General features: G+C 45.2%; 2 protein-coding genes and 1 pseudogene across 2 annotated transcripts; 1 reads left to right on the plus strand and 2 right to left on the minus strand.

The window, feature by feature from the left end:
- Positions 1-35,290: 35,290 nt before the first annotated feature.
- On the plus strand, positions 35,291-37,340 carry LOC135387904 (uncharacterized). The gene is made up of 5 exons (XM_064617116.1): positions 35,291-35,330; positions 35,419-35,671; positions 36,091-36,219; positions 36,321-36,472; positions 36,520-37,340. Exons 1-5 carry the CDS (start codon positions 35,291-35,293, stop codon positions 37,338-37,340), a joined length of 1,395 nt encoding a protein of 464 aa, XP_064473186.1.
- A 74-nt stretch (positions 37,341-37,414) lies between these two features.
- LOC135387913 (uncharacterized) lies at positions 37,415-39,498 on the minus strand. Its single transcript, XM_064617128.1, has 5 exons — positions 39,408-39,498; positions 39,221-39,334; positions 38,866-39,117; positions 38,516-38,578; positions 37,415-38,388 (listed from the first exon to the last, which is right to left on the minus strand). The coding sequence occupies exons 1-5, from the start codon at positions 39,496-39,498 to the stop codon at positions 37,415-37,417; spliced, it is 1,494 nt and encodes a 497-aa protein (XP_064473198.1).
- Positions 39,499-43,948: 4,450 nt separating this feature from the next.
- LOC135387923 (uncharacterized) lies at positions 43,949-46,139 on the minus strand (annotated as a pseudogene).
- Between the last annotated feature and the right edge of the window lie 25,950 nt (positions 46,140-72,089).

The raw sequence follows: 72,089 nt of genomic DNA on the forward strand, positions 1-72,089 counted from the left end.
GCTCACAGCAGTGTCCCAATTGATCCACAACACAAAGGCAACATGTCACGGCACAATTGCACTACCAGTAAGCAGAACTACATCTACTTTTCAAACCACAACCAAACAAACAGGCACCGTTCTGCGTGCGCTCCTTCTCTACTTCACATGTTTTTGACTTGTTTAAATCTACTGCTCACGTCTAAAGGGAAATTTTGGGCGTTTGCTTAATTACATATTCGTCCTATGGAGCTACACAACTGGGCTACTCTTTTCCTGCTTCATTCGTCCGGGTGGCGATTCCTCTCTGAAGAGCAGACGCTGCACCGCGTGAGTGGGGCGCTTGCCGCCGCGCTCACCAGGACGCTTCAACATGTTAAAAAAGGCGCTGAGTCCTCGTTTGACGGCTAGGTGAAAATTTTCGAAATCTATGATATGGAGACCAATGTGTCCTCGTTTCGGTATTGGGAGGCACTTTAGGCCTCGGACTTCTTTTATGTCCGAACCGTTTTGTTGCGAACCGGTTACCGCTGCTATTTTTTCCGGTTCTGACCCGGTTTGGGTTGAGCAGTGTCATGAAAATTTCGGATCGGGTTCAGGTTCAGTTCCGGCAAAAATAACGGTTCGGGTTCGGTTCGACACCCTGCTTTGAATATGCATTCCGGATTTTTGCAATGTGGGTGACGCATGCGATTAAAATCAGAACCGCTACTGAATCGGCTGTAACATCACGCCTTATCATCTAGGCCAGTGTCACGTGCTGGCGATAGCCAATACGAATGGGAGAGGGTTTTCCTTCTCTGACGTGTTAGCAGGACGCACAGCTGTGTTTCAACGGCTCATACCTTGCCAATAGACCATTTTAGAGAAGCAGGCGCCACCTCTGACACGCAAGGGCTCATAGGAACTTAGAGCGCCTTAGAGCATTACGAGACGGCCAGAGGTGGAGGCAGAAGAAGAAGAACAACAACAATAACATAGACCAATGGATGATGATGATGATGATGTGGGTTGTTTCCCTGCGTTGAGTGCAGGACCCTACCCCATTTCAAGAAGGTTCACATGAAAGGATGACGAGGGAAGGAAATCCCTACAGTTCTTGAAGGAGGCTAGTGTCCCTCAGAAAGGAAAGAAAAGCGCCAAGTGCACGGCACTGATGTCCAGGGTTGCTCCATGGGCCGAGAACTTTGCAGATGTTGAATGGCCTCTGATCCATCATTTCAAGTTGACATTTAAAGGCCCGTCGCTCGCATACGTACTGGCTGCAGTCTTCTAGAATGTGCCGGAAAACCACAAGTTGAACACAGTGCCGTGTTGTTGTGGCCCAGCCTATACCGGAATGCAGGGGTGAATGCTACGGCTAAGTCGTGAACGACGCACTAGAGATGTAAAGAGGCGAAGGAAACCGCCTGGCATTTCATATAATAGAGTTGGGTCAACATCATACAGAAGCCACCACCGGGTGATGTCACGACACTATTTCTGATGGGCCCACGGCGACGTCAACGCGGAGAAGTGGGAGCGTCTATCCCCGTTCGAAAGTATGATGGAGACTGCTGAGCGGCTATGGTGGGCCGCAGCAGCTGCCCGATCCGCTACCTCATTGCCTCTTATTCAAATGTGGCTAGGGACCAATTGGAAGAAGAACAAGAACATTGCCAGTGTGAGCAGTAGCAGCGTCAGCCGAGGTAAACCATAACCGAAGCAGACGACAGAGCGGTGTCCCGCCAAGTTCCCATTCCGCTTTGCATCGCGCGCTTGGTGGCGCACGGATCTCTCTAAAATCTTCTATTACGACACGTCCAGCAAAAAGGAACGTATTTCCGTGAAAACTCTGGTGACCAGTACAATATATGCATGATCTAATAAAGCACGCGTTAGACCCCTACCGAAGAAACGTCACCGTGACGTAATCATGACGTCGGTAGACAAAGTGAAACCGAAACAGCGCCGTTACACAGAGCCATATTCCTTCACGGAGATTTGGTGGCTTTGCATTAGTGGTACACACAAAATGAGGCCACGTTTGTAGTAGCTTTCCAGACTTCATTGGCGTTCCCAGTCCACCGCGAAAAGAAAAGAAGGCTTCACCCCAAGAGCTGCGGTAGTAGGTCAGAAGCACCAAATGCTCATAACCGCCAAACGCTCAAAACCTCCACACGCCCATATCCACCGAAAAAAGGTTTTGAGCGTTTAATGGAAATGAGCAGGAGGGTGAAAGCTGCTCATAAGCGCCAAATGTCCAGAACACCCGAATGCTCATATGTACCGAAAGGCGGCAGACCACAAAGGCCGGGACTTCCCCTCCTTCATCTTGAACAAGGCCTTATGGTGATAAAAGTGGAATAAATGGATACTACGAAGGCCGTTTAATGCTTCAGTTTGGAAGTTATAAAGTTTACATGAGGTTGGATTTGGCTGAATGTGTGGGTTTGAATGGGGTCAACATGAGTCAATGGGTGTTTGAACATGACAAACGCGTCCACCGTCACTCTTTGTTTGTCATGCGCATGCAGCATGCGCCTAATTGGTCGACTTACGCCGCGAGACAACCGTGGTCATGAGCGATGTCACAGCTCGCGTGGATCAATGGTTAGCGTGCTGGCCATATGTCACGCAGAGACTGGGAGGTATCCGAATCCCGGTGCCGGCTGTGCTCTCTGGGGTTTTTCCTATGTTTTCCTCAGACGGGTTCAGACATGCAGGGTGTTTCACTTAAAGTGATAAAAAATTCTGACTGGGGACGTACTCGCCGGAGGATTTTGAACGTACACATAGAAGAAAGCTTCCAGGAGATATATCGGAATCGTTGCATTTGCGTCAGGATTCCATTTTCTGACAACACCAGTTACTGTCGCTGGTCCTGAGAGGAGCTTCAGCACAATGAAACTGATCGATCAAGAATATCCTGCGCTCAACCATGACAGATATCAGGCTTTCTGAGTTTGTAGTCAACCGAAAACAAGATTACCTGATCTCTAGACTATGACCCATTGATTAACCAACTTGCAAAGAACAAGGCTCGAATGAAGCGTTTTGTGTAAATATTCACCGTAGGCCTATCTATACATATTATGAACCCTACATAAATACCGCATTCCAGTTCCTCCATTGTAAGTGACCCCGACATATGTTCGGAAGGGGTCACGTTCTTTGTTGCTACAGCGCTGAGAACCGAGTGCCTTTCGAACAAGAATCAAGTCTTTTGTCCTTGGCTGCCTCCATGTTTATGGAAATAAATCTCGAATTGAAATCCATAAACGAGAAGGCGCTATTTCTGGCTACATCCAAGCAGGACCAAGCTGTTGCATGAACTTCAAACTGACACATTAAGTGGCCTTGGTTGTCGCCATTCATGCCACCTTTCTCACCTTATGACTTTGTTCCAAATGCGGGAGAGGAAGACCCGGCCTTTGTGGTCTCCCGCGCTTATCAGCAGCTTTTCCCCTCCTGCTCATCTCCACCAAACGCTCAAAACTACCAACTTTTTTTCGGTGCATATGGGCGTTTGGAGGTTATGCCCATTTGGTGCATTGGAGGCACAACCAAGAGCTGCATCGTCTGAAAGTCAATGTCGTGACCCTCTGCGGAATGTGGCTTGTTATTACGACTTAGTTCGCTTTGTTTGTATGGAGACACCACCTGCACTCCGAGAGAAACTCGTGCCCTTCAGGCTCCAGAAGTTGGAAGAGCCCGGTAGCCATCTTTAGAGAGGGCTACTGGTAGAACGGAGGAGAACAAGGTCATACAACTTCTAATATGTAAAGAATTTAAAAAAAAATCTTACAATATGAGAAGTTATATTTAAAAGTGGCTTTCTTGTGACTTATTTATTTTTTTATATAGTATTTCAACTCTGCCAAATTGGTGGCGCTCTTGTACCATCTGACTTCATTTGTTTATAAAGAAGGATAGGTCTATATTTCAAAAGCTATTTCACTATATCACCATACTGACTGCGCTAGAATCGAGACTCGTTGTTGAGCACTGTTCTCCAGCTATTCGAGTTAGAAATGGTGAGTAAGGCTGTATAGCCCGGTATTACCGGAGATACATTACATCTCGATAATGAGGAAGCTAATGAGTAACATTACGTGGAGAAGTAATCTGTAGCGTTACGTTTTGGTCGGGTAATGGCGTGATGAAGTTACTCATTAACTTGGGATGAGAATTCAGGCATTATCTCAAGCTAGTAGTTATGAATGGACCATTTGCATGAGAATGCACCGCGCATGCGCGGTTCTCGTACTGGTTGGAAGGAGCCGGAACCATTACTACGCTAACGTCACTGTATACCATTTTCCCGCTCCAGGAATTCTTCGACGAATGAGTGAGACTATACGCTTCCCGCGTTTCGGCAATGAAAATTTGGGGAAAGGACCCAGGAACGATAACGAACATTTCTAATACAGAATGGCTGCACTGCACTCAACAAGCGCAAGAATCTTCTTCTTCCTCTTCTTCAAAACAATGGTGCACAGCTTATGAGACTGGCATGGGATGGCACAAATCCGCACGTCCCCCCCCCCCCCCATCCCCTGGAATGGCACGGCGTCCTCCAGGGTAACGCTGCATACATCAAACGGACGCTCAAACTCCGTACAGAAAGAAGCAGCAGAAACCGGGCTCGAAACCGAAGATGTATACGCTGTGCAAGTGCATCTCTGCGCATGAGAGGAGGCAGTGAGAGAGAAGACGGAAGGCACCGCCGTAGGCAATGGGGCTTCCCGAGTGAAATAACCAAGAGAGGAGATATGCGCAGAACGCTCGGTTACTTGCAGAGCGTATAGTCAAAAAGCGAATACACGCAGTACGATGGAACGATAGACTCGAAAACGAAAAAAATTGTTTTCAGCCAGTCGCAGAGGACATTCGAGAGGGCGCCACATCTCACGCAAATAGTCCATTGTGAATGGTACAGGCGAGGAAAATCCCCAAGCTAGTTTCCCCCCCCCCCCCCCCCACACACACCTTTGTCACGGACCAGGTCACCGAGGAGGAGGTAAGAGTCCAAGTGTAGAGTCATTAAATAAGCTACGTTTCAGGGTATCCACACTGAGGACCAATGCTCACTTCGCGACGCCCGAGCCGACGTCGTGAGCGGCCGGCGGAAGTAGACGCGAATTTCTGCCGCCTCCTAGGAGCGCACGATTTTCATGTTACCACGACAGTGGCATTACGTCGTCCAAAGCAGACGAAAAATGAGGAGGCGTGGCCTTTCTGTGTCACCTTATTGGTCGAGTATATCGCTCTCGGCAGCTCTCGCCAACGTCGTGAAACAAGTGTGGCATGGCATTTTTCTTGGCTCGACGTCTCCCCCCTTCCAACGGCGGAAATGCGCGTCTATTTCCGCCGGCCGCTCACGAGGTCACGTCGTGCGTCGCCAAGTGAGAGCAGGCCCTGAGGCAGAACGGCGAGTTGGAGCCGCCATGTTGTGTCCGTTCGACCGCCAGCCCCACCTCTACTTCGACAGTAGAAATAGATGAAGATAAGGTTCGGCAGTGGGAGAAGACAACACTTCGAAGAGCGGTCAATGGATGGCGCTGGAGGTCAAACGGAAACGACATGGCGTCTCCAACTTGCCCTTTTGCCTCCGTGTCGATACTCAGAAGCATAGCTTATTTAGTGACTCTGTCCAAGTGGAGTCTGTGAGCACCAAATCTTTATGATGCTGCATATAAGGTTATCTATAGTCTTGCTCATGTAGATTGTGAATACTACTCTCATCTCTCGATCATTCGTCATAAAATCGATCAATCATCATCATAACATCCGTAAATCATCCATACGCATGTCCATTTTGATTAACCGCTGAGTACGAGCACAACGTGCAACGAAGTAAAAGAGCAGACACGTCTCAATCATATGGTCTCAATACAGTACACACATCAAACACCACAAAGGACTGTATCGGATACTACTGGGGAACTGTAATGCCAAAGTAATGTTATTACCTGAAGTAATGCGGTGATAGTAACCCATTACTAAGCATGGAAAAGTGAGCATAATGATCACGCATTATCAAAAAAAAGTAATTTCCCTTAATCTCATTCCAATGAGTAAATGCGCGCAAGTATAATAATAGTAGCAGTAATAATAATGATACTATTTTTTACGCTTCCAAAAACACCACAATGCCCTAGTGTTAGCGCTCGAAAAGGAATGCAAATAATGTGTACCTATAATGTTCCAGTCAGGCATGATACGAAGGTGTATATGTCATAGATAAATCAATGTAGCATATATACAGGGTGTTCTTTTAGCCTTAACAGAATTTTTGTACAAAATTATAGGACGGCTACTATTGCGTAACGCGAATTTCAGCGGTTCTTTAACGTGCGATGAAAGCTCATCACACGGCAGCCCGTAGTTAACGTCCCTCGCGGAAGAGGGCGTGTCTAAGCAACTTGTACCCTGCCACAAAGTTGCGGGCGTCCTCGGCCGGGTTTGAACCCGCGATCTCGGGATCAGAAGGCGAACACGCTACTGCCTCAGAAACCGAGCCGGTACGTCCGGAATGCCCACGGTCATTCCAAAGGTAATGCAATGACTGTTGACGAATGCGTAATGTAGCACGAGTAATGCTACACTCTTAACTCGGTACCCTTTAGTAAAGGGTAAAAAATCGCAATATTTTACCCTCTATTTCAGAAGTTACCAAGTACCCTCTGAGCAGTACCTTTTATAAAAGTTACAAAGACGCCCACTAATTAGAGGTTACGGCCTTCAACCCAGCACCTGCCCGTAAAGGTTACGCCAACAAGTGGCTTTTTATACGTTTATTTTTATTCGCAACAGAGTAGCGCTCATTTGGCAGGTGAGTTATGTGAATTTTTGCTAATTAATCTACCTGTAGTAACAAACACGTGCGTCATGAAATGTCGGAAATGTTTGTAACTACAGATAGGTTATTTAGCGAAAATTAACATAGCCCACCTGCCAAATGAGCGCTGCCCTTATGGGAATATAAATAAACACCCTGTATATATTGTGTGGATATGGACACGCATATTCGGAACACACCAATGTACTAAAGTGCACCAGCAGAGAAGGAAATATTGCACGTAGCTATCTTACAGCAATAGAAGGCTACCCAGAGGACTTTTATCACCCCTGATGCTGCAAACACTTGAAAGGCCACGTGCTGACACATTGTGCACAAGTATGATTGTCATGTGAGGAGAAGCGTTGGTCGCTTTACCAAAAATATGTGGAAAGAAAAACGATGATTAACAAGTAGTCCATAAAAGTGTGCAGAAAGCCAGACAGTGAGAATTGACGTATTTTTGCTAAGCTCAGCAGACACAACAAAACAGAGAATTGCAGCTGAAAACAAATTTATTTTACATTCGTGTTGCAGAGGCAAGCGCTAAATGTGATACAGTTATACATAAAACACACAACCTTGGGCAACATGAGTGTACATTATAGAACTATGTTAGAACTGCAACACAAAATTAACATATGGTGCTCCTAGCAGGTATCGCTCGGGCCCACCTCATGACTAGATATTAGAAAATGACGAGTAAATGAGTAGCAGCAAATAAACAATGTCCAACTTTGACTACTGTAACACAGAGCAGCTTTTCAATGTCAGCATTGCCCTCGGCAGAACATGAGACTTAGGTACAGTGTGTGCTTCTGTCCGAAAAACAATTTTCATAATAAAACAGAACTACATTGCATAGCTTAGACATCTTAAACGAGACATGTGCTGTGACATATGCACCTCCCAAATTTGCGTGAAATGATACTGAAACTACAGGGTACATTGTTCTGAAGCAGCACAGGAAGTAGCACAGAGTATGCATACCCTCTTCGATAGGGCGTCACGATTTCGAACACCATCTGAGCATGACAGCCACTCAGAAGCGACACTGGCTAAAGCTAACACTACATCATGGTAAAGTTTGAAATACTTAGTCTACTATCGTGTCTTCAGGTGACATTCTGACCTAGGGGTATGCGTACTTCGTGCTGCAGAGCTGTTTCTCTATTGCTTTGTGTAATTTCTAGGAAATTTGGGAGATAAATTCAAAACATGCATGTTGCTGAAGATTCTTATAAATGTGTGACAGCCACAAAACTATCACTTGCATTTCTCCTGTTCAAATTTTCCAGAAAAGCCAGACAGACAGTGAGTTCTTGAAAAAGATGCAACTTGGAAAGTACAAAGTGCGACACATCTTGCACAGGTTCTGCACCAGTCTCTTTAAAACGCACCTGCAGAAGCTGCATCTTGGTAGCGGTCAGTTTTAGTTCAAAAGTCCTGTTGCGGACAAATATAAAAATAAAAGCACTATATTTTGGCGTTGTGAAACTTGTACATCTTACATCATTTTACACAAGCATGTGCAACGTGGGTATAGCTTCTATCGCTACGTCACAATTAACATAGCTCAAGGTAGTACAAAATTTATACATGGTGCTCATGGGAGACGTCTTTGAGGGCACACCTCATCCGTAGATAATGCTAGCAAAATGACTAGGAAATGAGTATAAAATACTTTGTGTCCTGCTTGGACTATGGTAACATACAGCCACAACTCAATGTCAACACTGCCCTCACAAGGATATGTAACGCAGTCCTTATGCTTTTACGTTCTTGAGCTTGCCTAGTATGTCTTTGAGCATTCCATTCATCAGTCCTCTTGGTAGAGGGTCTTGTGGCAGGAGAACTTTCTGCAGGAGCACTAGTGTCTGTGCAAATGCGAGAGGGTATTTCAGGTTCTTAATGTAGTACACTGCTAGATAAAGCGCTAATAGCTTTTCCAGGCTGCATGCAGGATGCACTATGATGATTTCTGCAGATGTTCCACCGCATACAGCATTTTGTTCAGTAGTGTAATACACGTGTGGAACGGGGAGCTCTGCTCTGCTCTGGGACAGCTACCTGCGATGAAAGATGAAGTACGCATAGTAAGCTACCCTTTCATGACGACAATTTCAAAACAGTTATGAGAAGTACATCACGTTTATTCCTTTGTGATGCTTCGACATTCAATACACTTAGCGATGGCTCTGGTGGCCCACTTACAATGGGATTCACTGCGGAACCATGCGACTGTCGATAATTCGAACTCAAACTCAGAGTTTTGCTTGGGCTATCAGGAGCTTCAATCATTAAACAATAAAATAAATAATTTCATTATTATTGTCCTTACTCTAAAAGTGCTGAAACGGACCAGAATATATATACACACAGGAGGCAGCAGTTGTAAGGAAGAACTGCAAAAACAGAAATATGTTACCTGATTGGTCAGGAAATACTCAACACCAGAAGGCTGCAGTAAATGCTCAATGTCGATGAATGAGAGCTCCCTCCCCTGGAGTCTTGAAATCTCCTTTGCAGTATTCCTAAATGTCATCTCGATCGCAGATATCTGAAGGCCGAATCGAAGCTCCGTCTCCACAGTTAGCTGTAATTGTACGCACAGGTGTAAAATCAATTGAAATATAGACACAGCATTCATACTTTCAGCACACCCATTCAAAATTCAACATTAATATCTTGGTGGGTGTGCCAGTCGAATATAATTTGTCGACAGAAATGCTGCACATTTACAGGCACAAAGAGCCCAAACTGTCTTCTGGATAGCTCACACTGTTCATTGTAGTGGCTTGAACAATTTAACAAGTCACGTACCACATCCTCCACCAAGAAGTAGTGAGGAAGTGGGTCCTGATGTGTGAGTCGGCGTTCGCTTATACTAGCCTTGAGAAGCCTCGCCACTCTGGCCAAGTTTAGAGAGACATCGTGTGGGGACGATGCGAGAGCCTACGAGGTTATAGAACGCATAGAACGTTAAGCAAAGAGCAGAATGCACATCACAACACGACAGTATGTGAGATAAAGACTTAGTACCTTGAGCTCTGCCATGGCACATTCTTGACTCAACTCCTCCTCTTCAGTAGAAGATACTGTGGCACTGGGCCTTTCCTTCGTCCTGTATCGTCGTACTTTTCTTGCAGTTGAGAGCCTTTTCATGAATACACTCTGAGGTGATAGAAGAATCAACTATGAGGGCACAAGAGGTGAAATGAGGTGTTCTGTCCCAGGAATTCAAGGGATCCCCAGTCATTTCGTTGGAGTTCTCGGTAAAAAAAAATTATGCAAATTTCTGCTCACATAGACTTGACTCCTGTTGTCATATATGTGTGTGCCTTCGGGGGGGTTCTCCCATTGCAAGAAGGGGTGTTTTTTTACCAGTGCGTCACCCAAATGTTTGTATTCCCATCGTCTTTGTCCTTTTGACCCAGATTCTATCAAATTGTTCTCACTGCAATTTAAAACACATATACTGCATACAGGAAACTTTGAACACTTATGCTAATTTGCCTGAACACATGAATGAATATGCACAGTGTCCTAAGACATGTATTAGCTCAGAGGATGGTCAGAGTGGAATCCTGAGCACCATAAGTGTTTCCTGGTGTACACCAGGGTTGCGGAGCTGCCATTCCAAAGTTGGAATGGTTCCGGAACTAACCCCCCCCCCCCTTTTTCAGAACCTACAGTGGAGTGCAAAAGAAATGGAAATCATGATAGTAAGCCTGGAATGGGAATGAATATATTCCTGCTCAGAATGGAGTGGGAATGGAATTACGTGAATGCCCCATGAACGTTTCATCAGTTCACAAAGAGTAATCCTGAAGCAACCGCATCCACTCTCCCTACTTGCCGCAGTTGAGAAATGCACCTGATCGCGGAGCTCATTTGCATTTTACCTATGCTACAAAGTGAATGTCTGGCACACAGCAGCCGTTCGCTGTTCTACCTCATTTCTACTGTTTCTAGAATTTGAACAATGCAATGGGTTCTCCAGGAGCGGGAATTGGCCATACCTCTCCATTCTGAGAAACACGAAGGAATGGCATTAGCACAAGTTTCCTCTCCTCTGAGTGGAAATGAAATGAATGTGTAGCCCTGTTCCACAACACTGTTGTAGGTCATGTGTGTAAGATAAATCGCTGATCTCCAAGAGAGTGGCCTTGGTGCTTACTCGAGGAACATGGTGAGCTCATCTCGCAACTGATGGCTGAGTCTTCTGTGTTGCTGGTCACTCATAGGAACTCCATTTAGAAGCGGTTTTACGATGTCCGAAAAGCTTGGCAATTGATCTGGTGGCCAGGTGCATGAAAGCTACAAAAGGGATATATAAAGATTTTACTACAGTATATTTATTTGTTGCAATGTAACGCCACACCTACAAAAACTGCAAAGTTTATGATACATGTACACAGATGTGGGGCTATGTTACAGTGGACAAATGTGCAGACATCTTGGGACACCACGACTGATTCCATTGGCCTTGTATACCCAAAGGGGCCAGGGGTACAGTAGGGCTTGTGGTGTGAATACCAACACATGGCATGTAGAACATAACAAGAAAGCATTAGTTTTAGTATGAAAGCTATTTCTAGCTAAGAGTCTGCTAGAAAAAAAAAAAATATTCTTCCACAAAACAATGTTATCAACTTCAACAAAACATGGATCCTCGAATAGTTTTCCAACAGCAAGAACGTCACCAGCATGTATCACCACATTTTGGACAACGACAGAATTTACTGCAACAGCAGTTTTGCCAACATCAGACTCATCAATGCCAGCACCCATGAAATCTTCTGTTAGCACAAACGGCACACTTGCAGCAGTGTTTCTGAACACTGTGACATCGTGTTGGAGGTTAGGCATTTCGGGGCCATCCCACAAATCAAACGACATCTTCACTAAATTCAAAATATTCTGCCACTGAATATGGTATGTTCTTAAAGTTCCAGAATTTCTTCGATTTCGGCAAAGCATTCTTGCTCTCGAAACGCATTGCCCAATGGTAACGAGAAGGACCAAAACTTCTGATCTGTTGCACAAGATGCACCAACATGTGATGCTTGGGCAAAAAAGCATCGCTAGTGTACAATTCAACAAATAGCTTATTATGTGGTGCAACAAGGGTTTCCAGTTTACACAGCGCATCCACAGTGAGCAATGGTGAGAGAATGATTTGTGTAATTATGCACAAAAGTAGGTAGCACTTTAGGTGCGGTTCTTCCTGATCTGGCAAGTGTTCTTCCATGATTATGGGAAAATTGAGAAGTAGAACAAGAGAAGCACTGGCTGATGATACAACAGAAAGGTCTGACTCAAACATCCTCGGGTAATCACTTTTGCTGATGGAATGATGAAAGGAGAAGGTTGTCAGACACTTATTTAACTCATCGAGTGATACCCACTTTGCTTCTCTCACCATGAAGCGCACGAAAAGCATAATTTCTTTTGGTACAATGCCCTCAAGAAGTATGTGCATTGGGTCATACATCAAGTCAAAAATTAGCGAAAAATGTGCTATGTCTGAAAGAAGAGATGGTCCATTCACTCCAAACTGTGCAGACAGCTGGATTCTCTCTCGTTTGCTTTGTGATGTGCTGAGTTGCCTGAGCTGATCTTTAAGTTGTTCCTCTGTTCGCAGGGGACACTGCATGGCATAGTGATATTTAAAAAAGTCTTTAGTTGGCACGTTACATGACCGACAGGAAAGACGAACGTTAGGACTAAACGACTCTTTAAATCCAGCTATGTTGTGACAGGCGAGAGAGTCACCGACGTATGCTAGTAAATGTCCTTTGAAGAGCACTAACCTGCCTCCATATTGCAACAAACAACCATTTGCCAGCTCATTAACAAATGATGTGAAATCATTAAGCAAGACACGTTTTGCCATCTGGGATTTGAGGCTCTTTGATTTTCCTACTGCCAACAGGAATATGTTGCTTAGTTTTGATCTGCACGATACAGGGATATTGAGAAATGTTACATAAAATACAGACAGTTTGCCACGATTGCCTCTCTTCATACCAAGTGCGTTGGCTATTTCAATATCATCCGAGTACATGATCATTACAATGGAGTTTTCAATATTTGTACAACTTGCAGGATGCGAAACAAATCGAGTGCCATCTATCCAGTCTGTGAGCACACCATCCTCGTTTGGAACCAAAGGCTTCCTGAAATATTTTTTGAACGAGGGATGTCTTAGCAAATGTTCAACTAGGCTCTTCATTGGGATAAAATAAGCCTTGTCCCCACAAGGAAGAGTAACTTCCGTTTGACGAACATAAATGCCTTGACGTTCATAAAGCGCCCGTCGGGACTTGTCGTTAGCAACTTCTGAGGTATCAATGTTCACTTGTTCCGAACATAGAATATCTTTAACACCACTCACAACAGTATCCACAACACTCTTGGAGCATCTGTGATGTGCCTCAAGCTTCCTGCACAAAGTTGACAATATCACACTTCCGCTGGGAGACACAGTGAGATGCACAGGTGGTTCATCTGCATCACATTCAACAACCTCACTGGTTTCACTTGCATTAAATTGACTTGCTTCCAACAAAGGCTGCGCTTGACTCAAGATGCACAAGTCAAAATGTTCTTTGCAGCGTGTGATGAACCGAAACTTTGCCCCACAGGTACCGCATTTTGGTTCATATGCAGAGTCATGCACATGTTTAATATGATCACGGAATAGTGCAAAAAATGGTGTCACGAAGTTACAATTTGAGCACGAATGTTTACGAACCTTTTGCTTTTGTGCATCCGCGACACAGGTACTTGGTAGGTCAACTGCAAAAATATCCAAGTAAAATTAATCTCCACCACAAAGTACTTGGACAATAGTTAAAAACAGCAAAATCATCCTCATGTAACAAGGCACACCTCTAAGCACTGCTACTTCCTGCACTTGTTTTAATCTTATCAGAGTATTTTTAACTACGTATTGCAAGGAATGTGGGTGTTGAGAGTTCTTTTATCTTTACCTCTGCAGTTATCATTAATGTAACCGCATAACAAATAATGTTGGTGCAAGAGGTCCTTACACGACAGTTCATAGGAACAGAATAATGGAAAACATTAATGAGAATTATAATTCGGTACCTGAACCTGTTGGGGTGCAAATGTTTCCCTGGCACGGCTCTGGCTGAGTGTCTGTGGCTCTCAGTAGTAGACCACCTACGAAACATGTCAAATTTTAAAATGGGTACATTTGTGTAGGGGATTTGAAAAATCAGTGATCATGAATGAGTGGAGAAGATGGGCGCTTACTTTGCACAGAAGAACACACACACACACACAAACGAAAGGTTTGCAAATGAAGAGTGTACTTCCCCAGTCTCAGGGTTCGTTATGAAGAAGTACTTTGTATGTTGTCTGAGTCAGAGCATATTATCATCACTTGTAAGGCATTGAGGGCACTGCGGCTAAAATGGCATGTGAAACATGTTTGGATCTGTTTCATTACTGGTTCCTGTACTTCAATTGGATACACATTCTAGCAGTCTTATCCCAGCATGCATACAGACAAACAGTTATGACAATCCGACATGCAGTAACTGTGGAGTAATGCAGGCGACACTACATTAGTAGCTGTGCTGTGGACGAAGCTGGAAACAGAGCTAGAGCTTAGTATGGCTCAGGCAAAATATGAACATCAGATCTGTGAGAAAACGTAAACTATTAAGGTAACCTTGAACTGTATCAGAAGCTGGTTCGACAGCTGCGTAATCGGCATGGGATGCGCACTGAGACAAGTTTGTGAGGCACTCCATCGCCCCGGTGACTGCCTCTTCATCGACCTGCTTGTCGGATCCTGGGAACGCAAGTTTGAACATTGAGAGCAACATTTACGGTATCATTCACTATATTATTTGTGCATATACCGCTTTCTGATGGGCTCTCCAGGCACTGTCCTCTGCTCGAAGAACTTCCTGAGATAAATGAAATAAGCAGGAAGCCAATAGATAACCTGTAGCACTACTAAGCGTTTTGTGGAACATCTTTCTAGCAGGGAAGCTCCACCACAAATGCCAAAAGGAAAAAATAAATAAAGATCGCATACCTTCCTGAGCTTCAAGACGCGGCCTTTTTGCGGCATCTAATTGCGCTCCATCTGCAAACATGAGGAGCCCATTATACCTAGCAGTAATTAAGTACGACATGTGCCGTGACCATTACATACATGAATTCGGAGGCTATCAATAAGATAAAACTTTTGCATTGGGTGCCTCTATGTATTTGCAACAATGCTAAACAGCCATCAGCATTTAGCAGCAGCGGGGACGCAAAAATGTTTTGCTGAATAACATCCGTAGAAAGCACGAGGTACGCGGAGAGAGCGGCATCAATGCTGGAAGGCGTTCACTCCACGACTGTTGTTTTGCCTACCTGGAGTGAGTCTTTAAGAATATGGTAAGAATACAACAAGTAGGAAACTGCGAATTATAGATACTCGTGCTCTCGATTGATATATCCGCAGCTCGCAAAATTCACGCCGGTGTATCGACTTGGCGAACAATTAAAAGCAGAAATGCAGCAAGCGTTAGCGTTCATATGCAGGACAGCGAAACGCTTGCCATAATCAGAACAAACTTGCGCTAACAGCTCTTGCCATTAAAATAATGCACGTACATAGCACAAAATGAACACTTACCCAGTGTCCGAATCTTATTGTGTGAACCAGGGTGGCTGTGGCTACAATACAGGGCTGTGGCTACAATACAGGCACTTCAGCTGCGGTGGATGACGTTCGCTTTCGGTTATGTATTGCTTGCAATCTTCGCACTCACTACACCTTTCCCTCAGAACACCGAAAATATCCTTGTTTGTTAGCGACATCTCGCATTTCAGTTTTCCTGATGGCGCTATGACAAACGTGAAGTACATCGACGAGTAAAACCACCGATGGAATCAGATTACACCCACACCTGTCAGCGGGACCGGGCGCACCTTGAGCGTTGGGCATTTCAAGGAAACCGCTCTCAGTGTGGCTAGACCAGTCGCGACTACGCAGCGAAATCGAAACTGTCGAAAATGCTTGGTGGTTGCGGCATCGGCAATGGTTTTCCACCTTGTACAAAGAAACATACTAAAAGTATGCCAGGCTACAAACTTACAATCCGCGTTGATACATTCATAATATGCAGTCGACGCAGATGACGCTGAAATAAGTATAAATTAACAGTGTGCACGTAGATTCGCAACCGTGGTCGCGAATGGGAGTCTGAAACGCGGCATTATGCTGCAAAACAGAAGGGAAAACAAACGATAAGAAACTAACAAAGAAATTATCGTTGGAGATTTCGCTTAGAAGTTACAGTGTCGGAGTAGAGGGTACATTTATAAGTTACAACAAGCTGTTTTTGTTTTTTCCGAGATGTAACTTCTATTCGTGTTGTAAAGACATGACCTTGGTCGCTTTTAACCTCTAAATATACGTTACAGTGGTGTAACCTATAAGAAATCTCGAAATCTACGTCTATATAGAAGTTACATATTTCTAAAAGTTACAATAAAAGGTACGGGTTTAAGAGTGTATGCCTGTTCATAGAGGCAAGTTCGCTGTTTCTGACTTAGAAAAGTTCCAAAACGCTATTAACGCACGTTGAAACAACATGCACCAATATGTTACAGAAACGTGTACAGATAGGACAAAATGGACACATCAACCTTGCTTTGAGCACATTTGCAACACGAAATTGGGATGTTAAGCTATCGCAGGGCAAACGCTGAGCAATCCACATTCCTTGTGCTGTAACTTTTTGCAGATAATCACCGTCGCGCTAACGTTCCCCTCTTTGCTGTTCTCCGGTCAGCAAGGAATATGCGTTGTACAAACGCATACAAATATGCTGTGGAGTCACCTATAAGAAATCAACTTTGTTTTGATGATTACATTTGCCACGCGAAATTAGGACGTAAAACTATCGTAGGAAAACAGTTGTGCAATCCACATTCCTTCAGGTGCAATTATTGTACAGAGAATCAGCGTCGCGCTAACGTTCCCTTCTTTGCTGTTGTTCGGTCAACGAGAAAGGTACGTTATATTGCGCTGTACGCTGATAACACTAAGATTTACATACAACCCTTCTTATCTCGCCCTCTACGCTCAAATCACTGCAATGCCGTGAAACCCTTTGATGTAAGGACGGATACCTTTAAATACTCTTTTTTCCCGCACATGATATCAGTATGGAATGCGTTGCCTGAAAATGCCGTACGTGCAGAAAATCTAAGCATGTTCTTTAACCAGATGGGATGTCCTCCGTAACACATCTATAGGTTCCTTTTGTTATATTTCCTTGCCGTATTGTACTTAGTGCTCTGCTGTTGTTCTGATATCTCTTTTCCCACTTCATTTTGTTGTATTGTATTTACTGCTCTTTTATCTATTCATCTTCTTTTAATGGCAGCACTGTTATTGTTGTACACCTTGCATGGGACAAGATGTCCCCCCCCCCTGTAACGGTCTGTAAAGACCAACAGTATTTGAAAATAAAATAAATAAAATAAATAATATTTACGCAGCGCGATCCGCACGTTGAATTTTCACGTGTAACCTATACATAAATCTGATGTCGGAACTTTACATTCCACATTCTACAACCATGCTCAACGTTGAATTTGCATTGCATGCACGACGTGTGTTGACTGGGCGTAACACTCTTACCAACAGAGGAAACCTACTGGTTTTACAATTCCATTCAGCAGACAATCACATTAGAGACGCAAGCCTGAATTAGAAACACAATTTATGACATGAAGGAACGTCAGGAATGTTGTGGAGTACACTTAACTCTTACAAATGTAAGGGTTAAGTGTACCTACTAAGTGCACCCTACTACACTTAATCAGCATGCCCCAACTCTTTGCATTTTGTGGTGAGTTCCCACATATAGCGTTTCGCCCTATAGGGCTAGAAAATAGCCCTCGAGACCTAGCGCTGTTTTTCCGTTTGCTGTAATCACATACAACCGAGCACATAGCGCTATCCTGCTGGGGTCACGGCATTTGCGACGTCATGCACCGGTGCTACGGTGATTGCTTACTGTCAGCGTCGGGTATCCGCAGCATGAAAGGGGATGACACTTTCGATGCTGTGATCGCGATACCAGACTATAGTAACCAAACACCCATGCATTGGCAGATGAAACTCGTGACCATTTTCACGTCGTCGTCGTCGTCGTCGTCGCATTCCCGTCTTGCAGCTTCAAGTGATCGGAAGCAAAACAAACCGCAGCTTCAGCGACGTCACGGCTGAAAGAAGCTCACGATTGGTTAACGCAGACTCACCGCTCAAAATAGCGCTAGAAAAGTTGACCGGGGCTCTACTTCGACACGAACGGTTTTATAGCGGTACGTAGCAATGCGAGGAGGAAAATATAGCGCAATTTTCTAGTGCTATGTAGCAAAGCGCTATATGTTGGAACTGGCCTTTAGTATATGCTCCATCCTGTTCGCAAATAAAGGCTACTGTTTGGTGACAGCACCTCTATGCCCAAGTGGTATATCCAAGCGCAATTCCAGTAGCGAAAACACAACTTAGATTTCATAATTCAAGTAGCAGCAAAACAACATAAATTTATCGATTCAGGTATCAGCGAAACAACGTAAATTTAGCAAATCAGGTACCAGCAAAGCAACGTAAATTTAACTATCCAGGTAGCAGGAAAACATCGTAAATTTCGCCATTCAGGTAGGGGTACTACAACGTAAATTTTATGCTTCGTGACACTGTAAAAGTAACGTTACTTTGCTGCTGTAAATTTTCTTCTCTGTCGACGTTACGGTACGTTATATATATGTTTAAAGGTCAGCTACGCCGATTTCCTGACGTGTTGAAACGATTGTGATATTCAGAACAAGCACATCCAACTGCCCCCGAAACGCACCTTCCTTTCTCAATTTTGTCTCCCTATTACAAAAATTCATTAATCAAGGAAACCAAAAAGAGGCATGGGCGCACGCCATTTTTGTGAAGTAGATGCGGAAAACCTGATCCATCTATGTAGATGGGGTATCCTGCTTCTGATTGGATGAAAGCTGAGGCTTTCTCGGACTTTTCCTGGTGGCTCCCTTCTGCGAGAAAATTCCGTCCGACTTAGGCTACCCCAAGAGTTATTGTACGATGGAAGCAACGGTGAACTCTTCTCAACAACATTCTCAACGCAAAATTGTGAATATGTGTTCGAGGAGTTTCCACTTGAACTGGCATTCTCGTCAACCCGTTTGTTGCCTTTACTATAACTTGCAAGAATGGGGGCGATTGAGCAACAGCGTGAGCGGTGGTGGTTATGTGAACGTATACCCGTGCAGGAAGAAGACTGTACTTTGTGTCCGTGTGCAAATCGTGCTATTGCCAGATTTGTCACACGATATAGTATACAGGGTGTTTCACCTAAAGCGATAAAAAATCTAACTGGCGACGTACTTGCCGGAGAATTGTTGGACTTTCAGCCTGGAAACTCTTTCTGGAAACATTTGCCGCCATTTAGGAAGGCTTTCGTCATTTTTTCAGTGAGGGAAAATTATTTTTTTCTATTGAACTTTGAAAATTGCCCAGCGAACCTACTTTTTTTAAAAAGAAATATAAAGTCATCCAAGGATAACCACAAACCCAACAAAAACTACGCACAGTATCGCAACCGAAATAGTCGAAAAAATTAGTAAAAATTCCGCTTTAACCCCGCCTGCTTGATTGTCGCAAAGAAGAGAGCACGGAAGATGCGGGGAAAGGAGGAAGTGTTCCCGCTTGTTATTTTACGTTTCTGTCCCGCGCTTTGACCTTGATGCTGGTGACAACCGTCTAATCACAACGAAGGGCAAAACAAATAAAGGCGGGGACACTTACTCCTCTATAGACGCACATTTCGCGCGCCCTTCTTTGCGAAAATCAAGCAGGAGGGGCTAAAGCGTAATTTTCACAAATTTTTTCCCGACTGTTGCGATTTTCCATGATTTTTTTCCTGGCTGTTGGCAATTTTCGAAGTTCAATTTCCAAACATAAATTTCCCGCAATTAAAAATTGTCCAAAACCTTCCTCTAATGGTGGCAAAAGTTTCCGAAAGGTAATTGCCTAAAGTCCCACAATCCTCCGGCGAGTACGTTCACCAGTTAGAATTTTTCTTTCACTTTAGGTGTAACACCCTGTATATATTCTGCAGCATCATAGCGTGCCCAGAATGAACGATGTACGGATGTATCGTGACCTCCCTCCTCTTCCTTTGAACATCCTTCCACCACCACCATCATTCGAATAGCATTGTCTATTAATGGAGTTGCTCCACACGAGAGCTTATCTTGTAGAGTGCGTCGTGTTATCTTGATGGAGAGCCCTTATGTGTTTTGCATGTTTCGCGTGGCTCAACCCACACGAGCAATATTCCATTCGCAATAGTTTCGCAAATATATACATAGGGTTCCACCTCATACTGGTCTTGCGTCGTCAGGCATAGTACTTCACATCAGGTATAAGGGCCCTGTTTGCTTGCCACAGACGTAATAGGGTAGTGCCACATTTCTCTTCTTGTACCAGGAAAACTTCTCATGCAGATAAGAATATCTAAATAGTGCCAGAATAAGGAACTTGACGTACTCCTGCGTGCTCCAAAATGTTCAACCTGGCATCCCTTTATTCTTTTTATTAGTGCATGTACTTAAAATTGCAAAACTGCCATTGAAGCAACCTTGTCCCCAAATTCGTTAGTGACAGAGGGTGTATAGTTTGTCACTTAGGACTTGAGGAAGACTTAGGAACCCGGTGGAAATGGTTGAGGCTGTCCTCTGCCTTGTTCGACGCACTTCGTAGCAGAATATGCAGAGTACAAATGTTCTCCTCGTCCACAAATGCCCTGTCGAAGCTGAAAGAATCTTATCAAAATGGGAAAGCCCTCATCTCATCGTCATCATCTATCGTTTGCTGTGTTTGCTGTGGCGCACTGAATTCGGCATACGGGGTTAATTGGGACATGGCGGGGAAGACACATAATATTCGTGCACATGGTGAAAGTGTTTCCAAAATGCTTTGCATGATGTTGTGGGAAAACATAATATCGTGGAAAACCAGGCGCATTGACAGTGGTAGTGGGAAATACGCCATCCCATGCATACAGTTGCTGTTGTTGTTGTTGCTGGGATCGTAGAATGACAATATGACGCCACGCGCGCATACATATGAAATGTGCCGTCGTAAGAACAAGGTTTGCATGGTATGTGGGAATTTCTTTTGCAAAGCAGGTGACACAGATTATTGAGACTGGAGAATATTTTGTACGTGCGTGTGAGTAACGAAAGGTCCCGAAATACATTTTACATTTGTATGTGACCTCTTCAAAGCAAGCGCGAATTAATATATAATGTTGGCAAATAGGCTATTACAAGGCATTGGCTCGTCTCCTGAAAGTCGGTAGAGACCGTCAATTTCCAGTTTATAATCAATTTGTCACAGTTTGTTGGTGTCAATCACTCATTGACAAATAAATGGCCAAAGGGAATCTACGGACTTGCAATGGGCAGGCTCTAATATGTAGACGTTTCGTCTATAGACAAGCCATTAAATGGAGCCTGTGAAGTGAAGTCGTGCCATCTCATTCTTCAGTGGCCCGCTCGCACCCACAACGCATTAACCTCATCTTCTTCTTTAAAGCCATCTTTTTCTTTAATCCATCTCAACCTTCTTTCACCGTTTTTAGTTAACCTTTATTTCCTAATTCTTATCTTTTAATTTAGTTGATTATTCTTTTTCTTTTATTTGCGGAATAGCAAGCCAACGTCCCGTCTGGCTGGCCTTTCCTCCTTTTTTTTTCTGTGTTCTACTAAATATATCCCCTCACATTAAATGGCCATAACTTTTTCTCTCTCTCTTTTTTTTTTCATAAGGGTCGTAGCAGCAAACCACATTCCGCACAGGGTTAAGGCATTGACTTTGGATGCGATGCAACCAACCCTTGGTGAAGCCTTCGTTTTTCTCAGCGGTGCGCAGGGAAGGCGAAGCGCATGCTAAAGAAGACAACACAGCGACTAAAAGCATTACCTCGTTTTTGTGCACAATAACGCCTGCGCAGTGACGTCACGTTTCGTCGGGAAAACATAGTCACAGTGGGAGTTTATTTATTTATTTAGTAATACTGTTCACCCTAGGGTCGTTACAGAAGTGGGAAAAAATGAGTACAGCTCCCAAACAAGTGAATAATGTTACACTTGAGATATGAAAGAACATAACTATTCTAGCAACAGTGTAATCTTATCAAGAAAACAACGTAGGCTATCTAAGCATGCAACATTATCAGGGAGAGAATTCCATTTCTGGCACATGTAAGGAAGAAATGAGTGCTCGTATTTCTCTGTTCGGCAGTTTTGATGTTTCAAGGTTCTCCTGTGTCTAGTGTGAGACTTGTCTAAACCAGAGAAAGCTATATATCTACTTGGGTCTATAATCACATTGTCATTTATTATTAACCAGAACATTTTAAACCGCTCCAGCGGGACCCTTTTATGGACTGGAAGCAGGCCAGCTCTTTCATAAAGGTAGTTAGGCGAAGATCTCCTATCATAAAAGCCGAAAATGAACCGAAGTGCTTCACGTTGGAGTTTCTCACCGAGCGTTTGACCGGCGTTAGAATATGGGAACCACACTAATAAAGCACAGCCGAGTACCGGTTGTACTGTTTCATAACACAGTAATCTGACAAGCTCAGGAGCATCTCTGAGTGTACACCTGAGAAAATTAAGTCTGCTAACACTGAATGAACTGAAAATTAAGTCTCTTGTACACCTTCCCTAATATAAAATTTAGGTGGACATTCCAGCGCAGCTCTGAATCGATAATAACGCCGAGGTACATATATACCTTCGTTTCAGATATCTCGATATCTGAAGACATAAAATCCACCACTGTGGAAGAACTTCTCGATTTTTGGACTGAGCTCGAGTGCTCATCTCATCCTTCAGCACACCCACAAGACCCCAATACCTGAAGAACCCAATGTTACCCAATATTCTCTAGGTATTCTCTGGGCCAAGGTGGCGCTACAGCCATTTTCAATGGGTTTGGTGATCATTGAAGACTGCCCGTGTGACATGGCTTGCGCGTGACGTCACACCATAGCTTTACCTGTGCTTTTTCCCTCTTTCTGGTGAACTGGCGCACCCCGCCTGCACGCTTGCTTATTTTCCCTATTTCTGGAGAACCGGCGCAACCCATGTATAACTCTTTACTTTTCCAAATTCACTTAGGAGTTTCCAGCTCATTTTCAAGTTCAATTTCAAACTTCGTAAGTATCTTATGGTTACAACTTCTTGCACGGTAACTTAACATGATAGTTTCCTCACGTCTGCATAAGAGGACTATATGGAAGCGAGTTAGTCTCAACCAAACGCAACCGGTAAATCCCTTTACATTGGGTCATCATCACCATCTTCAGCTGCAGTCGTGACGATGCCCACAGCTGTGAGGCCAACCACGGCAAGCTGCTACCATCACCAGCACCGCCACCACACCTAAGTCCGTATTCACCAGCCGACTTGAACCATTGGTTTAGTGACGTCGGGTTTAAATCGATCACGTGATCTCTCCGGCTATGAAGAGCGGTTGACCAAAGCGTGACCACAACGCATGCGCACTATTGACATTGGCACGAGATGGTTGAGGGGAGGGAGAACGTAGCAGACGACAGGATTGTGAAGAGGAAGGCTCCCGTTTGTTTTTTGATTATGATGTTAACGGAAGAAAAGTTCAGGCGGCGCTGGCGCTGCTGCAGGTGGTTGCGGATCGGGGTGTCGGTAATCGTCGGTTATGCGTTATGCCTACCTCTGTATTTGTGAATTTTGTGAATGACAAGCTCTTGATATGGTCGCTAAAAAGAGAGCGTTTGCCATGTTATTTGAAAGGCAGCAGTAGGTATCCTCGCACAGGTGATCGTTGTGCTTTTGTCGGTGTTCGGTCGTCGATTGTGGATGCGTATAATAACGTCATCCGCATCGACCATCGCTTTTTTATCGTCTGTTGTGCGGCCTGCGTGGTGAACTGCAACGATCAAGATAGCCTCGCGATTGATGGGGCATTCCAGCAGAGTCTTTCATACGCTTCCGAGCCTGATATCATGTTCACAACGTGTGTACAAGTGCTTGGTCACTGTAGGCTATGTAAACAGAAAGCACACTGATGCAAGGGTGACCTTATCCTGCAGGTGACTCCCATACGCATAATTCGACGTGGTACTTTCAACGTGTCACAAATCTGCAACGCGTTAGAACATCTCTTTGCTGGCTGTGTTTCTTTGGAGTGTGACTCCTGCGGAAAACGTACTCATGGTGCTGCCTTGTTTACGTCCTCGACATGTGTGTGTGTGTGTGTGTGTGTGTTTCTTTGTTTGTTTAGCGCTGTTTTCGTCAGTTACCCAGGGCGTCCCTTCTTCTGAGCGTGGAAGTTGCCAGTGTCGTGACCCCCTGTTAGTGCGGTGCTGTGCTTACCTCTGACCTCCTTTATTTCTGCATTTCAGCATATAAGATTATTGTACAAATCATTAAGCACTAAATTGATTGTTCTGTTCAGCCAACAAAGATACATCATTACGTTCCGACTGTCTCTTGCTCTGATGAAATTTCACACAATGGGAACATACCTAATGTATATATTTGTCCTTACTTGTCATCTGCTATGATGCACTTGACATCACAGACGTAATAATTGCTAAAATAAACGGCCACACTTTAATGCCATTACACTGCGTCCGAGCCATTCAGAATTTGTAGTTTATTGAGACCGTGTACACAAAATACAGATGTTAAAATGAACCAAATACCTCGTAAAGAAGGATATCTTGTACCGGTTTCAATAGTGGTGTTTCAAGGATGGAGCAAACAGGAAAGGACCAAAGAAAACACACACAACAACAGCTGCAGCGTCAGCCACAAACAAGCCTGTGCTGCCATTTTGTTCAATAATTGTGTTGAGCTTATTTGTTCAAAGCCATATATTATTCAGGAAACACTTTTACACACCTGGTTGGGGACTTATCTATTTTTCCATGCTCATTCTTTAGAAACTTCTCTCTCGACTCCATACTGGCATTGTAAGCAATTACACTGGCATTATCATTGCACCATTACATGCCAAACCATCACCACCACCAATGCCTAAAAACTCCCCACAGCTCATGCCATGTTATAATACGGCTGCCAACATTACATCATGCACTAAACAAGCGTATGAAGGCGGGGTAGTTGGTACGAATTCATTCCGCAGCAAAGAGACGTGGACAGAAGGACGACAACTGCATCATTCACTACGATCTTTGAAATCACTCCTTATTCAGGCTTTTTTTTTAATTTACGAAAGAATTTGCATAGCGATGCAGTTACAGTTATCACTTCACTCTTACACAGATCACTCAACTTTGACTGTGAAATGACATAAGAGGCCTGTGTGATGCCATGAGAAAGATAATCGCCATTGTACAATTGTGTAAACTTATTTAGGGAATTTTTACTTCAGCAGCTCTTCACCGCTTTCTTGACATTTTTTCTAGTTTTTCAGTCATGCAATAGTTCTCAGACTATTCCTAGTTTTCCATGCTTTACTGGATTGCAGACATCCTGAAATACAGACGATGATTCAAGCAACTCAGCAACTGGGCGTTTGAGGCTTACGTGTTTGTATCATCCGTATTTGTGGCCTGCTTCGACTAATTTTCGTTTGCACAGATGATAAAGCTATGAAAAATTATTGCACAGGCTGCATTTCTGCACTGTGTGGTTATGCAGTTTGACTGTGCACCTTTGTACTGAGAGATTGTGCTATTTCTTGAGAAACAACACAGTGGAATACTACAGCAAGGCACACCTAGAGATGCTCATTCTAGCATAAAATCTCAGTGCTACAGCAAACAGCAGCACTGATTATTGTCTGCTCGCTTTCTATATTGATCTGTATCATACCGTAAGGGGAAGTCTGCAGTGGAAAATTAAACGCAATGCAAATAAGCTTATACAAAGAAAAGGATGCAACTTGAAATCATGTGCATCTTAGCTACAATGTGCTGTATTACTTTTATTAAAATTTACATGATTGTATATCTTTCTTCTGCAATTTCAGTTATTTTTTTTAGGCACATTGGTAGTTGTCACTTTGCAGAAGCCGACATATTGATCCAGTTGTGTCAGCACAAATCTATGCAACTGAACAGTTTAATGTAGTGAGCATGGTGTACTGTATCATCAAGGACAAAGCCTGGGAGCAGATTTATGGGACACAATGCTGAATTCATAGTAAAATAATGTAGATGCCTCTGCATGACTAACCACCGAACTTCAGTAATGAGTGGTGGACATGCAGTCTTCTGGCAACTTCTGGTAATTAGTACATGTCATATGGGAGATGGTTTGCAAGATACCAGCACCCAAAGCAACAGTTTCACAGATTCTGGCCATATGCATTACATTGGCACACAAGAAGAGCATGTAACTACTTCGGTCCACTTTACTGAACTTTAGCACCCCTAAGAGTGCCATAGAAAATGTGGGGAGGGGGGGGGGTTCTAAAAAGAAACAGTTGTAGTGTCAATTTCCCATTAAAAAGAAATGAAAAATTCCACACACACAACCACAAGATTTCTGAACCTATGGTGAAGCTAGCTCTTACACAGACATGTTTTTTGTGGGGCATGGCATGGTGTGCCTAAGCTAATGCCAGTCACATATTTGAATAGCAATAAATTTGTATAGCAATTATTTTCTTCACATATGGCGTTGAAGAACAGCTTACCTGAATCAAAATAAATAATCAGGTTTGACACATATACAATCATACGTCACAGGCAAGAAAGCAGTGTGCACGAGACGCCACATATTCTCCTCTCTCTCTGGTGATGATGTGAAGGCTTTCCAACAGTAAATGTATGTACGTGGTATCTTGTATTGCAACAGCATTCAGGCACTGTTTCGAATGACAGATCCATAGATGTTAGAATCATTTGTCATGATGCTGATGACACATTCTTAGCTACACCAGAACTTTGTGACAGTAGTATGCCCATATTCTGTTTATTCTCCACTCACTGCTGTACATTTATGGGCGGAGTGCGAGTCAAGGAAGAGGAGAGCTGGTGTGAAATGAGAGTACCAATGTACAGGACATGTCATACAGCAAAAACCCTGGACACTTAGCATGCACCTGAGCTGGTGCAAGGAGAACAAGTTGTAACATAATTGAAGGTAAAGTGATGTACTACACATATGGGCATATTAGCAGGATATTGGTTTGGTTCACTATTTTGTAACTCAGCTATTCAGAACACGTTGAAGACATGCACAACACAGCCAAATTAGAGTGTTTTAGAGTGTAGAGTGTGTTTCGGATGTGTTGTATGTTGTTACCGTCAATAAATTTTCCTATTACAATTAGAGGTATTGTGGCATTTGCGATGAATAGAAGCATGATTGCAATGTGGATGCAGGTGTATATGATAAATCATGTGGCATGATTCCATAGGGATGTGTTTTTCGATTCTTAAGATTTACCTCAACAGGATCAACGTGGCTCCAACCAAAGTTAGCTTGAAAGAGGGGTCCCGACGTTTCGGAGCCGAACCGGCTCCTTCTTCAGGGGTGACAAACTAACAGGGCTAACTTTGGTTGGAGCCACGTTGATCCTGTTCAGTTTCTACCCAACCAGGCACACCTGTGTCAAACATGTTCACGTTTAAGATTTACCTGAACAGGATATGAGGCTACACAAAAAGAGTGCACAGATCACACCAGTGTAAAGCTGCTGTGCGTCGAGTAATTTTTAACAGTCCTGCCCACAAAATGATGCAGAACAGCATGCGTACATTTTTGCTTGAAAGAAAACCCTTGAGCTTCAGGAGACACAAAAGGGACACAATTTTTTGTTTAGCGCTGTATTCACGCTGAACAGATGAGCACATGGATAAACTCTGTGGCCATATGACAGCTATCAACGACGTAAAAGGAGGAGAGCTAGTGTAACATGGGTGCTTGTTTACCCTGCTTTACTACTGTCGTCTATATCCACACTGAACACATGAGCACAGAAATAAACTATGCGGCCATACGGCAGCTGTCAGTAACGTAAAAGAACGATAGCTACTGTTAACATGGGTGCATGTTCTTCCATGTGCTCGTGTGCTCAGTGTGGATATAAACGACTGCACTGGCTGGACAAATCTGTACCCATGTCAACGCAAGCTAACTTTCTTTTAAGTAGTTGACAACTGTCATGTGGCCATGTACAATTTATCCATGCGCTCATGCTGCAGTATGGGGGAACGACATTTCCATTTTGATGTTGCATGAACCAGCTGACTCCTATTATAATTGTCAATACTATCTATTGATGAGTCTGTAGCCTATGTTTTGTTATATTCGTCTGGAAGGTGCTATATGCAGTAATTGCAGTTGATCTAATTTTCAACTTTAAGTGCAGTTCAATGGGAGCAAGAGAGCTTCAAAGTTTCTGTACACATTGCCCTTTATTCCTGTGCAATTCAAACGTACTGCAGTACGACACCTCAGATATATTGGCGGAGTCAGCATGTGGAATGTAGCAAGGATTTTTTTTCCTTGTGCACCATTGCTCACTTATGTTCTCATGTGACCTTGACAACTAATTGAGCAGGATATCCAGATTGCACGCTTCTATGAAAAAAGTCATCCTTGTGGAACTACGTAATAGCCTTTATTGTCTGAATATAAACAAAAAACTCCCAAATACAAAGTTGTTGTGATGAATGAGTCCATAGCAGAAATTTTAAAGAGAGGATCTCCAGAATATATGTGCTTATACAATCCAGAAAAGCAGTCAGTGATTGGCCATGGTTATGTACCTGCAATAGTAATGATGCTTCCAAAAGGCTTGCAGCCTCCTTTAGCACATTGCTGTGTAGTGTCTTTTGCAGAAGCAGCCCTACAAAAGCACATCTACTGTTACCAAATGATAAATCAATATAGAAGTAAGCAGCTGTCCCTTTGAATGTTTTCCAATGTAGCTGTGGCAACACGATACCTGAATAACAGATTTTCATTGGTCTGTTCTGCTGTGGCATGTTGAAATAAGTAAAACACACATTTCAGTTTCACCTATGCTTGCATGTGAATCCAGGGGAAATGGGGACCTCCTTAGCTTTTGCTCCGGTATTTTCATAATCGGGGAACGTAAAATCTGCTCAGATTTCGTGTTCAGCGTAGTGCAACAACATGCAATATCTCCATGCCTTGATAGTACCCACACAACAGCCGCAAGATGCTAATGCACTTTATGATCAGTCCTATTGCACTGTTAGATGTCTCTGGAGATTAGACACGCTGCGAGGAGATGATAGATACTGGGATGGTTGATAAGCATGCCAGTGGATAACGCCCCTCAATTTCTCCATCGGGGCTCGCAACAACCATCTAGTATGTTATCGCTCTTACTGTACAATGACGGGGGCGCTTACAGTGTGTATCACAGGAGATGACGCTCATAATAAGCGCCAGCACTACTTATGCTTTGTTTTTGAAGATGCACATTGACGTTCGGCCATCCGCACGCTCTCTCGGTCCCTTGGACTGCTGGACTGATTTCTTTCACAAACTGGAGACGTTTTCGTGAGGGCCTCAGAACATCTGTGCACACCGGTATGTCCCCAGAGGCTCTCTCTCAAGCAATTACCCGCGGTATTCAGGACGCGGTGGTCATGTCTAAAAGGGTAACAGGCCATATCGGCCATTCCCCCGCTATTAATCACCTTAGAGCATTACGTCGCCGAGCAGAAAGAACGGCTCGTCGGACAGGGCAACTTACGGACATTGTGGAATACCGCCGGATGAAAGCTAAAGTAACACGAGAACTTAAAAACGAGGATAGGAAGCGTTGGCGTAAGTTTTGCCACCACCTTTCACCGTTCGATCCGGCCACGAAGATCTGGCGGACAATCCGTTCTCTGAAGGAGGCGCCCCCTCAAAAGAATCCTCTCGCGGCCTTGGCTCTCGTTCAGCGTGTAGACGAGAACACGCTTGCGACGGCCTTCTGTGTGGTACTAACGACTCCGGCGGCTGCCTCGACCACGCCCCTACACCGCAGTTTTGTCCACAGTTTGACGGCTGAACTTCACCACGACTGGCCCCGTCCCCCGGAAGTTATGGACCGCGACTTCACACTAATCGAGCTAAAGGCAGCGTTGAAGCTTGTGAACGCCTGCTCGTCCCCTGGGCCCGATAAAATCACCTATGCCGCCCTACGAAACCTTGACGGGCGGTCACTCCAAGCTCTCCTTCATGTCTATAACACGTCTTGGCAACAAGGATCTTTACCACATACATGGAAGCAGGCCTTGGTTGTTCCCATCCTGAAACCAGGCAAGCCCCCAAATGCCCTATCCTCCTTTCGCCCGGTGAGCCTGACAAGCTGTATGGGGAAACTGATGGAGAGAATGGTTCTGCATCGCCTCGACTGGTGGCTCGAAAAACGACGTGCGTTCCCTCACGAAATGGCTGGATTTCGTCGCCACCGAAGCTCCATGGATCCAGTTCTCGACCTAGTCTCTACAGTTCAACATGCTCGAGCCCATCGACGGATCGTCCGATCGGTCTTCCTCGACATCAAGCGCGCCTATGATACCGTCTCGCACATTTGTGCGCTACATGCCTTGCGCTCGTTTGGAGTATCCGGTCGGCTCTTCATCTGGCTCCAAGACTTCCTTACGGACCGAACTGTCGCTGTCCGTACGTCCCAAGGCCAAAGCCCTCAGCATCCTGTTCCCCAAGGAGTCCCCCAAGGAAGCATTCTCAGCCCGACACTGCTTAACGTGGTGATGGCCGGCCTACAATCAGTAATTCCTCGCAAAGTGTCGTTCTCCGTGTATGCAGATGACGTCGCCCTTTGGACAGTAGGAAAATCACGCAGGCTCTCCAGCGCCGCCTGCAGCTCGCTTTAAACAATATCCATACGTACCTGACGCACCTCGGGATGGACCTTTCACCCGAAAAGTGTGTCGAGCTCCCTTTCACGCGTAAAGCTATGGCCAATTTCCCACTTTGGCTTGGCTCAAAGAAGCTAGAACCAGTACGCTTTCACCGCTTCCTTGGCGTGGTAATCGACTCGGACTTGCGCTGGGCTCGGCACATTAAACACCTTGAAACTAAAGTGCAGCGATGGCTCCCCGCAATCCAACATCTTTCTGGCCCAGGATGGGGCTGTGATCAGCGTTCCCTGCTCCCGGTTCACGCGGCATTGGTGAGGGCAACTGTGCTTTACAGCCTTCCTATTCTGCACAGGATATCAACAACTTCATTAAATACGCTTCGGTCCCTGTTTGCTCGAAGCCTTCGCCGATGCCTCGGAGTTCCAAGAATGGCTGAAACACGACAAGTACTGGCTGAAGCTGGTGAGCTCCCGCTTGAAGTTCTCCGTGAACGGGAAACGGCTCGGCACTACCTCCGTTTGCGTGCTCACATTCCCCGCCACCCGCTACTCAGGAAAATTCGATACCGCCCTGGAAGCGACTTCTATCGAGTAGCGCAGAGGACACGCCAGACTCTCACTGGCTTCATAACTAAGGACACTATACCGCCGGAAGCCCCCTGGTCTCTCCCGGTACCGCCCACGTTTGTACGCCTCCCAAACTTTCTGCAAAGAAGAGATCAGGTCCCCCCTCAAGTCCTCCGAGCCCATTTTCATGCTCTGGTAGACGAGAAGTTTTCTACGTTTACGGCAGCATATACTGATGGCGCATCCCGAAACAACAAGTCCGCCTCAGCCTTCGTCATTCCATCCGAAGGCGTCGTGCACGGAAGACGCCTTTCACATCCAACCTCCTCCACAGCTGCGGAACTCTATGCCATCCTTTTCTTTCTACAACACATCGCTCATTTTCCAATGGGCAGTCTTTACAGACTCCAAATCTGCACTTCAAGCAATTGAAACTTCCGGCATACGAGGCTCATCCGCACCCCTAGTCACCGACGTGTTAATGGCTTACCACACGATCTACGCCGCAGGCCACAGGCTAGTTCTCCAGTGGGTTCCAGCCCATTGTGGTGTCGTGGGGAACGAGCAGGCCGACAGCGCCGCAGAAGCAGCACTCTCGTCTCGGAACCGGACCCGTATTGTTCTGCTCAGAGGAGACCGCCGTTCAATTCTGCGACGTCTAGTGACACCCCTGGCTTCCCGCCAACGGACAACCGACATTCTTCCCCCCTCTATGTTGAACAGAGTTGATCCCATGCTCGCTTTCCGCATGCCACGAAACACATCTCGTCAGGATGCTGCATTAATCCACCGCATGCGCCTCGATGTGGCATTTACAGCTCAGTGGCGTTACCGCTTGAGACAAATTGATTCTCCCACCTGTTGCCACTGTGGTGCTCTTGAGGATCTGGAGCACATTCTTCTTCATTGCCCTCACTACGAACCTTCCCGAATCACACTCTCCGAGTCTCTTCGTCAGCTGGACTCTCGCCCTTTCTCCCTACCGAAATTGCTTGGTCCCTGGCCCAATCCAGCCCAGCAACGCTCTGCGCTCAAAGCTCTTCTGACATTTCTGGACACCATCGGACTTCGATCGTTATTGTAAAGGGGCTCGTTATTTTATTCCCCCCATTCCACCAAGCACTGGGGTAGAGTATCGCCTGTTGCGATGAAACTCCCCACTCTCCAAGGCCGAAAATAAAGTTGTTGTTGTTGTTGTTGGATTGGTATATGGATTTTGTCCGGTGGCACATGTCGATGTCACTCTCTTTGACCACACTTTGACGGTGCTTTTTACGTTTGTCATGCAAAAGTTCGCAATAGCGCCTTCTAAAAACAACAGCCGCATTTCGTACCCCCGGTCAAGCGTTACGCCGTTTTTGTTCACTAACCATGCATTTAAAACGATTCTGCTTAATTTTTACCAGTTAACTTCGAATTAGTGCAACATCACCTACCGCAACCAATCTACGATAGTTTTTTCAACACACTCGTCCACAGTAGTTGCAACGTATACTTAGACCGATGTTAAACTAGCCCCTCCCCTAGTTTAAAATACGTCCCATTCAAATGCATGGGGCTTAAACCACCAGTTTAAGTAGCTTGGGTGGATGATCGAAATGGAACATTTGAGGCAAATATTCGTCCCATTGTGATCAAATCTGTCTCCTGGGCGCTTCTAGTAACTATATTAATCGAAACTTACCCAAGATTTGATGAAAAATTCTTCGTGAACCGGGGATTAGGCCTACCGGCTACCATCGCTTCTGGCAGACTCTAGTGAAATGCGCATGCGCTGTGCAGGAAGCTCGCTATGTGCGCCGCCATAGGCTTCACAGCAGCAGGTGGTAGAGCATGGGGTGGTGATCCAGGATTGGCGAACGAAAGTCTCACGTGATTGATTTAAACCCGACGTCACTAAACCAATAGTTTAAGTAAGTTGGTGAATACGGACTCTAGAGATTGAGTTCGTCGTGCCCTGTCTCTTAGCCCTAAAGTCATTGACCACCCTTCTCCCTCGCTCCTTCCTGGAGTCCTATGTATACGTCTGTAAGCCACAGTTGCTTCGTGGTGCTAACACGAAATTAAAAAAAAAAAAAAAACTCATTGGTACTATGCCTGTTTTCCTGTGTCGTTCCATGTGTCAGGACTTCGTGTACCCTTATATTCGCGTTTTGTTTGAAACACTGTTGAGGTGAAGAAGGAGAGGAAGTTGTTGCGCTCGAAAGTTTTTTTTATTAAGCGAGCAATATTTTGGTTTTTGTTCCTACGAATCACGGGTGACAGTGACATGAAAACATGTGACAGTGTGTTACATGAAGAAGGAGATGTCGTTGATGACAATTCTTCTTTACAATTATTCTTGATGCATCACTTTCACGGCTTCACCTTTACTTCACTGTCATCAGACACATGTTTGGCATGTTAGCTTAGAATGTAATGGAGACGACGATGTCACTTCAAAGCCGTTCTGCGAATACGCACCTTGTAATTTTTAAAACGTTGCAAGACGCATTCCGTCCTGATATAGAACGTCAAATTTTTCACAATTTCCTATTCTCTATTCATATTTCCTATTCCCTTTCACACTTTGTGCTTCCTCTCGCTCCTCTCGTTTTCCCCCTGTTTTATTTTTAGCGTTTTATGTGCTTTCTTCTGCCATTATCCCGGTTACACTTTTTTTTTTGTCTAAAAACTTTATACCCAGCGAAACTGTTACGCGTTCCGTCTGCCGCGTAACCCATACGATAATGAACCAGGTGGTATTAGAGAAAGCTCCCTGAGATCTCTATCGGCACCGATCCCATACAGGCTAGGATGACAAGTGTTCGCTCATGCGTGCGTAGTAGGATTATCCTGTTCGCGACGCCACCGTGTGATGACAAACAGGATTATCCATCCGCGGGGGCAGGGGCACGTGCAAAATAGCAGGTTCTGCTCCACGATACAATGGTTTTTCCGTGTTTTTCCCGATGACCACTTTACGCTTATCAATAATGTTAGCTACTAAACGTGGCTAATCACGTTGGACGCGACGTTACGAGATAATGAGGCAGGAAAGCACGTGTTAGCAAGACACGAAGAGGCTGTTGAGGACACTGAACATATCTTATTAAGATCTTATTATCCTGTCAACGGTATCAGCAGCACAGACAATCTCAACAAGCTTCCTTAGCTCGGCTGGATGGCAGACCATTTCATGTTGTTAAAGGAGCAGTCTAGAGGCCCACAACTTTTTTTCTGTTTTGGTCAGTATGAAATGTTAGGCGGCCGAAAACAGTTTTCCCACAATTAGTGCAGCCGTAGCTAAATTGGGACGCCTGCAATAGCTCCCCGAACCTCCCGCGCGCGAAACACCCTCCTTCGCCTTCACGATAGGCACGTGATGAGCGCCACCACGCACGTCACTATGTGACGCAAGTGGTGAGGACGCTCCTCATTGGACTTGGGATCACATGATCGAGGTGAGCAACATCGCCCAGGCCGGAGCGTCTGCTACCGCTTGGGAGACGCCATGCGTTCTCCGGCTTCGTGATGTCCGAAACGGAGGGTTTGAAGGCTGTCAACGACACAACCACGATTTTTTGGGACCGCAGGCACCACGGGAAGAACGAGTGGTGCAGCCCGAAATTAACTGCGTTGGTACAGCAAAAACCCCGTGCTTCTCGACAGTGTGCAGCCTGTCCGACAGTTTTCACCGCGCAGTTGGCTCAGTGGCTAACAGGTGGCGCCACAATACCGCTTCCACAATACCGCTTCGCAACGCAATTGGCGCCGAGATCTTGCGGTGGCGCCGCCGCGCGGACACGGAGGAGTGACGTCACGGATAGGACTCTGAGCAGACGACAATGCGAAACGCGGATCGCCACTATGCACCACGTACAGAGGTACAGAATTTGCTTAGCTAATATTGCTAATATCGAATCCATTCTGTTTGTATGTTGCAGACTGAAGTTGCAGTGGTAGACTGACATTATTATTGCTTTGTACTGCTCAGATTATGTGCGATGGTAGGCGGGAACAACGACGAATGGCAAGGATACACGGGTATGGCACCATGTGACTGAACGAATTAACGGAAAGTACTGAAGCAGCCGTCTGCTTTGTTTGACTGTGTCGTTTTTATTTGCTACAGTGTCGCTTCCTTTCTCGAGCATCTACGCGTACGTTAACAAGCAGTTTGAGACGTCGCGATGTTTGCTTGAAGGGGAGGCAGTTTTCGAGGCTGGACATGTGGTAGAATGCAGCGTTGTACATGGGAACAGCGTCTGCACGAGCTTCATAGCGCTGGTCCTTCAAACATCAGCACTGAGCAAGGACCCTCACCAGATTACCGTGGCCATCAAGGAACGAATTGTGGACCGCGCATCATGCACATGTAAAGCAGGGTAGGGAGTGGAAAGCCTAAGTGTTACAAAGGAAGCAGATGTGGATTTGACTTTTGTATCGTGCGTGTATCGTGCTCTCAGTTGTGCGTTGTGGTGTATGGTAAGATAAGAGTAGGATAACTCATCACTTTATGATTCTACACCTTTATTTGCTGCCGATATGAAACAGACTATTGCGGGAACTTTATGATGTAAAAGCGCTGAAAAAGGACGTCCACAAACGCACGCCACACCGAGTACCACTTTGAACAACTTTACTGAAGTGCTTTCCAAGCTGACACTAGTGTTACCCGCCTGTCCAATCAGGACAGGCTTCTATGTGACTGTACAGTAAAGTTATTGAACGTGGCAGTCGGTGTTGTGTGTGTTTGCGTCCGTCCCTTTTTAGTGCTTTTACGTCATGAAGTTGATTTTTCCAGGAACTACAGATGCAAACACATAGTTGCTGTGCTGCTGCACATCAACACAACAAAGGAGTTTGCAGTGCTGTCACAAACCGAGATGCCCCAGAAATGGGGAAAAGCACAGAAGCAATTTGTCCAAGAGAGGTATGCGCCGCGTAAAGTTGTAGATCTTCCATGTGCAAAAAGGGTAAGTCGCAGGTTGCTGTTTTGGTGCACTCTTTTCTTTTTTTTTCTTTGTAACTCAGCGGTTCATATCAGGCAAAAACGAGGGAAATGCCAGTGCTGGAAGATGATGTCCTCGACCTCCTATTAAAGGGGCTCCCGTACGAATCAGCAGCCCTCCTTCACAGACAAGAAGGGCCTCTGCCTTGCCTCTCCTCAGATAGCTATGCTGAAGGTAAATATCTTTCTCACATATTGTACCTCACCCTATGCACTTTTCAGCAGGATGCATCCAGACACATCATGCCCCACTGCCCCGTACCATAAAAGAAGTGGTGAGACATCTGTACGAGGCACAACAAAAGGATGGCACCACTGCAGTTGACATAGGTGCGATATACAGTCAGCTGAAGGACTTGTACACAGACGACGATCTGTCTGCAATCGAAGAGCTAACCAGGCAGCAGAGTGCTTGCAAGTTGTGGAAGAACTACAGGATTGGATTGATCACTGCGTCAATTTCCTACTCAGTGTACACGAGAGTAAGAACACTTCAAACTAAATGTGGACCCCATGATGTGCGATCACTTTTGAAGACCATCATGCGAACACAGACAGTGCAAACGCCAGCAATGAAAAGAGGACTGCAGTTGGAGTGTACTGCAAAGAAGCAATACTTAAACCAGCAGAGCAACCACGGAGACCTGGAGATCAAAGAATGTGGTCTCTTTATTTTGAAAGACTACCCTTTCATTGCGGCCACACCAGATGGACTTGTAAAGTGCAAGTGCTGTGCTCCACGCACACTAGAAATCAAATGTCCGTCGAGCGTTGCTGCATTTAGGAAAGTGCACATGTTGCAGAGAGAAGACAATGCACTGAAGCGTACTAGTCACTATTATGCCCAAGTACAGCTGCAGATGGGAATCACAAACACGAAGTCAGCTGACGTGTTTGTATATGAGAGCCCAGAAGTGCACCTGTTATTTAACGTGCAGTTTGACATCGAGTTTTTTAATGATGCTATTCAAAGGTTTCAGTACTTCTTTAGAGGTTATGTTCTTCCTTGTCTGTTTACGCCACAAAGTTGTGATTTCATGTAGAACATGTGTAGTAAATGTAAATAAATCACTCATCAACCGTCAGTTCAACACAGATATGTCATGTTCCATTTACTTCACTGAAACAACAACTTGTCACTTGCAAAAAGCGGCTTAGAAATATTTACAAGACCAGCAATTATGGTAACTATGTCATCTAACCAAGGTAGTAGTTCTAAGGGGTACCTCTGCTGGAGAATTTTGTACCGCTTTATACGCTGGATCGCTCTCTCAACATGAACGCGCGCACTTGCAATTGAAGCATTATTTTCAGCGTCGCGTCTGCTTAGCTGCTGCTGCTTCCTCAAAAAGGGCGGCCTCACGAGCTCTATGCCATGCTGTTCACACAGGTCATCAATTAAGAATCCTTTATCCACCATCACCTTGTCGATATGCGGGAGGCACTTCTCGAGGATCTTGCTCTCACGCGTTATGTACGTGTCTGAGGCTTTACCTCCATAGGCCTGGCTGACGTAGCTAATTAGGCCACCCGGTGTCTCACTCACTAGGATTTTTGCAGTGTGTTTTTTCTTGTAATGACTGTACGTCAGGATGCGAGATTTTAGATCTTTTGGTTGTTCAATCTCTATTTCGGTACAGTCCAGAACCAAACGCGTCTGACGGTACTTATCAAAATATTTTGTCAAGCACTGCAGAACTGCTTCCTTCCTAGGCCAGAATACTGCATGTTGCAACACTGTTCTCAGGACTGGAACTATTTCCTTAAAAATGTTGGATGCCGTCGTTCTGTGGATGCCAAATAACACACCAAGCAGTGCAAATGAGACGTTATGGTACAGCTTAAAGAACGTAAGCAACACAGCATCTTCGTTGCTGAGGGAAAAGTCCCTGCTAGACTGCTTGATTCGAACAGTTGTGACGAGGTCGCAGATGTTGTAAAATACTTGGAAGTGTGCTATTCCAGTGATGGCTAACAGGGCTTGTTCATCCTTCACTGTAGATATGCTTATCAGTTGCTTCTTCAATTCACCAATAGTGTTAGCCTGTACTGCTACATCTTGCTTAAGGCTCTGAAGTTCCTCCTGTAAATCTGTAAGCACAAGAAGCAGAAAAAATTTGTAACAAGCTGCCAGAGGGATCATAGCGCCCATTCCCCCCCCCCCCCACACACACGAATTTGAAAAATCAGAAAACCAGAAACGAAGAACCCTACTCACTTTGCTGTGATGGAACCTGCTCAATGGACTCGAAACGTGCTGCAGCTTCGACGTGCTGGGGCACTGAAAGAGAACAAACAATGAACTGTACAATGCTGTGCCAGCCCTAAGGGTATTATAAATGAATAAATAAGCGGTGCATGAGACAAGTGTTGTAAGCAGCACTACAAGGAACATGATGAGAATATGCATTATTTGATTAGTGTCCCCCAAATTTGATAAGACTGCACATTAAAAGCATTTAAGCCTGTGGCTAAAATCACTAAAAGTGACTAACAAGACCACACATGCACATAACAGAGTGGTAGTAAAGGCTGTAGAAGTAGCGAGACGTAGTACAGGTAACTTACCGTAATTGGTCTCATCAGAATATGTTGCTTCGGGGTCTGCTACGCTCATACCTGAGGATATGCCTGCATTATCAGTGCAGCTGCTCTCGGTCGTCACTGCTACATTTGTGCATGGAGCCCTGCTCTTCCCTGCTGCATCCACGGCAGAAGTGGAGCTTTGGTCAGTGCCTTGGGTGGTAGAACACACTACAGTCGCGTCCATGTTGTGTCGGAAGTCCGGCAAGAATATCTCCCGAAGTGGCTGCGTCGTCTCTGCAAACAAACAGAAGTCCGCCCTATGTTGAAGCAGGCGTGTGCGCCAATACTGCGTCACGATGTATATGCCTTAGATGATGTGTAAGTACGAGGAACTCACCCATCCTTTGTCGTGTCACTCGAGGCTGCGACTGCGGCCGTTTGGCGTCGATGGGACGAACAGGAAGGTTCTTACTGGGGACGGCACCTCGTACCAGCCGACGTGACTTCCACCCTATGAATTAATATACGACCATACGACATTCTGGCCACTGTGACGGTGTCCAGGGCTCCATTCGAACACTCACCGAACATTTTGCTGCCGACGGGGTAGTCGAAGTCATCGTCTTTGAAATGCTTGCTGCAAACACGAAACGTCTTGGAAATCCCTTTTCCCATCCTTAACTTTACTAGCCACGCCTTCCGGAGCTTTTTGTCAGTTGGATAGTAGTGGAAACTCACATCTTTTTCCCCAGCATACGTATTACATTGCGGAACACAGCAGTAAACAACCATTCTGGGACGCCAACAGCACGGAGAGACGGAGAGACCCACCGCTCCGATCCTATCCGTGACGTCAGAGGCGCCGCGACAGCAGAGCCACAAGTGGCCGCTCACGTCGCCAATAGCTTTCTGCTGCTGTGAATTCTGAGATTGCACAGAAGCCACGGATATATAACTCTTGTGATCGTAATCTTATTTTCTCAGGCTGCGTATATGCTTCTTCTTTTAAAGAAAACGTGATATAAATCAGAAATAATAGAAGTCAACAAGAAGCAGCTAGCAATGTTCGTAGCAGACGGTTTTTCCTACGAACGAATGAGGGGCTCTCTACCACGAACGTCACACTAGAGTGGGTGTGGTCTGCAGTTGGAGCGCTCCGGCCTGTCACCGCGGCAGCGATTTTCCAAATTAATGGCACCGTGGTGATACAACTTTGGACAGAAATATTTTGTGGGAATGCTTTTCACATACTGCTTTACAAGATGACAGCAGTTTTGGGCCATGTTAGACACCACTTTAATGCTCCTTTAAGGTTCTGGGCCTTTTGACACCCGACCATCAGTTTCACGCCATGCAGGCGTTTGTGCGATTTTGCGCAGATTCCAAGTTGGTAGACACAGTGTGACTGACAGTGTGTGTGAGTGACAGACTGAGTGTCTTTGTCACTCATTGGTTTTATTGTAGATAGCCATATGTGTTTTCGTAAGTGATCTGGAGTAGCCGGCTCTCGTAATGCGTGCCAATTTCTCCATTTTTTTTTTGTTTTCTTATCAACTCATCTCAAGAAGCTGGATTCAAAACATCTGCGTTTATGCCTGTCTATATTTGTGGAAGGAATTAGCAACAGACTGTCTGGATTACTCTCTTGCAGCTTATACAGGTCCAGTTTACGGAACACCATAGCGACGAATTTCAAGATCCGAGCTACACCCTGCTGCGAGCGTGTCGCTCCGGTGAAGATATAGACCGTTTACAGCCAGTGTTGTACCCGTTACCGAAATATGGTATCGCGATACCGATACTCGTTACTTGAGTAAAAAGTATCGAAATACCGATAACCATACTTCTTTTTTAAAGTAACGAATACCGCTACCGTTACTAAAAAAAAGTAACGCGATACTTTGCCCGATACTTTTGTTTGAAACACGAAGATGATGCAACATAGAAATACTGTATCGCTTACGTAAACAATTTTGCAGTAAAAAGACAGCAGACTTTTATCAATAGCTCGTTCTGGAACTCGTCTTCTGCCATCCTTTCAGGCCGTGGTCTCTCCGGCAGTTGGCAGAGACCAGTATGACAATTACGTTAGTGTCAGGCCCACACACCCTGGAGTCCGATTACCAAGGAATCCTATCCGAAGTTAACAATACCACAGTATATGTGAGCGTGACTCAGTGCGACACGGCGGCTAAGCAGTGGAATCCAGAGCGTACTGTCAATGACTTGACCTCTGTTCGTTGACCTCAACTCTTTTGTTGTGGTTATTTTCTCCAGTTTCTAAGAAAAGCAGTGAACATGTGTTTGGTATAGTAATTCTATAATTCCGGTTACGGAGCACTTGGACATGTCCACAGGCTTCTTGTCGAGGGCTAGGCGAACCATTGACAATGAACAAGAGTGAGAAATGTCGTCGGTGAAGAAAGGGTGGGGCACTAAAAAGTATCGGTATCGGTAACGATACGGAGATCGCGTTACCATAAATTTGTAACGGAAATACTCTTCCGATACCAATTTTAAAAAGTATCGCGATACGCACTCCGATACCGAAAAAGTATCGATTACAGTAACGGCGTTACTTGTAACGGCGATATGTACAACACTGTTTACAGCAGAGTTATCAGGGCGCCGCCATCTTATTGTACGTGACCTTGCGCGCCATCGCTTGCCTTCTCGTTCGGCTGTCTGTTGGCACGACGCACGCAGCACCCGGAGACGATATCCCCAATTTTAATCTTCTTGCGATGAATTCGGGATGGAAAGATGACACGAGGCTTTGGCCGAAGCTTCAGCGATCAGATGAGTGCGCTTTTTTGTATAATTAGGTTGCATTTGCTTTATTTAGAGTGATATTTCTACCCTCGTGCGTCCCACATGATCGGCCCCAGAATGTTCGAGTTACTACACATTTTGGCGTTATTTTTTTGTTTTTTGCTTTATTCTCTTGTGGCGCATACGTTATGTTATGGACACGTTCATAATATAATATCGTAAGATCGTGATTTCTTGCTTTTAATCGCAATAGTTGTGGTACAGCATGATGCATGTAAGGGCTGTATGTTTTAGTTATGAAGTATCATGCTTTATTTTATTTATTTTTTGTTGATTTCAGATGTATACAACTACATGATCAATGAGCTAGAGGAAGACGGAAAGCCTGCCCTGAACTACAGAGGGTTTGCCGAACCTTTTTGACAGTGGCCATGTCGGCGTAGTGCTGTGCCAGTGCAACGATGGTGTGTGCATTTTAAAGGCCGACATCAGGTCGACACAAACAGTGAGCAGAACATATAGTACAGAGATTCGCTTCGGGCCCACTTTGGCAACAACATGCACCTGTAAAGCGGGTTTGAGCAGCAGGTGCAGTCATGTCTGTGCACTGCTCATCAAGGTTGTAGGGGTCAAAGGGCTCACGAGTGCTTCGTGCACTGACCGGGCCTGTACGTGGAACCGTTCAACAGCAAGGAACGTGACCCCTGCTACTATGGAGGACGTGTATTCTCACAAGCAGCAGCCAACGCCTACAGTAGTGTTTGGGGCTCACACAGAAATGCTTCGCCACTTTGAGGGCTGCCCTTTGAATATCAACAAACTTCAAGGAACCCTACTCCATTCCGTGCTCAAGCCACGCAGGGAGACTGCAAGGAATGAGAGCTATGCAGGTAAAGGAATTCTGTTGTTGCCTGACATTTGGCAAGTGTACATATCATTTTGTCGGCTTCTTGTTGCCATATTTTTGTTTTAACAATGTACTGTTGGGGGACACGGTTGTCTGTAATCGCCCACATTACATTTGTTGCACTTAAAAGCGTTGTGCCAATATTGTATTTGAAGGTGGACGATATGCTGCATGTGTTCATTACTCAAAAGAAAGTCTTGCAACACCTGGGGTTTGAAATGAGATATATCACGGGATGCTGATTTTAGACAACCGTGTCCCCAACAGTACATGACAATTACATCAGACCTATACATTGAGTCTGGTGAACCAGATTGGAATAATGATAAATATTGCTAAATATGTTTTGTGCATCTTTTTCTATCGTTTCCACAGCTGCTGAGCTACAGCATGGTCACCACGACAGCACACTACTGTGCCTGCCCTGCAGTGTGTGTGCCCTGCATGAACTTTTTCTTCACAAATGTGCTTATCTCACCCCAGCAAGCAGCAGCAGTGATGGAATATCGCCAAGGAAGCTCAGAATTGTATCAGGAACGCTTCTTAAGGATAACTGCAAGTGAGGCACGAACCATCCCAATCAAGGCACCTCCTGAGAGGTGGGTTTTGAAGCACGTGAATCCCACATTCCTTGGTAACAAGAACACAAGGTAACTTACGATATTTCTGGAGAATGGCATGTGTTTACTGAACGGCACAAGGTGTCCTGTTCAGTGGCCTACATTTAAGGTGTTGCTTCATCAATGTGACAACGAATTCTGATGTGGTCGTATTGTTCAATGTTACTTTTCCACGCAGGTATGGCAGAGAATCAGAGCCAAAAGCTCGTGCCTGGTACGAGCAGACCAAGGCTGCCAAGGTTTGGGAGTGCTTGGGAAGCTTGTTGTTCGGTCGGATGCCTCATGGCTGGGAGCTAGCCCGGATGGGATACTGCCACACTTAGACACTCTTCTAGAAATCAAGTGCCCTATACGCCCAAAACTGTACAGAAGTACGGGAGCCTACAAAGTCTCTTTAAGAGCAAAAAGTATGATGTTGTTGAAACGGAGAATGGACTTGTTTTGAGTAAGACAGGAAAAAATAGATATTACTTGCAAGTGCAGCTGCAGCTCTTCTGTTGTCAGAAGGAATAATGTGACTTTGTCATTTGGACACCGAGTGAGGCGCACATTGTTGAAGCGCTCTATGACAAATAATTTTTAGAGAGTTGTGTTCCAAAGCTGAAAATCATTTCTTTCACTTGTTTGCTGCCCGCAATAATCAAAAGTAAGCAGTAATGGCCCGTACCCAGTTGAAAGGAAAGGGAGAAAACATAATAAACAGGACAAAGTCTTGGATGCAACGTTGTCATTTATGTCTCTGAGTTTTCTGTTGCATCTAACCGCTCACTTGTAGGTGATAGACAGCGAGTATATTGTTCAGGAACATTAGCACAGTCATCCTTTGTCAAGAGAGGCTGAGGGGGCACAACCCAGCTATGGCTACAAGAACATCATTAGCCAGTGACTTTTTAACAAAAATGCTGGAGGGAAAATATTTCAATATTCTGAAACATTTAAGACGTCTGATTGAGCGCTCAACGTGAATGCACAGCCTAGCTAGGCGACGTGAGGCCACCACTTCTGGACCACCAATTTGAACGCGGCCCTTTGAAAAGCTTGGCAGCGTGAGTTTAACACCTACAGGAATTGTGTCATATCGTGAATCTCCGGTCTGCAAGAATTTCATCACCTGATACGACCATCAAACGATCACTGGCACGACCACCATATGGTTTTGAGATGAACATCACAAAACCATTTGGTGGACTTTTGCAGTGTTATGTGATTTATACTGACTGTAGGTTGTGCACCCTAAATCGTTTTACACCTTAAAGGGTGTAAATCAAAATGTTCATGGCGCACACCTTTTAAGGTGTATTTTAACACCCTCATGGCAATTGGGGTGTAAAGGGTGTAACGCCGAATAAAACTGCTGGGTTTGTGGAAATAAGCTGGCAACTGTGAATTCACAATTATCAGCATATTGCCTATAATCACATTGAGGTCCATATATGTATGCACATCAAGGTGATTAAATATGTGTGTAAACATGCACAGCCGACATACAGACAATCATGTATGGCGTGGCAGCTGTGCATGGCAATGAAGCATGGCAGCTGTATATAGCTTTTCGTGAAACTGTAGACCTTCTCATGAGCAGGCACCTCCCCCATATGCATGTTCATTACTTAGAACGCTGCATTTATTCGTTTCTTCAAGGCTTTGCAGTGTTGTACCCACAAATATCTAACCACTGTAAAATGCATTACGTTGTTCATTATCCGCGACTCATCATGATGTTTGGTCCTTTCCTATCTGTATAGTTGTACGCGTTTTGAAGGGAAACACCAGCATTTTAAAGATGTTGCTAGAAAAACTCGACATTTTAAGAACATAACCCTTTCATTAGCGAGAAGACATCAATTTTATCAAATGTATGTGAGGTCGCAGCCCTTCATCAGAAATGCCACATCTACTGATGGTTCTAAGGAGATTCAAGCAGAATCTATAGTCTGTGTGAAAAGTGCAGTTGATAATGATAACACATTTGCTGTTGGCTGTTGTTGCCAAAGAATCTTCAGAGTAGGACTTACCCGTGTTTATTGAGATTGCAGGCATACATGTTATTAACTCTGATACCATTTTTCTCATACAAACATTAACTACTGTTGAGTATGATGAGCACTATCATGTATTTGTTCTGTCTTGCAATGAGGAGCAAAGTGTTTTAAGAAATTTAGGCACTATCTCAACAGACCTTCTAAATCCGCATGCATTACCAGATGGTAGACTTGTTGTAAATCCAGGCCATACACTGTTGCATTGTAACTTCCTGTTCCCTGTTGTTGTATATATTTACTTTTGTTCATGTGAACGAAAACAAACATACTCCCTTTCTACACCCAGGCGACACACTACCACCATATTTCACCTGAGCGTGGACTACACTGACGTTACACCCTCAGGAACTTCCAAAACAGAGTTGTAGGGTGTGAAAGGGGTGTGATCTTTGTTAATACACCTATTTTACACCTTTAAAGGTGTGAAACGATTTAGAGTGTACTCCTTCGATTAAGATTAGTGGGTCTCCCTATAAAGAGTTCGAAACAGTCAATGATACATGTGACAGACTGGTAGTCGTCGAAAACGTCAGGCAATGTTCTTTTGATGGTGTCTCTGGCCAACCAAAACATCAGATATTTCCTTGTGAACTGGCAAGCTCCAACACAATGCAGCAAAAAATCCTGCTGACACCTGCTGTTGATACTTCAAAGCGAAAGCTGAGGTCGTGAAGAAGAAGTCCCAGGCGCAACCTCATCGGTGTCATGAGCACTTGATCTTCAAGTGCCATGGTAAATTGGGTCTTCACAGTGGTGGCAAGTGCCCTCACCAGCTCGTCAAACACCTCCTTTGACAGGCCAGTGAAAAACCGGAACTGGCTTGGTGGGAGGGTGGAGTACACGCTGAAATCTGTTTGGCTTGCGCTTTGCACAGACAGAGGAAGCTGCTTTGAACATGTGCTGTACGCGTGGTCTGAATTAAAATCTTGCTGCGTTTGAGCTGCCTTTTCTGACGTGTTGATGTACTTGCATTGGCACCCGCACGAAGGGCTGGTATCTGCTAGGGATTGAAGTCCTTCATTTGTCCTGCACAACCGATATCATGTAAGGATGTAAGAGACAGCATGGCGGACCAGTTATGTAAAAAGCTCATGTTTGAGACGATGTGCTACGAGATTCACTCATGTAAAACTTTTTCACAAATCACAAAATCACAAAAATATTTTTGGGCACCTCATCATACCTGACAACTTGCTGGTATGTTGCACTGACGTTGGGAACAATGTCTTGAGCCTCAGGTAGATTTTCATTTTCTTCGTGTGTGAGGCACTCATCTGTGCTACTTCCTGCTGCTGATGTTACAGGCATTGCAGGTGTGGTAACATGCCGTCTGAGCTCTCGTCTACCTTTGTGCTGTACAGCCTGATATTGCATGAAATACAAACATAAAAGGTTACAGCATAGATAACACATGGAAAAATATTTCACGTGAGAAGCGAGCGCTCTTGGTACCTACCGGCGTCTGAAGGTGCAGCGTTGGGTATGGGTAGTCTTTTGTTGGGCGACCATCAGCAAAATGGATTGAACACACCTGTAGGAAGAAAACTCCATGTGAAAGACCAAGTATTATCCTCTGTCGGCGACATGCTACGTCCAACAGGACCGCACGTATGTCATAGAAAAAGCTTGTAAATTACACGCGGTACTGTGAAAACAACCAAGAGCAGTTTTCTCGTGGAGCACTTGTTCTACGCACTGTCATGGCAATATATGACAAATGCAGCGCTGCCCATAATCTGTTTGCACATGGCAGACGCATTCAATCTAAATAAACGCTAGACACAGCGCACCATCGGCTGTTCGCAACCAACTGGGCGCCGCAATTGCTGCTATGCAACGGGCAGTAATAATAATAATAATAATTGGGGGTTCACGTCGCGAGACAACTGAGATCATGGCAACGGGCAGTATAACGCTTGCGCAAGTTACTACACGCTTGACAAATAGGCTATGTCAATTACTTACCCTCGCTGATTTTCCCGGATTGAAATCCTTCCTCTGAAGATTCGATACCCACCGTTGCCGGACCAGCTTGTTTTTCTCTCCCTGTGGAAATCCGGGCATTGAAAAAGGCTTCAAACACGGGCAGTCTTTGTGTAGCGACGGCTCATGAATTTGACAAACAGCTTCGTCCCACACGATCAGGTCTCTGTCACAGTTTCTACATCCAATCACGGAACAAGTGTTCCCTCTGCTTTTCCACATTTTGCACAGAACTGTAGCACAGCGGCAAAAAAGCTCGGATGCACTCACATAGCCAAAAGGCACACACGCACTCGCAAAAGGCAAGCAATGGCATGGCTAGTGCGGCGCCATCTATTTGCGCCTGAAGTAACTGGCTGCTGTAAACGGTCTATACTTAGGGGGGAAAGGTTACAGGCCGTCGGGTGACCTCATTTTTGCAAACACGCACTCAACGCGCGTGTTTGCTCCGTGGGTAAGGCTTGTGACCATTTCCCCCTCGTGTGGCGCGTCAATGTAACCTCCTTTCTTCGCGGCTTTGCGCTCAAACTACGAGCCATAAAAAAAGAGGCAGACCCAAGGGCTTATTTGGCTTATTTCCACAGATTTTGGGCGAATTTATTTCGTCAATTGCCATTGCAATACGAGTGGGATTATGTGCTATACTGAATAAAATGACCACGGGGAACCCATTTCCGCAAAGAAAACGTTAGGTTGCCTTGGGAAATTTCGGAATTAAATTCAAGAAATTAACGTTCCGTCAATTGAAATGAAATAAAAATTCTACCAATATGTGGCAAAAGTTATTGGCAGAAAAAATCCCTTGATCGCATGTCTCTCCAGGGCCTACATTTTTTACCATGAATTTCTATCGTGGTTGGTGGAGCACCTTGTATGTTCATTTACTCCACCCTATGGATAAGTTGATGACATAAAAAATTAATGCCGAGTTTTAAATTTTGTCCTCTGTTTGGGACAGCCGAAACGGTCAGCCACGAGGAATGCACATGGAAACACGGGGCAGTGACATAGCATCAGAGCGGCGAGGTCACATTTTCTTAGCCGAGGAGCAGAAGTGAACAAGTTGGAAGTCAATGCTCGCGAAAGTTACAGATGGGTCAAGAAAAGGCCCCTCTTACGTCGACCGCATCTGCAAAGCAGCGTCTGACGTCCGTCTAACAAGTCACGTGCAGAAAGTCAACACGTTACTTCAGAGCCCGGACGACGACTGTGCTCATACTGTGTCCCAGACGGGAAAAAAAATTATTGCTAAGAAAATGCCACGAGAAAAACCCAAACTATCTTCAGATTGCACCCGTCTTGAAGCAGCCCCACTTTACTTTATTGAGTAATATTTTGAGTTATCTGTCCTCGAAGATCATGAAAGGCCGAGAGTGGCCAAATATTTGATGAAATGTGCATGAACGCGTTCTAACAAATCAAGGTACTGAAGGAAACGAAAGTAAAAAAGGAACAAAAGGTGCAAACACACAGAAACAAAGGTCAAAATGCTGCACACATGAGCAGCTTGAAAGGTGCATACGCAGTTGCATTTCTAAAAAAGGCTGCTCTGGTATTTAAGAACGTTAGCAAAGGCTGCAACCCAACAGAGGGGATAAAAGGGCAGGCAATCCCGATAATGGCGATCCTGAAATTTAGGCGTTTATAGGCATTTTAGGCGAATGCCTAAGAATGAGCACACTAGTCGTGGCGCTTACTGGTTCTCAGTCGACTACTAGAGACATTTCTTCTCTAGCGAAGGCCCACGTGACGGGCGGAACAGTTTTCTTAGATGAGCTTTTGCCGGAGTGTAAGCGTCGTACATGATGGTTAATGGAATTTCCAGATTATATGTTACTTGGTCCGTAATGGCTGACATAGTAGGACGATATTTTCTGGCCTTGCGTGGCTGGGGTATCATCTCTCTCATTCCTGTGTGTTCCCTTGTGTGACGGTACCCAGCGCAGTGGTACCCAGTGCAGATGGTACCCAACGTGATGTATTGCCTTTGACATATAGTTCCTTCATAGTTTTCAAAATTTGTAGTGCTAGGTGATAATTTTCATAGCTATTGGATATTGTCTGTAATGCGAATTTTGAATTTGATACGATCACTACAGGCTCAGGTTGTCGGTTAATTCTTTTTATGGTCACCAATACTGTCAGCATTGCGGTCATTTCATATGGCAGTACTCAACCTGAAACTGTCTCGAACACAAGGGATTAGAAGACTTTAACAGAAAATGAGCTCGCACATCAACATCATGAAGATCATGGCTGGCATAAAGTGGAAACATGGAAAAAATGGTCCAGACTCTGCACCACGCATTGGCACGACAAACACTGGCCCACAACGTACTACATATACACAACGCCTCTCACAATCAGGAAATCATACTGGACAAAATCCTCGAGAAAAAAACTCAGAAGCTGCTCTATTGTAGTACCACTGTCAACTAGAATGCCTCTCTTGTTTGCAGAAGCGCGAGCGCCTCCTGGTGCTGCACGTAGAAACCATGGACTAGAAAGGCATCCGATACATCTTATGACGCAACACGCTGACCATGAAACCATCACTGTAGAAAGTCGGCACAGAAGCACCGCGGCAGAGACAGTAAAACAACCCCAAAAAAGTATCTCTAAGGAATGAGCGCACACTCTCAGAGAAGACTGACATCGTTTGCTACTTCAAGAACTTGCGGTAAACACAACAGGACCAAGTATCCAGAAAAAGTAAGACTCAAACCCTTCAATGCTAAGAATCTTGGCCTTGGCACATATTGAAGAAAATTTTACATAAACGACAATCATATATAATGACTGACGGGAAATTGTTGCAGACTCCCGTACGGAACTTCGTCGACCACAGCCCAATTACATGGCATGTTAAGTGTTCGGCGCTACATCGAGAAATGCTCACGGAAAGAACTATTGATCTGCAGTGATTCACAATCCTCCATTCAAGCAATATATCGAGGGAGCGGTAAAAATTATATCGGCAACAAGATCTTGAGGAATTTCAGCGACATCACATACGAGGGTTACAACCCTTCAGTGGATACCGTCACAGTACGACTACCCCGGGTAACGATTCAGCGGACACGATGACCAAAGAAGCAAAAAAAAAAAAAAGAAGAAGAAGAAAAAACGTAACGCCATACCCCACAGAAAAGGCGACGCAAAATACTGTCTCGAGAGGCAAATAGCACAACGATCCACGAAACAGGGGAAAACCTCCAGGGGAAAACCAGGGGAAGACATCTGCAAAGTGTGATGCATAGAATCCGCCTCGAATAACTTTACTCATGAAATACCCTGTATCAAATGAGGCTCGCGCAATCTCGGCTATGCGTATCATGCAAAACTCCGAGGACGCACTTCATGTAATTATTGTGAGCAGGGCGTACAAAGCACATATAAAAAGAGCTGTGACTGTAGTACAAGTCATCGACTCCCGCCCATTCAGATTGTGTAAACTACTGAGACCTTGGCCATAGCAACAAAGGAAATCGGAGAAAGTTCTCATCGCTCTTCCTCAAGAAAGCGGGCATCGCATGCCGGTATTAACATTTGGCCCCAAACGTGAGACCCGGAATCGGAAGCGACATGTGACACCCGTGACACAGTGTAGCACGTGCTTGCACCCTTGGTACATGCTACCACTCTCAAGAACCAGATAACCCCAAATAATACACAGTTAAGAAGAAGGTCGTATTGCATTGCGGATTGTATAATTCATCAAATTAAAAAATAAAGCTGTTGTTGTAGTTGCTGTAGGATGGGACAACTGAGCTGTATTACAAGACACGGTCCGCTGTGGTAGGCAATGCATGGTGTGTATTGTCATCAAGCAGGAGAGCTACCTATGGAGGTAGTTCCCTTTGGGCAGACGCTAACTTCACGTTACAATTCTACAAGCCAGATAAAAACACTCTCTTGGAGAGTTTGGTTTTGGTACTGGCCATACCAAGCGAACAATCCAAACACAAGAGGGTCGCTGCGAAGGGCAGTACAATCCTAGCGAGCTGGTCAGAACATGATTTGCCACTCACCCTGGACGTGGCGGAAAAGACGAGTACACGTCAGCCAACGGCAAGAGCACACGAGAAGACCGTACAGCGGGACTCTCAATGAACCACCTGGTGGCGCATCCGAGAGAGTACTGCACTAATGCACATGGTGAGTGATCGGGAGTGTGCAGTGCCTCGAAATAAACGCGTGACTGAAATGTAAGGCACTTGTCGAGGACCACCGGCACGGCTAAGCCGCCCTGGTCACGTTTATGCAAGCGGGATCTTGCGACCTGCTCCACCGAACGGTCCCAGAGAACGGAACGCGTGCCTAGTGATGGCAGTACGAATCAATAGTGGCGGCGTGGCAACTCCTAGGAACCACAAGCGACTGTAGTACGAGGCCACAAGCAGGTGAGCCCGAAAAGTGATGGGCAAATCAACGAACCTAAACTGCCAGAGGACAGCTCTACAACGGTCAAACACAGAGGGCTAATTTATCACAGTGCAATCGACAGTCACGCCAAGAATTTTGACCTCCGGCCTCACTGGAACACTGAAAGGAGCCTCGCAAGAAGGCCGTAGCTTCAAAATCAATGCTGCACATTTTGATCTGTTCATCCTTGGCCCTGAAACAGGTCCGTAATCTACAAACGCCTTCAGAACAGGCCCGAGGGAAAACCAGCGTGAAAGGATCACAGAGACGTCATCCGCGAACGCGAAAACAGGTGGAGGACATCCACTGGGCAGTGCCAAAGTAACAGAAAGCAAGTCCAGTCTCTCGAGCAGAGGGTTGATAGTGACAGTGTACAAGGCGGAGACAGAGGACATCCTTGACGTACATGACGAGTTACATCAAAAGGCAGCGACAGGCCGCCAGCAGCAGAGACTACAATCCTTGCGCCCCTATGGAGTGTTTCCACATAGCTGACCCGCGCAATGACGAACCCGTATGCCTTCATCCGATAGAACAGGTACGATCAAATGCCTTGGATTGATCAATGGATGGCAGCACAGCGGGGCAAGGCCATTGTTAATCCAGTGGATGGCATCGCGAAGTGCGATTCTGCGAAAGGTCTGAATTCCTGCTGGGAGCAGAACATGCTTGGCAAGGATGTAACACCTTCTCCAACAGAGGGGAAGATCGTCAGCAATCGCTCGTCAGCAAAGTAATCGGATGATAAGCATCTGGGTCCAGTTTTCGAGACGTGTCTTTGCACAGAAGGACAAGAACACCATTCTGCATGCTGGTGCATAGCGATCCTTGGGTTAAGCAGATGCTAAAAACCCGAGTCATACAACAACAAATTACATTCAAGAAGCGCTTGTAGAACTCAACTGGGAGACCGTCAATGCCAGGGCACTTTCCGGTCGTCCTTTAAGAGAAAGCTGCATAAACATCATGTTGTTGTGGGAAAAATTTATTCATAGGGGGCTAGGTCCACTTCCAAATGGCTATATAGAGGCGAGAGGAGGCGCTGGGCGACAGACATCTACTAATGGCGATCAGTGGTATGTGCAATGATGCGCACAATAAAGTTCACGGCTGAAAATCGCGGAAGAGGCAGGAAGAGAAACAAGGCCCCAAGTGTTAATGTTGGACAGTCCTCCCCACCGCGCACCGAAGCGCTATTCAGCACTCGACGTCAGCTCCTCCTGAAGCGCTGCCACAAGGAGGCACCTGGCACGCTGCACAAGCGGCAAAATGGGGACATGACGAAGATTTCGCATGACAGAGCGTCACCTCGCCATCCACAGCACCGTGGCACCGTAGGAGGTCAGAAGCATGCGGATACGGCCATGCGCCGAAAGAAAACCGGTCTGAGCGGGACGAAAGTCCACCGAGCACCGGACCCGAGTTGCCCTGCGGAGAACTTGCCAGAAGGCTTTGGCAACCCGGCAGTCGTAGAGGACATGGTCGTTAGACTCCGGAAGGCGGCAAAAGGAACACGTGGGAAATGGGACAATACCCCGCCGGCCAAGGCGGTCGCGCGTGGGCTGGGCACGCCAAGCAAAATTCCACTGCGTATCTTGGAGTGCGTCGGGGATCCAGGATGGCACGAAGGTCGACAAGCGGATTGTTGAGGCGTGAGCTGCACGGTGGGAAGACTGGGAAATCATTGTTGTACGGCACATGTGTGTGGCAAGTGTCAACGGTGGCGACGACGCAGGGTCGATGGCATGCACGTAGCTGCACACTTGCAGAAAGAAACGGACGACTGCGGCGTGGAACCGACTGGGAACCTCTGTACTGGGGACGGACAAAGCGTGTTTTTTAGGAAATAGTGCTGAGCTCATGCGTCCTGTCCCGGGCCCGTCTTCGTCCCCATGTCTGGAAGACACCTCGCACCCACCTCTTGAAGTTTTGCCACTCCTGCACTGTGGGTTCCCGGCCGGAGAGATAGTCCCTTATGCGATCGGTAACGTCGGAGACTACGACATGGTCGAAGAGCAGGGACGGGTTCAGTCGCCACGTGTCCACACTACGCCTCTGCACGTGGGAAATATCGAGAGCCAGGGAGACAGTTTTGTGGTCGCTCATATATGTAGCGGCGGACAGAGGAGAGACGGAACAGGTCTTTACGCGAGGGTGCAAGGACGGAGGCAAGTAAATGCGGTCAAGCCGGCTTGCAGAAGAGCGTCGCGACCAGGTGGCCACGAAAGTGTCCCCGTGCAGCAGTGTCCAAGCGTCGAGAAGTTGAGAAATGGACAAGGGTCGTCTGAGGCTTCGGGCATTCCAGGACGGCCGTCCCTGACCGCGGCCTCGGACGTCACGGGTGGAGTCCGTTACACAGTTGAAGTCGCCCGTCACCAGTACGGGACGGTTAACCCGCATGCTTACTTCCAGCTCGGCGAAAAAACGGTTTGTGAGATACGCCGCGGCAGGTGCGTAGACGATGACTATTCGGCGTTTAGCACTGCCAATGAAAAAGTCCAAACAGGTAACTCGGCCGTCACTGTCATACGACACATAGCCGTCCCGAAGGAAGGCGGCTATAGATAATGATGCCAACCCCGGCGTCCAAGCCTGAAAAAGCATGGCAAACCAAAATTTCGCTTGAAAGCAGCCACCTCTAGCTTGTTCGTGAAGTGCACTTCCTGAAGCAGAAGCACGGCGCAACGTAGCTGATAGCCTCTGTTCACCACCTCTGCCTGTTTCTGGGGATTCTTGAAACACTGAACATTCAGTGTCACTAAACGAAGCCCCACATTAGCATATCCCCACAGACCCATTAACCGCCCATCAACATCCAGCGAACGTCGGGTTGTGGATGTTAGGTACGTCTCACGAACGTACACATTTGCCCCCGGTTAGGTTTAGCTACGCCCGTACTAATCAAGAGAAAATTATGCGAAATGGACGTCGTAGGACCGCCGATGCAGATCTTTGAGGGACCTGTGGAGGACCTCTATTCGAACAGAAGGACGCAAGTGTGCACCCAAAATAATTTATTTCTATGTGGACTTTATTTACATGTGCATTCGTACATGCCTGCCGGCACATAAGCAGTACAAATAATGAAGCCACGTGACAGGTGCCATATCCAGATCATTCCCGTTCATACAGATCGTGATCACCATATCAACACGTTATGTAGACAAGAAAAAAACATCCATGTTACTCGCTGTATAATTAGTTGGCATCTTGCGTGAAACCGACGCAACTGTATCCTCACGCTCCTTCACGTCTTATGAGTGGCTACCGATGTCTTGATATTGTTCCTTTCTGTGTCTTCCGGCCTCTGGAATTCACTGGCCAAGTTCTGCCATCGAGGCATACTGATAAAAACGACAGACATAATGCAGGCATCATCGGTCTCTGCCTATGGCACATACGCATACCAGCGTTTGGCCGTACTTCTCGCTTACCTAGCATTCTTACCTGTAACGCATGAGACAGTAAATAATTCCAAGACTGCTCATAGACAAAACACCCCACACTCTCTGGGAGACGCTGAGACGCACGCAGCAATGAATGGCCGATGCTAAGCGGTATAGCCCTTTATGCCTGAAAGAGCATCAAGAACACAGTCAGTGAACCACAAAATAAAAGTAGCACGCAATGCTAATATGCCTATATTACAAGCTCAGCTAGGATCGATTGAATTTTTTTTCCACTAGCCAGTAGGCTAAAGCGACTTGAAGAACAAATGAGTCTTAAACGCGAGCGCTAGCAAACAAAGGCACCACGGCCTTTTACCTGCATCTGGGTCATAGATAGTGGCCCCCGATGGAGAATCCGCTACCTACAAGGCATACGCATCTAACTCTTCACAACGTTCAAGTTGTACTGGTGCTGTTCGCGTTGAAAATTACCGCATTACTCAGAGCCATTGCAGACGCCGCCATGTTTCTCCAGCGTCATTTGAAATCATCCGCACAACGGGCTATGGCATCACGTGACTCTCTCTTCTGCGCGTTGCGGAAAAAACAAGCCTTCTGCGCAGATTTCTCCTTTGGCGGCGACGCAGTCAGACGACAGACCGGGAGAGAAGAACGAGGTAGAGTGTGAAGAGCGAAAAGGGGTGCTCAAACGGCTCTTTGTGGACACAGTGCGCATGGGGTGCGCACGGTGTCCACAGGGTAATATACGTGGGACGTCTCCTGATGTATACTCATTGGAGCATCCCAACTAACGCGTCCAGGAGGCGTTCAATCGATGTTCGCTTTAGGCTGCGGATGCTCGCACCCTTGTCGGCTGTCCAGGGGCGGTTACTGTTTCTGTGGGTCTAAGATCGGAACTCATCATCTTGACCTGCTGACTGATTAGAGAGTCACATTAAAATTAGTGAGCCCATCATCTAACATCATTCTTTTGTATTGTTGACTCTATGAGATGAGCCACAGAAGATTGTGTACTCATCTTCCTAAACTTTCCCTAACCATTTATCCCGCTTGTTACCCCACTTGTTATTCATTCATCGGATTCCAAGTATTAAAATATCATCTTTCCAGGAACAGTGCAGCACGTGACCACGCTGGTGTTGTCTATATGGCAGCGTTCAGTATTCGCGGTGTGTAGCCCAACACCGCAGCCTACTTCCATACCTGCATGTCTTATCTTACTTTCAACAAGAGGGGGACGTCCCACCGCAGGACGCACGGGAACCAAGTCAACGAACAAAGCCAAGTGACACTCTGAAGACGGTAGAAGGGAGCAGCTCAGTCATTCAGGAAGCTGGGCGATGATTAGTGGTTTTTCAACTCAGTTGAAACAACAACCTGATTGAACAACCTTGCTTTGGACTACTCCATAGATTCAAACCGTACCCGAACTGAAAACTGTTATTAACCGAAATGAACTGAACCGAAACAGCCGACGCCATCTTGGAGATGATCCCGAACTGAACCGCTAAAGCAAGACCGGTAACCGGTTCAAATAACGGTTCATACGGAACTAAGGGCGGGAACAACAATACAATCAGAATTGGCCGAGGCAGACCACAATTAGGGACGACACAAGCAAGTAAACCAAAAACGCACTGAAATGTTCGAATTGGTAAGGGCGGAACTTTGCCATATTGTGCATGAACATAAAACTATTTTTTTCTTCTTTTATTAGCTTCGTAGCATTAATGTCGCTTGCCGAAAGTGTTGTTCATTGCAGGAATGCTCTAGATTTGCTGGAGTCGCGAAATATATACAAATATGGCAACTTAAAAGTGTTATGGCTATTAACGTCTAGGACATAGGCATGAATGTACATAAGGATTACGGATCACCGACAGCGTTGGGTAGCATTCATGAAGTGACATACACAGTTATACATGGCGTCCACCCTAACTGCAGAACTGATCGTTGACACATATCGCGTGTGAGCTTACATAAGCCACTTACAAAGTAAGAGGTCAGTCACCGTGACCGTGGTCAGAATGAACAACAACAACTTTATTTAAAGTTAAGAACATATCAAAGTTGGTTTTCATTGTGCATCTGAAATTAAAGAGGTGAAAACAAATACATGTATTTCTTATATATGTATATCACTTCGCACATTCAACTTAACGGCACGAGACAGCTGAACAAGTCGTTCAGGCTAACCAAACGAGCAACTTTATCGATGCTTTGCTGTGCTCGCAATCTGTGCTGCTCGTGAAGCTTCTTCTTTGTGGCTATTGTGCACGTTACGAGCGCTCACGTGTTGTGATGTCACCGCCCGAGCGAAGCACTGATCTCTATAGTAATAGGCTGGATAGCGGATTGAGGGTGCAACCGTACGGTCGCCGGCCGCCATCTTGGGAAGCTCAAAACATTGCCGTCCGCCACTCAGCTGCATTATGTGCATGCGCCTTTGCGTAGCACTTTTGTGGTGTCATGCCCGCCTGCTGTGGTTATGGGTGTGCTGACCGTACTGGCAAGGCACCGGGGACGACATTTCACAAGTAAGTGACATGGTTTTACAAATAAATGTGATTTATTAGTCCACGAGCGGAGTGACAAAACGTTGCTGTTGATGCATGTGCGCGGCACTTTGTGAATCGTATCTCAAGATCTAAGCGTTAAACTTTAAGCCGTACGTTATCTGCATAGAGTCATTGTGATAGTATAGCCTTCCTGCAGTTCACGGGTATGGTCTCGGCACTCGGCAAGCGTTGAAGTGCGCTTGTCAGCTGTGATATCTACGGCTCAGTTTGTTTGTCACGGTATCGACGATTGCTTGCTTGGATTAGCCTTGTCATCCCTTCCGTAATTGATGGCATAAATTGTTCAATGCAGGTTCCCTCACGGCCGCCCAGAACATTTAAACAAAGTGTGCGGTAAATGTCAGGCGAAAGGACTGGACGCCGTCGACAACATCACTGGTCTGCAGCAAACATTTTAAAAACAAATGCTTCGACAGAACGGGCCAAACCGTTCGACTGAGGCCTGACGCTGTGCCCAACAAGTTCGACTTCCCAGAACACCTCCAGAAAGTAATAATGCATGCGACATATGTAGAGGCCAGATTTATATACACTAAAAGCTAGTTGAACACACATGCATGAAAAACTCATTTATCTTGCTCAAAATATGTACCTCTAGGAATTCACTTGCATGCATTTAAAATACGCAACAAACTCACTGGGGCAAAAGTATCTTACTTTATGTAGTGTACAAAAAGCATGCAGAGTTGAAAGCATAGATCGAGAAGTTGCCCGTCAAAAGGAACCCGTGACAAAGTTACCGTGTGAAAAATGCAACTAAGTTATTCAGCCCGAAACGTAGCTTGAAACGTTAGAGTTACTTAAAAAAAAGAACGAGTTGCTCCCAAGTTACTTCGGACACAAAATAACACTACACAGGTGCAGCTGAGTTCGACCCTGAGTTGCCTGCGTTGAGTTTTCGTTTATGTCCAACAATTCGAACGTGTTACATTGACTGGACATCATGTTTTATGACATAAAATGCTGTGGAAGAACCGTAAAGAAAGCAAGGAAATAAGTGGACGTGAGTGAAAAGCGAATTAGTAACTTGGAACGTAGCTTAAGTTACTTTGGCAAAGTTACCTGAAAAAGGAGTTCCTCTGAAAATTAACACGGCGCAAAAGTTGCGAGTTAAGTTATATAGTTACCAAGAAAGGAACTTAGTTACAGTAACGAGTTACCTCGAACTCTGGTTGAAAGTGTGTATTTGCATGAAAATCTAGCCTCTAGAATCATGTTCCCTAGTTAAGAGTTCCAAGCGATGGTTGATGATTGGAATCGGTACTGCACGAAGAGCACCTTAAAGCTGCAGCTAGTCCAATATATGAAAACACTCCTGAATTATGCATTCATATGCAGTTAAAAGCCACTCCATATTGGATAGGACAATACTAAGACGGGCAAAAGCATATAAAGAAAAAAAGTATTGCATGAACATGTTGACTAACGTACAAACTCGTATTAGTGGGACATACAAACACACCAGCCACATGTCTCTTTGGTGCATTCCAGCATGTTTACTTTACTTAGAGACAATAAATAATTTTTCAACCTCGAATGTCTACTCTTTATTCTCGCTGCTTAAGCTTGCGACAACACATGTTTGAATGCAGCCCAAATGAAAACAGTGTGATCCGTCTGATCAAAGAAGTTTCCCAGTGCTACAGCAGTATCGGACTGTACCACCTTGCCAAAGAATATACAGAGAAGGTGACAGCCAGGCCACAGCTGCGAAAGAAATTGTCAAGGTTAATCATATTCAACAACCAGTAATGCACTCTGCCCACTTACCTGCTTGACTGCTTCAAAGTTGCTGTTGCAACTGGACTTGTGATACTTTGATGTTGGAACTTTCACCACAAGACCTTGCTACTTAGTCTTTTTATGACTTATTCACTCTACCTCTAGTCATTTTGAACTGTCTTTACCGCCATTTATTTTCCCAGTGCACATATCTCTAGTCGGTATGTTTTTACCGTCATATAGCCTTTATATCACATATCATTCTAGTCCTTTGGAAGTGCTTTAGTGCCGTTCGGCATTTCGTGTCATAACCAGTCATATCTAAACTTCCTGTGCAAAGCATAATGTTTATACCCAAGCATATTAAGGTAGTTACATTAACAAACGTGCCAAACATTCCCTGGCATTCCGCACCCCCGAGCAGAAAGGAAATGGGAGAAACACGGGAAGCAACACGCTGACGGACGACAAAGGAAACGTAACACAACAAATACAACACCACACAAAACCAGCAAATCACATAATCGTAGTTCAAAGTACAAGATTGGAACGACACGCGCTCACACGAGTACAAAATAGACAGGAAATAACATGTATGTGACGGGATTTCACACAAAAAACGTAAGGAACTCAATCACGAGGGATTTCTGCAGCGATCCGTGGCAAAATTTTAGCGAAGCAGCAAGGGAAGCGCTCACAAACAGCAAAACTTGTCACAGCTTACATGCATTCCTATGGGCTGTAATCGCTCTTTTGAGCACCGCAATATGGCGGCCGGTGGTCGTACCCTTTCCCGCGATACCCTCACCCATCCGCTATCCAGCCTTTATACATAGAGATCAGTGGAGCGAAGAGCAGGTGGTGGTGGTGATAGGGCTTGCCGTATGTGGCCGCTTGCACATATGTGGGCAACGTCACGACTCACGCCCTGGGGGAATGTGCGTCCTGGGCCGACTTCTAAGGGAACTGTGCCGACATATGTCTGAAAGCGTCTGAGGAAAACCCAGGAAAAACCCCAGACAGCACAGCCGGCACCGGGATTCGAACCCGGGTACCTCCCAGTCTCGACGTGACATGGCCAGCACGCTAACCACTGAGCCACGGGAGCGAAGAGCAGGATGCCAGCGAGGCTGCATTTTCTCCGACCAATAGGACTGTTTTATTTGTTCCGATAGCTCTCATTTTTTGTGTTCTCATACATGATCATTCCGTTCCAACGTTCGTTCTCATGCTCGTTCATCATCTTCGTTTTCTTTCCATTTCAATATATGGCTCGCTAGTCGTGTAAAAATAATGAACAAAATGTATGTCACTAAGTATAATCGTCGAGCAATACGCAAAAATTGTAAATCATATTCCTGCCCCGACGATGAAGTCGGGTGAGAATGGTCTTAAGTATGACACGATAAGTAGTATGTGCTCAGCTTTAGGGCACATGGGAGTCCGAGGCCAGAAAGGGAAGACGTAGTGGTGTCAGAAGAACCAGAATGCGAACGAGGCAGACGAACGATGAGGAGGCTGCCCTTTATCTTCAGCGTAAGCACTTTGATTTGATTACGTTTATGTAAATTTTTCCTTCAAGCATGGAAGTACAACGCGCAGCCTTACTGTCAGGCTGCATAAACAGTACACTTAAAATAAATTCGCGGTGCAATAAAACATTTTTTCTAATGAGCTCGAACGGAACGTGAGTGAACTTTTATTTATTCCGTGTTAGCACTGCGAAGCAAGAGAATGTATTGAACTATTCAAGACAATCTACCTCAGGAAATGTACAGAATGCTTTGCTCCTCGCAATCATTACAACATCAACACTATGACAGATGAAAGTCACTGAAAAGGTTAGACAGCTGTAGGAGTCGAACCCACATCTTCTGGATTGCCGGTCCAGGGCTCTACGAATTGAGCTAAGCTAACACGCCTGGCTACAGCTGGCTAACCTTTTCAGTGACTTTCATCTTTCATCGTTAATTTCTTAGGCAAATTGAGGCTTTGTATGTATTTGTCCCTTCTATGTTGTTCCAGCCTCAGAACATCAGTTCTTTCATGATCAACACTATGTCCGCAATTTACTCCAAAAGAGTACATTTTGTATTCTAAAAGAGTGCGTTTTGTACTCTAAAAGAGTACAAAAGAGTAGAATTCGAACACTAATTGCAGGCATCCAATTCGCCTGAGTTGTTCATCAGAAGACCCGTAGCTATCAAGACGGTCTGAAGTACGGTCGCAAGTCCTCACAAACGGTGCGGACAGCGTTTTTTGGCGAGCGGAACAACTTTATAGTCCAGTCGTAGGTTCGTTCACTTGTAAGGCATCCTCACGCCACCGAGTCCATGGGCCACGCTTAGTTGCTTGTGTGATCGCCCAAGCGAAGAATCCTTCCGCTATATTTCTTTGACAGCTTCAACGTCAGCGAGTCGTTAGGAATAACGAAACGAGGAACCTTATCAACACTTTGCTGTAGCCACAATCTCTGCTCCTCGTTTAGCTTCCTCGGTGAGGCATTGTACTCGTCACGAGCCCTCACGTGTTGTGATGTCACCGCCCTGAACGAACTACAGTTACCGACGAGGCTGCAATCTTTTCGACCATTTGGGTTGTTTAATTTTGTTTGGATATGGGAGGGGGGATATACATTTATTAGAAGGAAAGGTCTGCCAGACCTGTTTGGATAGCTCGCATGGTTTGTCTATGGCTTGTCGTTGTCAGTTCGTCTTCTTTCTCATCTTGATCTTCATCTTCTCGAGAGTATCTCACAGCACTCATGTAACCGCTGGTGTGAATACCATGAAAGGGAATGGATGTCTTTTTGTACACAGTCGTGGAGCAATACATGTTCGCTTCTGTAGAAATTCTGTTTCTGCAAATTTCCAAAGGAAGATGTTCAACATTCTAGCGACTGGGTAGACCCACTCGTAAGGCAAACGATCTCTTCGATCGTTACTGGTCCGAGAGATTACACACCTGTCACGTTAACGAAAAGAACTCGTCATACACCACGTGCTCGAGTTCACGAGTGCCTCGCGCTTCGTTAGATCATGAGCCATGTAGGCGATGAACCCTGACCCACGTGAACACATTCGTTATTGTAGACACCGTTGGTCGTTACGCGAGCGAGAGATTACGCCTTTGTCCCGTTAACGAAAAAAGCGCGTCGCGCGGAAAGTGAAACGTGTTACGTGTTCGTGTTAACGAGAGCCCCGCCCCTCCTTAGCTCCCGAGCGATGGAAGCGATTAAGCCCCCAGATATTGTTGTACTAGCCGATACCTGGTTGTGTGCTTCGATCCCGAATAAAGCAGTGTCGCCCTTTCTTCGCGATTTCATAATCTTCAGGTAGGACAGACACCCTAGAAGAGGTGGCCGCGTCCGAATAGGAGTAAAAAAAACTAGCGGTGTGCGAATATTCGAAATATTCGATATTCGTACCGAATAACGGTACCGCGCTGTTCGTATTCGAACCGAATAACATTTCATCGAATACTCGAATATATTCGAAATTCCGCAAGCTGGCTTCATCTCATGCCTCTGAGCGTTTGGCGAAGCCTACTTTACAATGCTGCGCCTCAAATATATCCTGCAACGTGGCTCCACCTTATGCTTCTGAGTGTTAGGTGAAGCTTAATTTACAGTTTTGCGCGTGCAGATTTGACGATATCCTGCAAGTTGGCTTCGCCTCATGTCTCCGAGCATCAGGCGAAGCCTAGTTTACACTTCTGCTAATGCCGCGGGGTTGCAGACATGGTTTAAAAGTGCGATTTGAGGGATTACTGAAAATTGCCACTTTTGAGAATCATTTTAGCAAATGTTGGCAGGGATGTTAAAGTTAGTTTAATTATTTTGAGCTTTGGCTGGACCAGCTATGACGCCATAGAAAGAGGGATTTAATCACACAGCCAGCCTTTATGTCTGGAATGACAATTTTCAGGACAATTCTAGCACAAACGTATTCATCAATGAAATATGTGTATATAGTTCGCAGTCTGTCTCACAAACTACAACTGAGCACCAGGTTTCAATGCAAGCTTTTGCTTACTATTCAGCAATAACCGCACATTTTTGTGTGGTATTCGACATTATTTGATTCGCTACTATTCGAAGATTTTACTGTTCGAATCGTATTCGATTCGAACCCAAAAATCACTATTCGCACAGCGCTAAAAAAAACTGTCTCTATCCTTCTGTCATTAGCACCACAAGTATACGCTTGAAATGCTATGGGTTACCGTATCGCAAGCCTTTCCTCCAACTGTATTTGGAGGTTGTTATAGGCTACCTAACCTCAATGACGGTTGCTTCTCCCCGAATCTACATAATGACTTAGCAGAAATCACGACTAAACATCGCACGAGTCGAATCTTCCTTACTTCAACTACTCTGCGATTAATTGGGCTACCACCAACCTTACAACGACGTCATCTTCGCAAGAAGCCCAATTCATCGACTTATGTTTAAAATTTAACCTCACGCAGGCTGTTCTACACCCAACAAGGGTAACCCCCACCACCGGAACCACTCTTGCGATCTCGTACTGACTACGCATCCCGAAAACATAATTACCCGTATTCACCAGTCGACTTAAATCGTTGGTTTAGTGACGTCGGGTTTAAATCGATGACGTGTCCTCTCCGGCTATGAAGCGCCATCCAAAGGGTTGAGGTTGACCACAACGCATGTGCATTATTCACATTGTCACGCGGCGGTTGAGGGGAGGGAGAACTCAGCAGACGACAGGACTGCGAAAACGGGAAGGCTCCTGTTATTTTGTTATTTTATTTTTGCTTATGTGATTGTTACGGAAGAAAAGTTGAGATGACGCTGCTGCAGGTGGTTGCGGATCCCCAGGGTATCGGTAATCGGTGGTTAGATCTACCCCTGTATCTGTTAATGACAAGCTCCGCGAGATATGGTTGTTATGGTCGCTAAAAAGATCTACATAGTGAGCGTTTGCCATGTTATTTGAAAAACAGAAGTAGGTATCCTCGCGGAGGTGATCGTTGTGCTATTGTCAGTGTTTGGTCGTCGATTGTGTTTGCGTGTAATAATTTCATCCGCATCGACCATCGCTTATTTATCGTCTGTTGTGCGATATGTGTGGTGAACTGCAACCATCAAGATTGCCTCTCGATTGCTGGGGCATTCCAGCAGCGTGCTTTATACGTTTTCGAGCCTGGTGTCATGAGCGCAACGTGTGTGCAAGTGTTTCATCACCGTGGGCTATGTAAACAGAAAGAAAGTTGATGCAAGGGTGGCCTTATGCTGCGTGGGACTCCCACACGCACAACTTTTACGGTGTTATCGTTTTAAGAAATCGACGTGATACTTTCAACGTGTCACAGACCTGGAACGCGTTAGAGTATCTCTTTGCTGGCTGTGTTTCTTTGGAGCGCAACTGATACGGAAAACGTACTCCGGGTGCTGCCTTGTTTACCTCGTCGTCCTGTATGTGTGTGTGTATTTCGTTTGTTTGTTTAGCGCTGTTTTCGTCATGTTACCCAGGGCGTCCTTGCTTGTGAGCGTGGAAGTGTTGTGACCCCTTGTCAGTGCGGTGCGTTGCTGTGCTTAACTCTGACTCTTTTATTTCTGCATTTCAGCATATCAGATTATTGTAGAAATCACTAAGCACTAAATTGATTGCTCTGTTCAGCCCACACAGACTCATCGTTACGTTGTGACTGTCTCTTGCTCTGATGAAATTTCACGAAATAGGAACATACTTAATGTATACAGGGTGTTCAAAATTAAGTTTTCACTAGCACTTTATAAATAGACGAACAAAACCAAAACTGGTGCTCTGTTTCGGTTCCTTGAGTAAGAAACAGGTGCTACATAATTAGCAGCACCTACTTACACACTTACCATCTTACACAAGTAGCGTAAAGTTATCATCCGGTTTCCTGTCATCGCTGTGTTTGCGTAGCGCTCGTGAAAGCCTAATTTTGAACACCCTGTATATTTGTCATTACAGTTACCGAGCATATTTGTCATTTGATATGATGCATTCGACATTGTTAAAATAAATGGCCACACTTTAGTGCCAGTACACTACGTCTGAACCATTCAGGATTTGTAGTTTAATGAGATTATGTACACAAAATATAGATGTCAAAATGAACCAAATATCTCATAAAGAAGGAGGTGTTATGCCAGTTTCACGGGTGGTATTTAAAGGATAGAGCAAACAGGAATGGACGAAAGAAAACACATACAACAGCGGCCACATCAGCTACAAGTAAGCCTGTGCAGTTATTTTGTTCGATAATTGCATTGTGCTGCTTCATATCTTATTGAGGGAACACGTTTATGCAACTGGTTCAAGACTTACACATTTTCCATGCTCAATCTTTACACGCTTCTCTCTCAACTTCATACTGGCATTGTAAATTTCACTAGCATTATCATCGCACCGTTACATGCCAAACCATCACCACCACCAAAGCCTAAAAACTCCCCACAGCTCATGCCATGCCATGCTAAAATACGGCTGCCAACAGCACATCATGCACTAAACAAGTGTAGCAAGGCAGGGTAGGTCGTACGAATTATGGTGTGTAGACAGCCAAAAGACGCGGACAGAAGAACAATGACACGGACGACTGCATCATGCACTACGCTCTGTGAAATCACACTTTATTTAAGCTTTTAATTTAGGATTCTTGTTCAGAAAGAATTTGCGTACCCCGTTAGAAGTGATCCCATTGGGGATTTCTCGAAAAACTCTTTGAATTCAGTTGGACGTCTTTCACACAAACACCGTTAAAAAATCCACTGAAATTCCAATTCCCAATAGATGATGCATCCAATTCCCAATGATGCCAATGCACTTTTTAATGAGTAGTAACATTCAATACCGTTGCTCCTAATGAAAGTTACGTTGAAGAATAAAAGAAGGTGTGGCTACAAATACAAAGGAAGTACACTCGGTGTGGTTTCTTCGTGAAAATTTATTGTTCACATAACAATACAGTAGGTGTGAAAATATGACAAATAGCAAAACACAAAAACGAAAAGTTATTGCAAATGACTTGCACATGTGTGAGTATTCATGGAATTGAGAAACCACACGAAGCAATAAATAGCAGGAACAAATACTCAATACAGCACTTTCGTGTCTTTGAAGGCGTAGCGTTCATCACCAACAAACACTATCGTAATCCGGAGGCTCGTTCTCGCAACGTCGAAACAGCGCACAACGCCAGGGGGGAAATATCTTAAAGCACTGACTTTTTCCATGACCATGTTCTCCACTGTCTTGTACACCTGCCGCCTCACGATTTACGGTCTAGTCTGCCGTTCTTGAGCGAAAATTAAAGCATATCCAACTTAGAGGAGACTGCGTTCCCACGACGTCGTGATAGGCACATCGCGACAAAGACCCCCTTGCTTGCCGCCTCGTACAGGCTCAACCTGCACGAAGTACCATTTCAGATACACTTCAGATAATATTTCAAATACCATTTCAAATGACGTCACTATAATGTCCGAGGGCAACAAAGCATATTACGTACCGTTACACACAGCGCAGTTGGTAACAGTCAATATAAACACTCCACTTCATCTTTCCATCAGCGCTCACAATGCCTGCAGGGGTAAAGGCATACAAAGAACAGGAACGACTTACACGTCAACTACGTACCTTAAAACGTCAAAAAGCATAAAGATAAAGGGCGAATTGATGCAGATGCGCGACCGCCATCCTCACACTTCGACGATTCATAAGAGACGGACTAGTCCGCTGGCGACTGGCGGATGCGTCCACTTGTGTGCAGTGCAATATTGCATGAATTGCAACACAATAGCCTCAAGTGGTAGGCGCAACAGTAGGTTATACCACGGCTCCTGTACCTTTGAGGGATAATTCAAAAACATTTGAAGTCACGCGAACTATTTTGGAGCGCGGATGGGGAAACGTGCTACGGCGCCGAAAAGGTAGCATGTCATTCCTTCAGCTGGGAGTGATCGTGTCTCCTTCGTCCACATTGGGCCAATTCATTCAATTGGCTTCGCATTCCTTGTATTGGTGAAGTATCATTAAATCAATTGGAAGTCAGTGTTTCTTATTGGTACTCATTAGACCAATTCCTTAAACTGGTTCTTTATTCCCTGTGTGCAGCCTTCGCCACACAACATGGTGAAACACGTTGTCGCGAAGGCCACTCCCCTGCAAAACTCCCAATTCCCTCAATGAGAAATACTCCTCTTATGCACATTGAATGACTTGAGAGTCTGATTTCACATTGAATCTCATTGGAACTGCGAGAGAATTCATTGAGATCATGCCCTTTATTTCAAGCAGGGGTAGTGATGCAGTTAGTTATCACTCCCCTTTAACACAGAACACTCAACTTTGACTGTGAAATGACATAAGAGGCCTGTGTGATGCCATGAGAATGATAACTGCCACTGTATAATTGTGTGAACTTAGTTTCTTAATTTTTATTTCAGCAGCTCCTCACCACTTGCTTGGCATTTTCTTAGTTTTCCAGTCATGAAATAGTTCTCGGACTATTTTCCCAGTTTTTCATGCTTCACTGGATTGCAGACATCCTGAGCTACACACTGTAATTCAAGCAACTGAGCATTCGAGGATTACATGTTTGTATCGCTCATGGGTAGTTTCATTTTAAATCGAACAACGGATGAAAGTCGTATTTTTTAATTCGCCCAGAAAAAATATATGTTAGAGGATAGCTCAAACGAAGCAAATCGCACCACGTGCGACGCTCGTGCGTGGGGTAGTTTCCGCGAGGAAGAGGAGGAAAGTCTGAGGCTGCTTGAGCGCGCTTTCTTCTGAACCCACTTTGACGGGATCTAGCACCGCTGATTTTACGCCTAGGAACTGGAGGTTTTTTGTGATTATAGGCTGCACCATTGACACTGTCGACAGCCACCCACAAAACTCTCAGTGCCACAGATTATCTGTTAAAAAATGCCAAACTTGGCGTAAACGTTCAAAAAGGCCAAACTTTGTTACCAATTTGCTTCATGACGGAACGTCTGAGGACATCGAGCTTAACGTCATTCGATAGGACGTTGAAAAACCTTTCGTGCTGTATAAAGTTCATTTTTGTCAGTCCAATGCTTTCTGTGTTATTAGCTTGAGAATCGCACATGGTAGGCGAAAATTGACAATGTTGCATCTCAATTTTCTCAAAAATGCCATCTTCGATTTCCTTGATTATTTTTGAAAAGGTGGCGTCATGCCTCTACTTTAGACGCCAAGTGAGACAATCTTTTATTTTTACCCGAGAGACGCGCAGCGATTTTTTTCGTCAGGCAGGGTCCACGAGGCAGGGCCCATCTACGAGCACGCGACCTCCAACCTCTTCTTTGCTACAGGTCTCCCGCTGACGGAGAAATGAATGACCACACTAGGTGCATTCTTTTCGTTTGCACCGCCTGCACCAGATCTGAACTGGGTTATTTGCGTGCTGCACTTTCCTGTTGAAAAGAAAGGCATTACTAATAAAGTTCCTTTCATCTGGAAAGTGCAGCTCCCGAAAACCTGTCTTGCGTGGAGTCCAAGGTAGTGCAGTCCAGTGCAAGTGAAAAGAATGCGCTTACAGCCTGAGCTTGTTGTAGTGTCCCCAGAGCATCACTTTACGTTTACCCAATGGTCTCCCAGTTCCGCCAGGCTCATTCAAACCGTGGGAGAGTACATGAGTTGCCTGTGCGCCCTTGACGAGAAGCCCCAGTCCTCGAACATACCGACAAAGTAGTGAGAAGAAACGAAGCGCTTCGTAAAGATCTTTATCCAGTGGTAACATCGTAGCTTTTGTTTCAGGTTGCCACCAGTCCCCCAGGCAGTTTGAAAGTCACATCCTTTTCATTGGTAAAACAACGTTGTGTAAGTTTCGCAAAACGTAAAATGTGCCCATTGCGAGACCCCTGCAGATGATGGATGCAACCATTGGATTAGCATCATCCGATAGGCTTAGCTATGACCTTTCACATGATATAAAGTGACTGGGTTCGAGCGCATGGATGCTAAAAGGATTACTGAAGACCACACCGAGGGTTCAAGGTACCTACGGCTACCGGAAACGAGGGATTTTAGTTGTGCGTTGTTCTGTCGGAAATTTTGATTCCCACGGTGGCACTGACACAGCTCGTGGAGGGCGAACGTGTTATACTTGAGAGCAGCAACATACTGTCATCACAGGGGTCTTACGGGCTTTGTATATAGTACTCGTCGTGGTTCTGAAATAACGCTACGGGGCATAAAACTAATTAAAGGTAGGATGCACAGCTTCGGAACTATCACTTATTGCGCCCAAGCTAAGAGACGGCTGCAACCAGGCGGCCAGAAATTTGTGTTGTAACTTGTGTGTTGTAACTTGTAACTTTGTGTTGTAACTCACGTGTTGTAACTTTCTGTCCCATGTGGCCGTAGTTCTGCCTTCCTAATATTAGCTCGCACGACAGCCTCATAGCGTGCGTATGTGCATTGCCTCAAGCACTGTGCGGGAGAATAGTGAATTGCGCACGTGCATACGCACACGTGATGCGTGCGACTCCCATGAAAGTGCGTAATAGCAAGTTCAAGGAGCCCACGAAAGTACTGCCCTGCGTCTCCAAAGGAAAAAAATAAACATACGTACCATAAGTGCATAATAAGTACAGAATGCAATATCTGGGCAATAAATTACAAAGCAAAGGCTAAGAAGCAAAGCGCGCTCGTAGACATACGAGGAGCGCCTTTGTGTGGAAAAATCGCTCCACGGAAAGGTAGCCCAGAGTCTCAATCAAAAAGACAAAAGGTACCTACCTTACCAGCAGGGCAAAGTACAGGCATAATTTTGCCTCTGTGGAATAAATCGTGAAAAATATTCTGGGGTTTTAGAAATAATTAAGATCGAACATGCAACATTTTCACGTACCACTCGTGGTTTTGCGATACTAGGCGGACGAAAGATGCGCTTGAACCCAGTCACTTTATATCATGTGAAATGTCCTGTAAAGCTTTCGGCTGATGCTAATCCAATGGTGGCAGCCATGATCTGCAGGGGTCTCGCAATTGGCACATTTTACGTTTTTCGAAACTTCCACAACGTTCTTTTACCAATGAAAAGGATGTGACTTTCACACTGCCTGGGGGACTGGCGGCAACCTGAAACAAAAGCTACGATGTTACCACTGGATAAAGATCTTTACGAAGCGCTTCGTTTCTTCTCACTACTTTGTCGGTATGTTCGCGGACTGGGGCTTCTCGTCAAGGGCGCACAGGCAACTCATGTACTCTCCCACGGTTTGAATGAGCCTGACGGTAGTGGGAGACCATTGGGTAAACGTAAAGTAATGCTCTGGGGATACTACAACAAGCTCACGCAGAGTGGTCATGATTACTCCGTCAGCGGGAGACCTGTAGCAAAGAAGAGGTTGAAGGTCGCGTCCTCGTGGATGGGGCGCTCTAGGCTGCAGTCTCGCGGACCATGTCTGACCAAAGAAATCGCTGCGCGTGTCTCAAGTAAAAATAAAAGATTTTCTCACTTGGGGTTTAAAGTAGAGACATGACGCCACCTTTTCAAAAATAATCAAGGAAATCGAAGATGGCATTTTTGAGAAAATTGAGATGCAACATTGGTAATTTTCGCCTACCATGTGCGATTCTCAAGTTAATAACACAGAAAGCATTGGACTGACAAAAATGAACTTTATACAACACGAAAGGTTTTTCAACGTCCTATCGAATGACGCTAAGCTTGATGTCCTCAGACGTTCCGTCATGAAGCAAATTGGTAACAAAGTTTGGCCTTTTTGAACGTTTCCGCCAAGTTTGGCATTTTTTAACAGATAATCTGTGGCACTGAGAGTTTTGTGGGTGGCTGTCGACAGTGTCAATGGTGCAGCCTATAATCACAAAAAACCTCCTGTTCCTAGGCATAAAATCAGCGGTGCTAGATCCCGTCAAAGTGGGTTCAGAAGAAAGCGCGCTCAAGCAGCCTCAGACTTTCCTCCTCTTCCTCGCGGAAACTACCCCACGCACGAGCGTCGCACGTGGTGCGATTTGCTTCGTTTGAGCTATCCTCTAACATATATTTTTTCTGGGCGAATTAAAAAATACGACTTTCATCCGTTGTTCGATTTAAAATGAAACTACCCACTGATCATTGTCTGCTTGCTTTCTGTATTCATCTATAGCAGACAGTGAGATGAAGTTCGCAATGTACAAATATGCGCAATGCAAATTAGCTCACACAAAGAACGGAATGCAACTTGAAATCACGTGCATCTTAGCTACAATGTGCTGTATTACTTTTATTAAAATTTACATGTTTGTATATCTTTTCTTCCACAATTTCAGTTATTTTTTGAGCCACTTTGGTAGTTGTCACTTTGTAGAGGCGGACATATTCATCCAGTTGTGTCAACACAAATCTATGCAACTGGACAGTTTAATGTAGTGAGCATTTTGTACTGCATCCTGAAGGAGAAAGTTTGGGAGCAAATGTATGGGACATAACACTGAATATGTAGTAAAATAATACATGTGCCTCTGCATGACTGACCACCTAACTTCAGTAACGAGTGATGAACATGCAGTCTTCAGGCAACTTCAGGAAATTAATACATGATGTATGGGGAAATAGTTCAGAAGATTTACCAGCACGCAAAGCAACAGTTTCACAAGTTCCGGCCAAACGCATTATGTTGGCGCACAAGATAAGCATGTAATTATTTCGTTCCACTTTACTGAACTTTATGCACTCATAAGAAAATTAAAATGTGGTAGGAGAGTGGGTTCTCAAAAGAAACAGAAGTAGTGTGAATTTCACGTTAAAAAGAAATGAAAAGTTCCACACACATA

Source organism: Ornithodoros turicata, chromosome 1 (genome assembly GCF_037126465.1).
Source record: "Ornithodoros turicata isolate Travis chromosome 1, ASM3712646v1, whole genome shotgun sequence".
In the NCBI taxonomy this organism is placed as follows: domain Eukaryota; kingdom Metazoa; phylum Arthropoda; class Arachnida; order Ixodida; family Argasidae; genus Ornithodoros; species Ornithodoros turicata.

Excerpts from the sequence above, each read along its gene's own strand:
- LOC135387904 (XM_064617116.1), top strand. The coding sequence starts at position 35,291 with ATGGTAGGCGGGAACAACGACGAATGGCAAGGATACACGG. Across the intron at positions 36,220-36,320 it reads AAGCAATTTGTCCAAGAGAG|CGGTTCATATCAGGCAAAAA; the intron begins GTATGCGCCGCG and ends TTTGTAACTCAG. Across the intron at positions 36,473-36,519 it reads CTCAGATAGCTATGCTGAAG|CAGGATGCATCCAGACACAT; the intron begins GTAAATATCTTT and ends TGCACTTTTCAG.
- LOC135387913 (XM_064617128.1), bottom strand. The coding sequence starts at position 39,498 with ATGGGAAAAGGGATTTCCAAGACGTTTCGTGTTTGCAGCAAGCATTTC. Across the intron at positions 39,335-39,407 it reads CGTCGGCAGCAAAATGTTCG|GGTGGAAGTCACGTCGGCTG; the intron begins GTGAGTGTTCGA and ends ATTAATTCATAG. Across the intron at positions 38,389-38,515 it reads GCAGGTTCCATCACAGCAAA|ATTTACAGGAGGAACTTCAG; the intron begins GTGAGTAGGGTT and ends TTGTGCTTACAG.